We start from the raw sequence: 72,089 nt of genomic DNA on the forward strand, positions 1-72,089 counted from the left end.
AAGATTGCACGAGCAGAGTTGTTGCGACACGGGAATCCATTTGAAATAATTTTCGGATCCGAATATCGCCATACGGTTCTGCAGATTCCAAAGGCAGAAACCTAGCCATGTAGATAATGCTATGCAGATGGGAACCGTGACTTCAGGGACTTGTGCCAAGGGCCTTGTCTGCTCTTGGCCAGCCTGAGAGCCAAATGCCTCCTGACTCAAATCCACAAGGCTGACAAGCGTGCCAAATGGCGCACCCAAATATTTATTATCCCACAGCAAGGGCTGCTGGCATCACACCATCTCCACTGCTTCAGTGACAAAAAGCTCAGTGCTTCATGTACTTTGAAAGGAGATAAACATTTAAGAGATGTGAGGGGAGAAGAAAGGGGTGGGAGGAAAGATGAAAGTAGGGTGGCCAGCTCTAGTTTGGAAAATATTGGAGATTTTTGGGGAGGGGAGGGACCAGAGCAGGGTACCAGAGCAATGTCCCTGTACCCCCTCAGGCTCCATCTCCAAATTTCCAGGAATTTCCCAACTGGAATGTAGCAACCTTACCCCCCATCCCTCTTTGGTGACCAGGGGTGGGGACCCAGCAACCCAACATGGTAGAAACCAGGGCTTTTCTTAAGCAGGAATGCACAGGAACATAATTCTGGCTGTCTTGGCATCAGGGGTGTGTGGCCTAATATGCAAATGAGTTCCTGCTGGGCTTTTTCTGCAAAAAAGCCCTGTGTGAAACAATGGTGACATCAGTGGGTGTGGCCTAATCTGCAAATGAGTTCCTACTGGGCTTTTTCTGCAAAAAAGCCCTGTGTGAAACAATGGTGGCATCAGTGGATGTGGCCTAATAGGCAAATGAGTTCCTGCTGGTTTTTTTCTACAAAAAAAGCCTTAGTAGAAAATACCTAGTAGCATTGTTAAGAGAAATTCTCTTAATTCTTCTTTATTCAATTTCTCCCTCAAATCCAACAATCTGTTTCTTTCATTCCTTCTAGGAACTTGGGACCCTGTTCCTAACTAATTCCATTTTTATTAGGGTTTGTAGAATCTTTCAGGCTCAAGTGACGTGTTCTACTGGAGAAAGTTTTCCTTCCAGACGTTTCGTTCTCAGAATGTCTGGAAGGAAAACTTTCTCCAGTAGAACGCGGCACTTGAGCCCGAAAGATTCTACAAACCCTAATGATGATGCCAGCCGTGAAAACCTGAAATCTTTGATAATTCCATTTTGACCGAATTCGAAGACAGGAGGAGTGGGAATGGAGGTCCTGCATCATTTCAGAATTTCACTCTGCAAAATACTCAAGAGGCAAAGTAAAAGAAATTCCTCTTTTAAACCAGACTGATGGGTATTGATGGCTATATCTAAAGAAGTAAATTTTGGGGGGGGGAAAGAAATTCCCCTCCTCATAAGAATATAATTATCTAGCATACACAGAACGCGTTTGTAGGTCCCAAGTCCATGACTGGTAGCAATTTTGGAATATCTCAAGCAGAGATCTAACAGCATCTACTCTGTGATATGTTTGACTGAAGGTGTTGGGTGTTGAGCCTGGGACCTTCTGCATGCCACAGCCCCACTCCAAGGTAGGGATGGAAGAATATACAGTCCCTCCTTTTTTGTTTCTTTGTCTTCTTTAAATAAGGTTACCAACCTCCAGGTGGAGCCTGGAGATCTCCAGGAATTACAACTGATCTCCATGTCTAGAATGACAACTGATCTCACGTGCTCCTGTGTCCAGATGAAAAAAATGGCGACTTTGGGGAGTGTATGGCCTTAAACCTTTGCTGATGTCCCTTCCACCCCAAATCTCCAGGAATTTCTCAACTAAGAGTTGGCAACTGTAAGGGCTTTTTTTTGAGCAGGAACGCACAGGAACGCAGTTCCAGCTGGCTTGGTGTCAGGAGGTGTGGCCTGGTATGCAAATGAGTTCCTGCTGGGCTTTTCCCACAAAAAAGCCCTGTGTGAAACGATGGTGATATCAGGGGGTGTGGCCTAGTATGCAAATGAGTTTTCCTGCAAAAAAAGCCCTGGCAACTGTAATTATGAACAGATTCAGTCCACCAATTTCATTGCTGGTGTTGCTAATCCATTAGTTTCATGTACTTTTTGTACATATTTCTATGGTACAATCTGGGTTGTTCCTAAAAAAATGTATTAGATTATTTACACTGAATGGCTTCGACAGGATTACATCCCTCTAAAGCCTTTGAAGTCAATGGGATTACTCTGTTTAGGACTCGAGTATTAGTTTGAGGGGTTTTTTTAAAATACATACACTATATCATTTATATGCATAAGGCTGATTTAGTGACACACAAACAAGATTGAAAAATGCAGTAATTTACAGCACAAACAGTGTGAGGAGACATAAATTGGCATGAAAATGAGGTCAGTTCCACAAGGGCAAAGCTAAATAAAAGGGAAGGTAGAAACCCAAAAAGCAAGCGTGTTAGATTGGATCACATTCATACACCAGGGCAGTTCTAAAGTGGGAATAATGAAGATGGATTTCCTAGAGAGACGTGACGGCTCCTTGACAAACATTACTACTCATATCAAACTTCTTTTGAAATTCCTACATCTGTTACACCTGAGCAGAACCTCGAGTTGCTAAGTCCAATTCAAGAAATATCTGGGGAATTTAGGAGTGGAGCCAGGAGACTTTGGGGGTGGAGCCAGGAGAAAGGTTGTGACAAGCATTATTGAACTCCAAAGGGAATTCTGGCCATCACATTTAAAGGGACCACACACCTTTCCAATGTCTTTCCTCCATTGGAAATAATGAAAGATAGGGGCACCTTCTTTCCGGGCTCATAGAATTGGACCCCTTGGTCCAATCCTTGTGAAATTTGGAGGGTCTTTTGAGGAGAGGCATTTGATGTTCTGCTGCAAATTTGGTGCCTCTACCTCAAAAAGCAGGCCCCCCCCACTTCCTAATGACCTTGAAGCGGGGGGGGGAGGGCCTCCAAACCGGGGGATCCCCTGCCCCCAACTGGGGATTGGCAACCGTAGCAGAACTATCCCATCTGCCTAGTACTTCACAGCAAAATCTATGGCTGCAAAAACCATGTGGAAACCTTCCAGGATATGTTGCTAGAGGGAACACTGCACACAACCCTTGCACACAGGTAGCCAGTGTGGTAACTCAAAACATCAGGATATGAACTATTTAGCATGTTTCAGAGGTGTCAAACTCATTTGTTATGAGGGCCTGATCTGACACAAATGAGACCTTGTCAGGCCAGGCCGTGTGTGTCATAAAATGTAATGCCAGGTAGCAGTAGGGTTGCCAATCCCCAGGTGGGGGCAGGGGATCCCCCGGTTTGGAGGCCCTCCCCCCGCTTCAGGGTCATCAGAAAGTCTGCTGAAAAATGTCTGCTGGGAACTCTGTTATTTCCTATGGAGATTTATTCCCATAGAAAATAATGGAGAATTGATCCATGGGTATCTGGGGCTCGGGGGGGCTGTTTTTTGGGGTAGAGGCACCAAATTTTCAGTATAGCATCTAGTACCTCTCCCCAAAATACCCCCCAAGTTTCAAAAAGATTGGACCAGGGTGTCCAATTCTATGAGCCCCCAAAGAAGGTGCCCCTATCCTTCATTATTTCCTATGGAAGGAAGGCATTGAAAAGGTGTGCCGTCCCTTTAAATGCGATGGCCGGAACTCCCTTTGGAGTTCAATTATGCTTGTCACAACCTTGCTCTTGGCTCCACCCCTAATGTCTCCTGGCTCCACCCCCAAAGTCCCCAGATATTTCTTAAATTGGACTTGGCAACCCTAGGTAGCAGAGATACAAACTTTATAAAGCACACAGACAAACGCAATTAAAGATTTAAAAAACTTAAAAAATAAAACATGCTTAAAACATCAGCTCTCTTTGGTAAACAAGGTGCTTTCGTTGTATCTCTCCCTTGCGATCCAGGGAACTGGGCAATGGAAGCTCTGGCTCTTTCCCTTCCTCTCCAGGGGACAAGGGTTGGGAAGGAGCCTCAGGCAGTAGATGGAAGAGAAGTTTGGCACAAGAGCCGGCACGTCCGTTAGGCAATATTCGGCAATTGCCTCGGGCGCCAGCTCTTGCGGGGCGCATTGTTTCTGGGCTCTGAATGGTCAGAGGAACTCTTCTGCCCCCCTCAGCACCGAGAAACGACAGCACTTTTCAGTCCTGGGCGAACTCGAAGAATGCCCAGGACTGAAAGTGAGGGTTGTTCCTTCGGCTTTCAGGGATCAGAGGATTTTCCTCCATTCCGTCAAAGCCGCGTCCTCTGAGGACACAGGGAAGGGAAAGGCAACATGTTCCCTCACCTTTGAGGGATCAGAGGATTTCCCCCTGATCCCTCAGAGCCGAAAAAGTGGCACTGATGCCCAGTGGTCAGCATGATGAGATCACAGTGATGTCATCATGGTGCGTGCGCACAAGGTGTGCGCCCAAGTTTCAATTTGGAGGAGGCACGTGTTGGGGTTCTGCCTTGGGCGGCAGAACTCTACATGCCAGGCCTACTTGGCACAGTAGCTCTGCTGTGCGATTGAGAGAGTCTGGCAAAGCAAGTTCCCCAAGGGAGGAGCCTCAGCCAAGGGAGAAAATAGAAGTTTTGCTCTGTAACTCCTGTGTGACTGAGCAAGCCTCGCAAAACAAGCTGAGATGCAGAAGGAAGCAAGAGAGAGGAGGAAGAAGACATTGGATTTATATCCAGCTCTCCACTCTGAATCTCTGAGTCTCAGAGCGGCTCACAATCTCCTCTATCTTCCTTCCCCACAACAAACACCCTGTGAGGTGGGTGAGGCTGAGAGGACTCACAGCAGCTGCTCTTTCAAGGACAACCTCTGCCAGAGCTATGGCTGACTCCAGGCCATTCCAAAAGGTGCAAATGGAGGAGTGGGGAATCAAACCCAGTTCTTCCAGATAAGAGTTCACACACTTAACCACTACACCAAACTGGAAAAAGGAAACCCATGACAGCCAGTTGCTTGGGGGCCTGCTAGGAGCCTTCCGAGGGCCTGATTTAGCCTCCGGGCTGCATGTTTAACACCCTGGGCGTTTTCGCACTGACCTTAATCGTCAGCGAAGCCCCTCTTCGGCACACAGGATCAGCCCGGATTTCACACCAATTGCCGCGGAGCACCCGGAAGAGCCGGAAAGTCCCGCGGCTTTTGCGGCGCAAATGGAAACTGGATTTTGGCGGTTTCCATTTGCACCGCAAAAGCCGCGGGACTTTCCGGCTCTTCCGGGTGCTCCGCGGCAATTGGTGCGAAATCTGGGCAGATCCTGCGCGCTGAAGAGGGGCGTCGCTACCGATTAAGGTCAGTGCGAAAACGCCCCCTGAGTTACAGAGCTGTTTTCCTGTACTGTTTCCCTATCTTCAGAATAGCTCTTAAGAAGGCAGAGAAAAGAAAGAATATTTTTAGACCCAGTGTGACCGAATGCAACTGCATATGTGCAGAATGAGCCCCGCTAATGATCACTTGCAGAATCAACCTTACATAAGATGAGTCCACAGCTTGCTGTCCCCGCAGATTACCACGATGCTAGCCACAGAACGGGAAAAGACAACTTCCTGCAAAGAAGCAAAACACAACCCTGCGCTCTCCGTTTGCGCAAAGCCCGCCAGACGGGCACAGTCATTGCTGGCGTGCGATACATTCAGCTGAGCAGAGAGGCAGCGGGGTAGAACTCCACCCACACTGATTAAATAAGACAGAGCATGGCTGCGTGCAAAGCACGCGCACGAATCAAACACGCACATCTGCTCGCAGCTAGCAAAGACGATGGTATATTCGTGCAACGGGATCCCCAAAAGAGCAGCCTACAGCATTTTAATGCTGAAAGGCATTACAGGATTATCCTTTCTGCATGTCTGCGTTCTGCTCAACGGACGTTCTTTTAGTCGGGATTACAATGACTTCAAGAAGAGCCAAAAGGAGAAAAAAAAAATATCCCTGCATTGGAATAATTCTACCGGGTCCTCTCTAGGCAAGTGTTTGAGGCAATCAAGCTTTGTTAATGACTTGGTATGCAAAGGTTTTGCTACCGCCGGGTCAGAACTAGCAGGAGAGCATTACCCAAAATGCAATGCTACGGTTCGCTGTGAACCAGCCAGTTCCTGGCAGTTTTGCAAGCCAAAAATTGTCTAGAAAAGTTTCAGCAGTCCTGTCCCAGATGAACAATAATCTTCAAGTGTCAAGTGCTGGCACCCACAGGACCAAGTTTGGCCGGAGACAGCCGAATTAAGTGACGAAACAGTTCTACGGTTAAAGACAGCACGACTGAAGTTATAGTGACCAAATAACTAAGAATGTATTGAAACAAAATCATACAAATAGGTTCAACAGAAGACTAAACGGCAATGACGATTCCCCAGAAGTTTCACAGTTCCATCAAGGGAGACCCAGTGAACAGGAGGTCAACTGGATTTTTCCTGCTTCGAATCCTCGTCTAGCATAGGGGGCTCAAACCACATATCTCAACCAAAGGCAAAAGCTCAGAAAAAAATATCCAAGTGTTTCTGATGCATCAATAAATTGCAAAAAGCTGCAAAACCCACAAGATTCTTTTTCAGTGCGTCCAAAGACTGCACCTAGAATTCCCAATGGAATAATGGGACAAAAAGTCTCCAGTAAGATTTCAAAATGGCACTAAACTCCAAATTGCTAGAGCGTCCAGGAAAACCATAGAGTTTTCCGGGAAAAGCCCAGAGTGGCCAGCAAGCGAAAGAAACTGTCCCAATGTGGGCTGGCGGGTTGGAACCTCCAGGGTGGGAGAACCCCCACCTGGCCTGGGGGCTTGGCAGTCCTAGTTGAAATCCGTGTTGTTTTGTTTAACTACAATATCATTACAACCACAGCTATTTTTGTAGGAAAAACCCAGCAGGAACTCATTTTCCTATTAGTAGAGCTTTTTTGGTAGAAAAAGCCAAGTAGGAACTCATTTGCATATTAAGCCACACCCAATGATGTCACCATTGTTTAACATAGGGCTTTTTTGTAGAAAAAGCTCATCAGGAGTTCATTTACATATTAGGCCACACCCCCTGACACCAAGCCAGCCAGAACTTCGTTCCTGTGTATTCCTACTCAAGATAAAGCCCTGCCTATTAGGCCACACCCCCTGACATCACCATTGTTTCACAGATGACTTTTTTTGTAGAAAAAGCCCAGTAGGAACTTATTTGCGTATTAGGCCCCACCCCTGATACCAAGCCAGCCGGAACTGCATTACTGTGCATTCCTGCTCAAAAAAAAGCCCTGATTACAACAAATGCAGTGCTATTTTTCCCTCAAGCATATGATTTGCCACATTCAACGGTGTTAAACCGTGATGTAGGCAAGTGAAGTCGAGGATCACAACGGTGAAGCATGGAAAGGAAGATGGGTGTAAAAGGAGAAGCAATCCAGAAACAAATTAAATGTTCAGTGAAACCAGGCAACGTTTTGCAACTCCAGTGGCCGAGGAACCTCAGCTGCACTCTCATGCAACACCAGCAGAAACCGCCCCCAGGCTACTTAGCTGTTTTGAATCTAATACTTTTAACACATTAATGAGAAAAGCAAAAGAGTTAAGAGGGTGCCATTGGAGAGACTATTGGGATGAAACGCTCAGTGCGGAAAGAGCGAAAGGTTACAATCAAGCATTTCACCTTAAATTACTGGCGCTTCCATGGATAAACAGCCCTCCATCAATTTCATAAAGCACTATAGAGGGGTGGGGTTTTTTGCTCTCAAATGGCCCATTTCTACCAATTATACCAATTAATTAGGGGGGGAAACAGAAGAAACAGAGGGGCCTGGGATATTCCAGGAAAAAAAAAAACCCAGGAAGAATAGAAAGCCATTTAGATTGATAAGTAGTTATCAAAATATTCCGTATGACGTTCAGGGTAATAGTACAATTACGTTTGGTTTAAAGATTGCTCTTCTCAGTGCTTCTCCTGTATGTTCTGGGAAACTGTGCTATTTTTATTTTAAAATGTGTTAAATAGCTGCCTTTTGGGGATTTCAGTCAGTAGCAGAAGGAAAAAAATATAACAATGAACATTTCCAGGGCTATTTTTGTATCAGGAACTCCTTTGCATATTAGGCCACACACCCCTGATGAAGCCAATCCTCCTGGAGCTTACAGCAGGCCCTGTGAGAAGAGCCCTGTAAGGAATTCTAGCAGGACCTCCTTTGCCTATTAGGCCACACCCCCCTGATGTAGCCAGTCCTCCTGGAGCTTACAGTGGGCCCTGTGAGAAGAGCCCTGTAAGGAATTCTAGCAGGACCTCCTTTGCCTATTAGGCCACACACCCCTGATGTAGCCAGTCCTCCTGGAGCTTACAGCAGGCCCTGCACTAAGAGCCCTGTAAGGAATTCTAGCAGGACCTCCTTTGCCTATTAGGCCACACACCCCTGATGTAGCCAATCCTCCTGGAGCTTACAGCAGGCCCTGCACTAAGAGCCCTGTAAGGAATTCTAGCAGGACCTCCTTTGCCTATTAGGCCACACACCCCTGATGTAGCCAATCCTCCTGGAGCTTAGAGCAGGCCCTGTATGAAGAGCACTGTAAGGAATTCTAGCAGGACCTCCTTTGCATATGAGGCCACACACCCCTGATGTAGCCAATCCTCCGGGAGCTTACAGTAGGCCCTGTACGAAGAGCCCTGTAAGGAATTCTAGCAGGACCTCCTTTGCATATTAGGCCACACACCCCTGATGAAGCCAAATCTCCTGGAGCTTTCAGTAGGCCCTGTACTAAGAGCCCTGTAAGGAATTCTAGCAGGACCTCCTTTGCATATTAGGCCACACACCCCTGATGTAGCCAATCCTCCTGGAGCTTACAGCAGGCCCTGTACGAAGAGTAGGGTTCCCAATCCCCCCGCTTTAGCGGGAGACTTCTGGGTTCCCAGCTTAATCTCCCGGTCTTCAAAAATTGAGAAGCGGGGGGGGGGGGGGGGGGAGAACATACCTATAGAGCTCCTGTTGTAGAGCTCCTGAGCAGTTTGTAAAATCCCTGTCCCTTTAAGGCAGGGCAGGAAGGAGGAAACAGGAAGGGCTTCGGAGAACGGCCCCTCCCTTCTTTGCTTTCGTTTTCTCGGCAGGCACAGTTCTCCGGAAGAAGACCAAGTAAGTATTTGTGTGTGTGAGAGAGAGGGAGGGGGATTCCCTGGTATGGAGGCCCTCCCTCCCTTTAGAAAGTGGGGGGGGGGGAGGGAAATGTCTACTGGGCACTCTATTATTCCCTATGGAGAATGATTCCCATAGGGAATAATAGGGAATTGATCCGTGGGTATTGGGGGCCCTGGGGGGCTATTTTTTGAGGTAGAGGCACCAGATTTTTAGTATAGCATCTAGTGCCTCTCCCCAAAATACCCCCCAAGTTTCAAAATGATTGGACCAGAGGGTCCAATTCTATGAGCCCCAAAAGATGGTGCCCCTATCCTTAATTATTTCCTATGGAAGAAAGGCATTTGAAAAGGTGTGCTGCCCCTTTAAATGTGATGGCCAGAACTCCCTTGGAGTTCAATTATGCTTGTCACACCCTTGTTCCTGGCTCCACCCCCAGTGTCTCCTGGCTCCACCCCCAAAGTCTCCTGGCTCCGCCCCCAAAGTCCCCAGATTTTTCTTTAATTGGACTTGGCAACCCTAACGAAGAGCCCTGTAAGGAATTCTAGCAGGACCTCCTTTGCATATTAGGCCACACACCCCTGATGAAGCCAAATCTCCTGGAGCTTTCAGTAGGCCCTGTACTAAGAGCCCTGAAAGCTCTTGGAGGATTGGCTACATCAGGAGGGTGTGACCCAACATGCAAAGATGTTCCTGCTACAAAAAAAGCCCTGAACATTTGTAAGATAGATTTGGAGGGCACCTGTGCTTGTCTGAAGGAGAAAAGCTGGTTTTGAGTCCAGTAGCACTAGCCATTTTCTCCAGGGAAACTGAGCTTGGTCGTCTGGAGATCAATTGTAAAAGTGGGAGATTTCCAAGTGCTACCTGAAGGTTGATGACATCACTTCAGAAGTGACGTAGACACAGGGCTTCTTTTTGTAGCAGGAACTCCTTTGCATATTAGGCCACACCCCCTTGATGTAGCCAATCCTCCTGGAGCTTAAGGTAGGCCCTATACTAAGAACCCTGTGAGCTCTTGGAGGATTGGCTACATCAGGAGGGTGTCACCCAACATGCAAAGATGTTCCTGCTACAAAAGAAGCCCGGTGTAGACACATCGCTGCGACATTGATTGCACCTCCCGCCCACTCCTAGTAAGTCTCCCCATCCACTTTCTAAAAACTAGGGTTGTCAGCTCTTGGTTTGGAAATACCTGAAAATTTTGGGAGTGAAGCCAGAGGAGAGTGTGGTGTGGGGAGGGGAGGGACTTCAACAGGGTATAATGCCATAGAGACCACCCACCAAAGCAGCCATTTTCTCCAGGTGAACTAATCTCTCTTGCCTGGAGATCAGTCGCAGCAACCATCCAGAGGTTAAACAGCGAAGAGAGCCACAGAAGGAACAGCACAGATATACAAAAATAAGACCGTGGTCTAATTAATAAAGACAATTGCTATTCTTATTTCATAAAGCATAAGATAATGCAAAGTCCATCACAATTCATACACTCCAGTCCAGATAATCTTTTTCAATTCGATCAATTCCAATGCTGTGATACTCATCCAATAAAATGCTTGTGCAAAGCTTCTATTCTTCTTCAATAATTACTGTCAAAACTAGAATCTTGTACTGGACCTCCTAAACCACTTCTGACATAGCTCGCTAGCTGATTAGCTCATTTCAAGTACTGACATAAGAACATAAGAGAAGCCATGTTGTATCAGGCCAATGGCCCATCCTGTCCAACACTCTGTTTCACACAGTGGCCAAAAAAACAGGCACCATCAGGTGGTCCATCAGTGGGGCCAGGGTACTAAAAGTTCTCCCATTGTGACCGCCCCCCCCCCCCAAGCACCAAGAATACAGAGCTTCTCTTGCCCCAGACAGAGAGTTCCAACAATATGCTGTGGCTAATAGCCACTGATTGGTTTAGAATAGGAAAAGGAGTTTGACAAGGATGTATATTGTCACCCTGCTTATTTAATTTATATGCAGAGGACATCATGCAGAATGCTGGCCTGGATGAAGCAGAAACCGAAGTTAAGATTGCCAGGAAAAACATCAACAACCTCAGAAGTGCAGATGATACCACTCTAATGGCAGAAAGTGAGGAGGACCTAAAGAACCTCTTGTTGAGGGTGAAAGAGGAGAGCACAAAAGTAGGCTTGAAACTCAACATGAAAAAAAAAATAAGATGATGGCATCTGGCCCCATCACACCTTGGCAAATGGAAGGGGAAGACATGGAAGTAGTGACAGATTTCACATTTCTGGGATCCAAGATCACTGCAGGAGGTGACTGTAGCTATGAAATTAAAAGACATTTGCTCCTGGGAGGACAGCTATGGTGAACCTGGGTAGTATAATAAAAAGTAGAGACATTACCCTGCCAACATAAGTCCGTATAGTCAAAGCGATGGTATTCCCAGTAGTAATGTATGATTGTGAGAGCTGGACCATAAGGAAGGCTGAGCTCAAAAGAATAGATGCTTTTGAGATATGGTGCTGGAGAAGACTCTTGAGAGTCCCTTGGACTGCAAGAAGATCAAATCAGTCAGTCCTACGGGAAATCAACCCTGACTGTTCCCTGGAAGGTCAGATGTTGAAGCTGAAGCTCAAATACTTTGGCCACCAAATGAGAAGGGAGCACTCACTGGAGAAGATCCTGATGCTGGGAAAGACAGAAGACAAAAGAAGAAGGGGACGGCAAAAGATGAGATGGCTGGACAGGATTACTGATGTAACAAACACGAATCTGAGCAGACTTTGGAGGATGGTGGAAGACAGGAGGGCCTGGCATAGAATTGTCAAGTCCAATTCAAGAAATATCTGGGAACTTTGAATGTGGAGCCAGGAGACTTCGGGGGTGGAGCCAGGAGCAAAGGTGTGAGAAGCATAATTGAGCTCAAAGGGAGTTCTGTCCATCACATTTAAAGGGACAGCACACTTTTTAAAATGCCTTCCTTCCATAGGAAATAATGAAAGATAGGGGCAACTACTTTTGGGGCTCATAGAATTGGATCCCCTGGTCCAATCGTTTTGAAACTTGAAAGGTATTTTGAGGAGAGGCACTAGATGCTATACTGAAAATTTGGTGCCTCTACCTCAAAAAACAGCTCCCCCCCCAGAGCCTCTGATACCTCCAGATCAATTCCCCATTATACCCTATGAGAATGGATCTCCACATACGGAATAATGAAGTGTCCAGCAGACATTTCCTTCCCACCCCCCACCCCCCAGTTTCTGGCGACTCTGAAGCGAGGGATTGGCGTCTCTACTCACAAGTTGCTGCCAACTTCTTCAAAGTAACACAGACACACCATCCCAAGAGGAAGCCTTTCCAATCCGAGACTGAAGCCTCCGGAGGTGGAAAGTCACATGGTGGCTGTGGGGGTGGGGCTTCCCCCGTCGACCAGCTGACTGGGAGTGGGAAGGAGCCTGGGAAAGTGGGAGAACCCCCGCTGGGACCTGGGGATTGGCAAGCCTAGCCTGGTACGACTTTGCCCATGGGGTCACAAAGAGTCAGACTCGACTGTGCGACTGAACAAAAAAAAAATAGCCACTGATGGACCTCTGCTCCGTATATTTATCCAATCCCCTCTTGAAGCTGTCTATGCTGGCAGCCGTCACCACCTCATGTGGCAGTGCAGGACCTTCCTCATAGAGGGGCAAAAACGTTGTCTGAATACATCAAGTTCCCAACCACTCAAATAAATTCAAGCAGCATGCCAAGCACAGGTAATCTTCTGTGCTTTGAAACACATTGATACAAAGCATTATTGGCAACCCTAACGGTGGGCACCAGAAAAGATGAAAATGCCAAGGCACCTCCAGGCCCTACTTTGGGAACCCCTGTAGTAGACCCCAGATGAAGGTCAATAAGGAAGTTGTTTTCCAGTAATGTCTGGCCAGTGCTCACTTCCAGAGCCTCCAAATGACTACCCAGGGAGTAATGCAGTGTCAATTCAGTACCGAAATGTCGGATTTTATTTAGTGAGTCGAGCCAAACAGCAGCAGTGATGGAGAATTTATGGCTGGGATTAAAAAAAAAAATACTGGAAAGAAGCAAATAGCAGAAGTACATTCAAGGAGAACATGGAACGAAAAGGGAAAGTCAGCATACGAACACATGGAATTTATTAACTGGAATGATATCAAGGTTGGTTTCAAAATTCTCACTTTGCATCTGAGCCAGTCCTTATTTTGAGTTCACATTTGTGTGAACAGAACCTACAAATATTTACATGTGCCTCATTTTCAATCGGTTCAGACCACATTCTATTCATAAAATGTAAGTGTTTGCTACGTTACTGGTGCATCAAGAAATCAGCAATTAAGAGCCCCAAGCGTTTCAACCTTTCTTCATAGGGAAAGTGCTCCAGCCCTTTAATCATTCTAGTTGCCCTTCTCTGGACTTTCTCCAATGATATAATATCCTTTTTGAGGTGCGGCGACCAGAACTGCACACAGTACTCCAAATGAGACTGCACCATCAATTTATACAGGGGCATTATGATACTGGATGATTTGTTTTCAATTCCCTTCCTAATAATTCCCAGCATGGCGTTGGCCTTTTTTATTGCAAACGCACACTGTCTTGACATTTTCAGTGAGTTATCTACCACGACCCCAAGATCTCTCTCTTGGTCAGTCTCTGCCAGTTCACACCCCATCAACTTGTATTTGTAGCTGGGATTCTTGGCCCCAATGTGCATTACTTTGCACTTGGCCACATTGAACCGCATCTGCCACGTTGACGCCCACTCACCCAGCCTCAACAGATCCCTTTGGAGTTCCTCACAATCCTCTCTGGTTCTCACCACCCTGAACAATTTAGTGTCATCCGCAAACTTGGCCACTTCACTGCTCACTCCCAACTCTAAATCATTTATGAATAAGTTAAAGAGCAAGGGACCCAGTACCGAGCCCTGCGGCACCCCACTGCTTACTGTCCTCCACTGTGAAGACTGCCCATTTATACTCACTCTCTGCTTCCTATTACTCAGCCAGTTTTTGATCCACAAGAGGACCTGTCCTTCTACTCCATGACTCTCAAGCTTTCTAAGGAGCCTTTGATGAGGAACTTTATCGAAAGCTTTTTGGAAGTCAAGGTATACAATATCTATCGGGTCTCCTTTGTCCACATGTTTGTTCACCCCCTCAAAGAAATGCAACAGGTTAGTGAGGCAAGATCTTCCCTTGCAGAACCCATGCTCTTCCTCAATAACCCGTGTTCATCAATGTGCCTACTCATTCTGTCTTTGATAATGGTTTCTACCAACTTTCCCGGTATTGAAGTCAGACTGACTGGCCTGTAATTTCCCGGATCTTCTCTGGAACCCTTTTTAAAGATGGGGGTGACATTTGTTACTTTCCAGTCCTCAGGAACGGAGGCAGATTTCAATGAAAGATTACAGATTTTTGTCAAAAGATCCACAAGTTCATCTTTGAGTTCTTTCAGAACTCTCGGATGTATGCCATCCGGACCCGGTGACTTATTAGTTTTTAATTTGTCTATCAGTTGCAGGACCTTCTCTTTTGTCACCTCAATCTGACTCAGGTCTTTCAACACCCCTTCCAAAATTAGTGGTTCTGGGGCGGGCAAAAAGTTCTCGTCTTCCACAGTGAAGACGGAGGCAAAAAATTCATTCAGCTTCTCAGCCATTTCCCTATCCTCCTTCAGTAATCCTTTGACACAATGGTCATCCAAGGGCCCCACTTCCTCCCTGGCTGGTTTCCTACTTCTAATATATTTGAAGAAATTTTTATTGTTGGTTTTTATGTTTTTTGCAATATGCTCCTCATAGTCCTTTTTTGCCTGCCTGATCACAGTCTTGCATTTGATTTGCCACAGCCTATGTTCCCTTTTACTAATCTCACTTGGACTGGTTTTCCACCGCTTAAAGGAGTCCTTTTTACCTTTTACAGCTTCCATTACTTTGTTTGTTAACCACGCAGGCCTTTTCTTATGCCTGTTTGTGCCTTTCCTAACTTGTGGTATGTATTTTATCTGAGCTTCTAGAATTATAGTTTTAAATAGTGTCCAAGCTTCCCCAAGGGTTTTGACCGTATGTACCTTTCTTTTCAGTTTCCTCCCCACATCCCTCCTCATCTCAGTGTATCTACCCTTTTTAAAGTTAAACGTGGTTGTGGCGGTCTTTTTGGACAACTCCCTATTTATACAAACGGTGAAATCAATAACATTATGGTCACTGCTCCCAAGAGGCGCAATCACTTTTACATCTCTCACCAAGTCTTGGGCATTACTTAGGACCAAATCCAGGATCGCCCCACCCCTGGTAGGTTCTGAGACCATCTGCTCCATAGCACAGTCATTGAGAGCATCTAGAAACTCAATCTCTTTCTCTCTACCAGAACACATATTGACCCAATCAATCTGCGGGTAGTTAAAATCACCTATTATGACACAGTTTTTACGTTTAGCCGCTATCTTTAAGCCTTCCATCATATTATAATCGTCCTCTCTCTTTTGATTTGGTGGGCGATAACAAACTCCCATAGTTAAGTTTCCTTTTGGGCCCTCTATTTCAACCCAAAGCATTTCTAAAAGTGAATCTAATTCTCTGACCTCAGTCTTACTGGACCGTATATCCTCTCTGACATACAGAGCCACCCCACCTCCAACCCTTCCCTCCCTATCCTTCCGATATAACTTATATCCAGTAATCACCGTGTCCCACTGATTCTCCTCATTCCACCAAGTTTCTGAAATTCCCACAATGTCTATGTTTTCTAACAACACTAAACATTCCAATTCACCAATTTTACTTCGAACCTTCGAAGGAAGGAAGGAAGGAAGGAAGGAAGGAAGGAAGGAAGGAAGGAAGGAAGGAAGGAAAGAAAGAAAGAAAGAAAGAAAGAAAGAAAGAAAGAAAGAAAGAAAGAAAGAAAGAAAGAAAGAAAGAAAGAAAGAAAGAAAGAGGGAGGGGGAGACAGTTGGAAACAAATAGAGAAAAAAGAAAGAAAGAGAAATGAAATAGGAAGAAAGGAAAAGGGAGGGAAGGAGTGAAAGAAAGGAGGAGGGAAAGCAAGAAAGAAAGAGAAAAGAAAGGAAAAAATAAAGAGACTGAAAGAAAGTCATTGGGGATGGAGCCAGAAACAAGGGTGTGACAAGCATAATTGAACTCCAAAGGAGTTCTGGCCATCACATTTAAAGGGACAGCACACCTTTTTAAATGTCTTCCTTCCATAGGAAATAATGAAGGATAGGGGCACCTTCTTTTGGGGCTCGTAGAATTGGACCCTCTGGTCCAATTGTTTTGAAACTTGGGGGGGGGGTACTTTGGGGAGAGGCACTAGATACTATATTGAAAATTTGGTGCTTCTACCTCAAAAAACAGCTCCCCCAGGGCCCCAAAACCTCCAGATCAATTCTCCATTATACCCTATGAGAATCGATCTCCACATAGGGAATAATGAAGTGCTCAGCAGACTTCCCCCCCTCCCCGGTTTCTGGTGACTTTGAAGTGAGGGATTGGCCTCTCTACTCATGAGTTGCAGCCAACTTCTTCCAAGTAACACAGACACCCCATCCCAAGAGGAAGCCTTTAAATCGGAGACTTAAGCCTCCGGAGGTGGAAAGTCACATGCTGGCTGTTGGGGCGGGGCTTCTCCCCACCGGCCAGCTGACTGGGGGTGGGAAGCAGCCTGGGAAAGCAGAAGAACCCCCGCTGGGACCTGGGGATTGGCAAGCCTCCCCAAGCCCCACTGGATAATGCGACATCGAGAGGCCCCCGCGCAAGCACGACAGGCCTCTCTGAGCCCTGCCAGACACTCGGACATCAGGAGGCCCCCACACAAGCACGGCTGGCCTCTTTGAGCCTTGCCAGGCAGTGGGGGAAGTCGATGAGGAAAAGCTGGAATGCTGCCTGCACCAGCCAGAATGCTGCCCGGGCCAGCCAGAGCGGCATTCCGGTGCGTTCCAGCTAAAAAAAACCCCTGGATTCATGGGGCTGCCATAAGACAGAAGCAATCTGATAGCATTTAACGCACACTCACGCAAGGTAACCTCATTCAGGCACAGAATGCTTATTTTCTCTCTAGAGGAAGAAGAAGAAAAAGCACCAAAGAATTCCGGATCTCTTTCTCTCCCCCCGCCCCCCCCCCCGGTTGACTGCAATGAACCGAATATGTTCCTACTTGTGGATTCGTTTTACAGCCTGAAGAACTGAGTCACAATTGCTCACTCAGAGCCATTCAATGAGGCTTGCGATTGACCTTGGACGTCAAACCAGCCAGGCTTAACTTAGTGCACAGGTCAAATATGAAAATGTATCCTTCTGTCACACCTGATGCTGAAGCTCCACACTTGTTTTGCATAGAATCACAGCTTCCAGAGTTTCATTTACAAGTCAAGCTGATATGAATGGCTATTATGCATTCTCCCAGTATCATCTCTCTTGTATAGCTTAACCTTTTCCCCGTCAAACCATTTGCATTCTCATGTTTATTTAGTACAACGGTACATTGCTCCTCTCTGAGGTTTACCAATAGTTCACTCAAGCACAACTAAAACATTTTGTTGTGTAAGTAGGCAGACCAGCCTGGTGTGTGGTCTTTTCATGCTTTTCGAGTAAAACTCTGCAAGCATACGGGCAGCCATTTAGGTAGCCTCAAACTACAAAGCCCAAGTTGCAGTGTGAGTGTAAGCAAAACACTTATTCATGAAAGCTGGGAGTCTTTTCATTATTTAAGGGAACAGTTGGCTGTATTTAAGGAGCAGCACACAGACCTGGCTCAAAATCAAATAGACAGATGGATTTTTTTCCTTCAGAAACCCACTGCTAGGGGCGAGAAAAACAGTATTCCTCTTGGGGGTTGCCCATGCTTAGCCAGTACTGTCTGCAGTGAGTGACAGCCACTCTCCAGGGGCCTTGGACAAAGATTTTGTGATGGAAATTCTCTAACAGAAGATACCAACTACGAACCCTGACTCTGTCTACAAATGCAGCACAGGTTCTGCCAATCAAACTACTATCTACCCCATGGCAAATCTGAGAATGTGTCTTTTTCAGTTGCAACACAAAGTTGTTTACTCAAGCACATGTGGCCACTTTACAAAGATGCATGCCCTAATTTTTTTAAAAAATAAAATAATGAGTTTCTTTTCAACTTGTCCCCCCCCCCCCCAAAAAAAAACCCCTGTCATGATCTGTGCTGTGCTATGAGACAGAAGCCTAGTGGGCCTAGGGAGCCTGTGAGGCCTGTGTCACAGTAGGGAAAAACATCCTTTGCATATTAAGCCACACCCCTCTTATGTAGCCAATCCTCCAAGAGCTTACAAGGCTCTCCTTACAGGGCCTGCTGTAAGCTCCAGGAAGATTGGCTACATCAGGGGTGTGTGGCCTAATAGGCAAAGGAGGTCCTGCTAGAATTCCTTACAGGGCTCTTCTCACAGGGCCTGCTGTCAGCTCCAGGAGGATTGGCTACATCAGGGGGTGTGGCCTAATATGCAAAGGAGGTCCTGCTAGAATTCCTTACAGGGCTCTTCTCACAGGGCCTGCTGTAAGCTCCAGGAGGATTGGCTGCATCAGGGGTGTGTGGCCTAATATGCAAAGGGTTCCCTGCTACAAAAAAAGCTCTGGTTCTACCATTTCCTCCCTCACTCTTTAGATCCATAGTAGACTGTTGCTGATGTTCCATTAGTCCACAACATTTCAGGGGGCTCAGTCGACTGCAGCAGAAGAGGGGGACCGCTGTTGCTTCCTCTTTAAAAAAGGGTACTTTTTTTTTTCTTAATGGGATAGTTGGACACTGGCCATTATCTGGTAACATAAAAAGAGCCCTGCTAGTGGTCTGTCTAGTCCATCATCCTGTCACACACAGTGGCCAACCAGTTCCTCTGGAAGGCCAACAACAGGGTGTAAAGAACATAATAAGAGCCCTCCAAAGAACATAATCAGAGCCCTGCTGGATCAGACCAGTGGTCCATCTAATCCAGCATCCTGTCTCACACAGTGGCCAACCAGTCGCTTTGGAAGGCAACAAACAGCATAGAGGCCGAGGCCTTCCCATGATGCTGCCTCCTGGCTCTGGGATTCAGAAGCTTTTTGCCTCTGAATGTGGAGATTCCCCTCAGTCACCATGGCTACTAGCCGCAGCAGCAGAAGACTGCAGATTCATACCCTGCCCTTCTCTCTGAATCAGAAACTCAGAGCAGCTTGCAAACTCCTATATCTTCTCCCCACCACCACAGACAACCTGTGAGGTGGGTGGGGCTGAGAGGGCTCTCACAGCAGCTGCCCTTCCAAGGACAATCCCTGCGAGAGCTATGACTGACCCAAGGTCATTCCAGCAGGTGCAAGTGGAGAAGTGGGGAATCAAACCCGGTTCTCACAGACAAGAGTCCACACACTTAACCACTACACCAAACTGGCTCTCTAATAGACTTATCCTCCAAGAACACGTAAAGTGGATCTGCTATCTCTTCCAGGGTGTAAGAAGATAGGGCTTGCCGGACCTTAGGCTACCTGTGAGTGCAACAGATCCCTCTCTCTGTGGGGGAGGCTAGCATAAGAGGATCGAGATTTGGAAGACTGCCCCCCCCAAGATGCTGGAACTTAGTAGTGGTGCGTGCTGGAAAGTGCCTTCAAGTCACAGCTAACTTAGAGTGACCCTGTGGGGTTTTCAAGGCAACAGACCATTATAGGTAGTTTCCCATTGCCTGCCTCTGCACCGTAACCCTGGTATTCCCTGGAGGTCTCCCATCCAAATAATAGCCAGAGCCAACCCTGCTTAACTTCTGGAATCTGACAAGATCATGCTAACCTGGGCTATCTAGGTCAGGGCTAGTACTGGTGTACGGTGGTGAAAAGTGCTGTCAAGTTGCAGTTGACGTATGGCAACTCCACAGGGTTTTCAAGGCAAAAGACGTACAGAGATTGTTTTCTGTGGCCCCAGAAGGTAGGATCAGAACTAATTGGGTTGAAATTAAATCAGAAGAGTTTCTGGCTCAACATTAGGAAGAACTTCCTGACAAGAGCGGTTCCTCACTGGAATAGACCTCCTCAGGAGAAGATGGGCTCTCCTTCCTTGGAGGTTTTCAAACAGAAGCTAGATGGTCATCTGACAGCAATGAGGATCTTGTGAATTTAGAGGGAGGTATTTGTGAGTTTCCTGCATTGTGCAGGGGGTTGGACTAGATGGTGCTGGAGGTCCCTTCCAACTCGATGATTCTATGAGAGATGGTTTGCCATTGCATGCCTCTGCATAGTGACCCTGGACTTCCTTGGTGCCTCCTATCCAAGTATTAACCATGACTGACCCTGCTTAGCTTCTGAGATCTGATGAAATCAGGCCAGACTGAGCCATCCAGGTTACCACTACACCAGTGTGAACTGTCCCTCACTCTCTCACACACACAAAGAAAAACTGATGCAAAATATACCCAAATTTACCAATAATGACCTTCTTTGACCCAATCATGTTGCAGCTCCAAATTGGACTGAAACAGCTGCATCAAATAGCTTTCCTCCTTTCATTTTTGTACACAGCAACATGGATAAGAAATGAATATGTAGGGCTTTATCTTATAGAAGTTATTATGCAATTGAATGGAACTGGAACATAATATTCCCGTCAATAAGTAAAACTTCTCTGGGCATGGCAGAATCCCATCCATTGTATAAAAAGAGGTATTGATGGGAATATTATGTGTACACTATGAACCAATAAATGCAAAATATTAGCAGTAGCTGTCCAAGTGATTGCATGTATCAATTCAACACTATGGATGGGCACGAATAAGCTCAAGAATTTGTCTGTGACAATTTTTGGCTGGTTCACAGCCATGAACCTCCAGGAAATTTTAAGGCAATTCAAGGAGGTTTGTGGGGAGCAAATGGCAGGAACTCTCTGCCCAAGAAAACCCCTTTTTAAAACTGAACTATGTGGAGCAAACTGCTCCACGTGTCTCAGCTGTTTAAAGGGTCTTTCTTGGGTTCATATCCGAGCCATTTAAACCAGCTCTGCTGTTCAGCAGTTTGGGTTAAATGAAGCTATTTAAACCCCTGCTTTCTGCTCCCTGCGAAAAAGTGGCAGGGAGCAGAAAGCAGGGCTCACGAGCCCGTATGAACTGGTTCCGTTCACAAACCAACCTCCTGTTTCATATAGGTTTGTGGTTTGTTCATGGTTTATCCATGAACCACAAACCGAACCACAAAAATGTGGTTCGTGCCCATCCCTACTTGACACCTATAAGGTGGACCCATCTGGCAGACCAACAGCCAAGGGGGGATCTTGGCTTCACTGGCTCTGACTTATGCAAAATGCCAGAAATTCCAGGGCCGCTTTGAGCAAAGGCATGATGGAAGCGGTCCAAAAACCGAGCAGTCAAGAGCGCTTCCCAGGCTGTGAATAAAGCAACTGATGTGTTGCATATTGAATTCTGTCAATGATTAGGTATAATTGTATCATTACCTAGAGTGAAATTAATAGAAGCAACTATTCAGGAAAATAAGCTTTGAAACAGATTATAATTGGGGGAGAAATTGCTCGCAGGCTTCAAAATTACTGGTTACGGTGCTAGCCAAATCCTGTTTGTCATTCAGCGACTCGCCTCCCTCTTCCCTCCCCTTTCAAACCCCTCCACATTATAATGCTACGAGAGCCAAATTCCTGTGAATTCTTTGCTTGTTGCCCACAAGAGGGTTGAAAAGTCTGAATGTTTGATTTAGCTCCTGCATGTGTTTTAGAGAGAAAAAACACCCTAAACACAAAGAGTTCCCTTGAAAGGAATAAACTTCATATTAGTTAAGGGGAAAATCTGATTTTGCAAATAATGGTAGGGTGCATTGGAGTTAAAATGAAGGAGACAAGACAAAAGCTCTTGATCGAATACGTGCATTGCGATCAGGCACAAGGATGCAAAGATGGAGCTGGGGTTTTTTTCCTGGCCCTGGAAAACACATATGAAACCAAAGAGAAGAAGAGGAAGAAGAAGACTGTAGATTTATATACCTCGCCCTTCTCTCTGAATCAGAGCCTCGGAGCGGCTTACAATCTCCTTTATCTTCTTCCCCCACAACAGACACCCTGTGAGATGGATGGGGCTGAGAGAGCTCTCCCGGAAGCTGCCCTTTCAAGGACAACTCCTCCAAGAGCTATGGCTGACACAAGGCCTTTCCAGCAGCTGCAAGTGGAGGAGTGGGGAATCAAACATGGTTCTCCCAGATAAGAGCCCACACACTTAACCACTACACCAGTGCCTGGTTGGAGTGGGGCATCCCCCTGCTCCAAGCTCCCGTTGCTCACCACTGCTCAAAGTGATGCAAAGGAAAGTTTTTAAAAACTTATTGGTGTCACAAGTGTGATGACATCACTTCCAGGTAAAACACAGAAGTGATGACAGAACTTTAGGAATTGCCAGAAACTCTATGGTTTTTCATGGAAGTGATGCCCCACCCCAAGCTCCCATTGCTCACTGCTGCTCCAAGTGGTAGCAGGGGAAAATTAAAAAAAAAACATATTGGTGTTACAAGTGTGATGATGTCACTTCCAGTGAAGTGATGACAGAAACTCTAGGAATTGCCAGAAACTCCATGGGTTTCCATGGAAGTGATATCATCATGCTTGTGATGCTGTCCCCCCCACCATGTCTCTGCCTTGCAACCACACACGATGAAACTGTTGGATCAGACCGAGGGCTTTTTTTGAGCAGGAACACACAGGAACGCAGTTCGGCTGGCTTGGCATCAGGGGGAGTGGCCTGATATGCAAATGAGGTCCTGTGCGAACAAAGGATATCAGGGTGTGTGGCCTAAAATGCAAATGAGGTCCTGCTGGGCTTTTTCTACAAAAAAAAAGCCCTGATCAGAGCCATTGCAAAATCGTGAAACCATGTTTTGTGCTGATTAACGATCTGATGGCATGAACAGGAGGAAGGATATGAACCCGGAATTTATTCACAAGGCTGCAAATTATGATTTGGAATCATAGCAGAGCCAAGCCAGGACGATGGGGTCGATCCTTCCCATGCACTATCTATCACAACAAAATGCCAACCGTTAATTGCACGCGCCTTTTCCTAGCGCAAGTCTTCGAATGAAGCCCTGCCATTTTCAAGGTAAAAATAAACAAGATTTATGGCCAGCTGGATGACAAAGCTAACTACAGTAGGATAAAACACACACCAGGAAAAAAAAAATCTTGCTAGGAAAACTGATGCTCAATTATGAGACTTGGATCTCTGCGCTCCCGCAGTCCGAGCCAGCAAGACCGTATATTTTTAAAACAAATTAAAATCAATTGCAGCATTTCCCAGTGACAGCTTCATGAACAGAAAGTACAGTGGAGGTGTCCACTTGGCTAGCCGGCGGTATAGTAGAAACGTGGCTCTGTTTTGGGAGAAACAGGGTTGTTTCCCTCGTTTCTGATCTCCAAATGGTTATTTCGGGTGGGGAAATGTTTTAACGACACTTACGTGATTCTCTCGTACAAACTGAGTTAGAGGCACGCTGGTGCAGGCCTTCCAGTTAAAGCGCACAGAACTCGCGCATAATAAAAACCCCAATGGCTAACGGGAAGAAAATTGCCTTTAACACACATTTTAACTTTGCTGTAATTGAAAAAGAAGATCCCTAACGACACGCTTTGCAAAACGGAGTGGTGCCAGTTAGACAATAATGCTGTCCTTAGCCTACTTTCCGGCAGCGGTTAAGCCTGCCTGGCGTTTTTGTCTAATTACACTATTGCAGGGGTGGCCAATGGTAGCTCTCCAGATGTTTTTTTTGCCTACAACTCCCATCAGCCACAGCCAGCATGGCCAATGGCTGGGGCTGATGGGAATTGTAGGCAAAAAAAACGTCTGGAGAGCTACCATTGGCCACCCCTGCACTATTGAACAAGCTGGCTCAGAGACTGGAGACCTTTCCCAACAGCAAAATAGGATGGTTTTACTCTGGCTGCCAGCCTGCAGGTGGAGCCTGGTCATGTCCTGCTTATACAAGCTGATCTCCGGACAGCAGAGATTGCTTTCCTTGGGGGAAGTGTAGGATTGCCAGGTCCCATTCAAGAAATATCTGGGAACTTTGGAGGTGGAACCAGGAAACTTTGGGGGTGGAGCCAGGAGGCATTGGGGGAGGAGAAAGGTTGTGAGAAACATCACTGAACTCCAAAGGGTGTTCTGGCCATCACATTTAAAGGGACCATTCTGCACACCTTTTAAATGCCTTCCCTCCATTGGAAATGATGAAGGATAGGGGCACCTTCTTTGGGGGCTCATAGAATTGGACCCCCTGGTCCAATCCATTTGAAACTTGGGAGGTGTTATGAGGAGGGGCACTGGATGTTATGCTGCAAATTTGGTGCCTCTACATCAAAAAACAGCCCCCCGAGCCCCAGATAATCATAGATCAATTCTCCATTATACCCTGCTGGTCAGCTGGCTGGCAGCAGTCAGCAGTCCAGAAAACCAGGGAATCCCCAGCCCCCATCTGAGGAATTGCATCCATAGTGGGGAGGGACTTCAATGGGGAATAATTCCATAGACGCCACCTTCCGAATCAGCCATTTTCTCCAGAGGAACTGACCTCTGTCACCTGGAGATCAGCTGAATACAGGAGATATCCAACTACCACCTGGAGGGTCATCCAACATTGCATCTTTAATTCTGGATAAAAGTTTTTTAAAAATATCTTTACAGTCCTTATCTTTGCATTCTTCTAGAACAAGAAATGTAAGAATTATGCATTGTGTTTATACTTAGAAAAATGTTCCATCAGAGGTGCATAAAAATTGCTAAGATAATGACTATAAAGATGTTTAATGTCTTTTTTTTTTAAATCCAGAATTAAAGATGCAATTTTTGTTGAAGCACCTGGAGGGTGGTAGGCCTACTGAAGTCCCCCTCCTTCCAATGGAAGAGCCTGTGAAGTTGGAAGAAAGCTCTTTACATTGGAGGAGCAAGGGCTTTTTTTGGTAGCAGGAACTCCTTAGCAAGTTAAGAAGAAGATGAAGAAGAAGATATTGGATTTATATCCCGCCCTCCACTCCGAAGAGTCTCAGAGCGGCTCACAATCTCCTTTACCTTCCTCCCCCACAACAGACACCCTGTGAGGTAGATGAAGATATTGGATTTGTATCCCGCCCTCCACTCCGAAGAGTCTCAGAGCGGCTCACAACCTCCTTTACCTTCCTCCCCCACAACAGACACCCTGTGAGGTGGGTGGGGCTAAGAGAGCTCTTATAGCAGCTGCCCTTTCAAGGACAACCTCTGCCAGGGCTATGGCTAACCCAAGGCCATTCCAGCAGGTGCAAGTGGAGGAGTGGGGAATCAAACCCGGTTCTCCCAGATAAGAGTCCACACACTTAACCACTACACCAAACTGGCCAAACACCCCTGATGTAGCCAATCCTCCAAGAGCTTACAGGGTTCTTAGTACAGGGCCTACTGTAAGCTCTAGGAGGATTGGCTACATCAGAGAGGTGTGGCCTAATATGCAAAGGAGTCCTTGCTACAAAAAAAAAAAAGCCCTGGAGGAGGGCATTAAATTTAAGACAAAAAGAAAGGTGGGGTATAAATATTTTAATAAATAGAAATAATCTGCTCAGTGTAATGGTAGGATACAGATATTATTCATCCCAGTATTCCCATTCATTTTTGTTACCACAGAAGGAAGATGGTGGCCGTTTCCCCACAACAGTAGTGAAACCATGAAAGAAACGGGAACTTTCCAAATGAACCAGAGTTATCACAGAAACTTGGCAACATCACTCACTTAATCAATCTAAAACTATGGAATAGCCACCATTTACAAGCAATTTTGTTCAATGTAACTTTAGCATTAGCAGCTGGGAGGGAAGTGGTGATGGGTTTACTTCAAACTAATAATGTCCGGCCCTCTGTCTCTTGAGGACCACAGCAATTCTCCACCAGCTATGTCCTCTTGGGTACTTATTGATTTTCCAATTAAAAATTTATCAGGGTTAGGAGTAGTAATAAAGCAGCCAGATAATGTCAAAGGTGGGGTGAGCAGGGGATAAAGGCGAAAAAGAAAATGTCTGCTTTCCCTTACTGAAGATGACGGATTCTAAATAAGTCAATACATTTGTGACACTGAAATCCAAAAAGCCTCCAGCGAAGTTCTACTGCAGAGAGAATAAGGTGAAAAGGGAAAAAAAGACTGTATCTCTGGATGGCGAATATACCCTTTCATAACCATACGGTTTCCTACAAATCTAAGGGCCAGATTGTACACCACAAGAGAACCCCAGATATCTAATTTTAGGATGAAAAGTACTTCATTTTTTTTGTTTAATTTGACATGTTTTGAGGGCTGTCTTTGGCATGATCGTAGAGAGAAAATACAACCAAACTTCTCCAGCGGCTTTCAAAGTTCAGGTGGAAGCATTTTTGTTTAACATACTGTTAGAACATAAGAACATAAGAGAAGCCATGTTGGATCAGGCCAACGGCCCATCCAGTCCAAAACTCTGTGTCACACAGTGGCAAAAAATTTTTATATATACACAAACACTGTGGCTAATAGCCACTGATGGACCTGTGCTCCATATTTTTATCTAAACCCCTCTTAAAGGTGGCTATACTTGTTAATCACCCTTTGGGTGAAGAAGTACTTCCTTTTCTCTTTTTATCCTTTAAATTTCATTTTACTTAATTTTACTTAAGAGGTCATTTGGTTCCCTGATGAGGTGTTCCTTTAAGAGGACATACTAAGTTTCCCAGTGTGATTTGTGATAATATTTCTGTCAATATTGGCTAACTAGGCCTGTTTGGTTAATGGCCCAGAATGGTTGGCTAATGTTTCCTCAAAGAAATGTAGTTCTTCAGCCCTTGATAATTCTTTGATGTATCTATGGGAGGCAGTGATCTCTTCTAGTTAAAGGGAGTGGGAAGGTGCTTGTCTGTGTGTACAAAACAGGCTTACCAGTTTGAGGCTGGGAAACTCCTGGGGTTGCCAATTTCAAGTTGGGGAGGGTGGGGTTTGTGGAAGGGAGGGACCTCAGTGGGTGATAATGCCACTGAAGCAGTCAGTTTTTTTCCAGGGGGACTGATCACTGTAGTGTGAAAATCAGTTGTAATCAGTGTTCCCTCTAAGCTGAGTTGGTGTGAGCTAGCTCTAGGCTTCCCAATCCCCAGGTCCCAGAGGAGGATCCCCCGGTTTTACAGGCTTCCCCCCTCCCCCAGCCAGCTGGCCGGTGGGGGAAGCCCCTCCCCCACAGCCATTATGCACCTCCATGAACAATTCCCATAGGGAATGATGGGGAATTAATCTGCGGGTATCGGGGGCTCTAGGGGGGGGCTGTTTTTTGAGGTAGAGGCGCCAAATTTTCAGTATAGCATCTAGTGTCTCTCCCCAAAATACCCCCCAAGTTTCAAAAGGATTGGACCAGGGGATCCAATTCTACGAGCCCCAAAAGAAGGTGCCCCTATCTTTATTTTCTATGGAAGGAAGGCATTTTAAAAGGTGTGCTGTCCCTTTAAATGTGATGGCCAGAGCTCCCTTGGAGTTCAATTCTGCTTATCACACCCTTGCGCCTGGCTCCGCCCCAATGTCTCCTGGCTCCACCCCCAAAGTCCCCAGATATTTCTTGAATTGGACTTGGCAACCCTAGCTAGCTCACAGTTTTTTAGCCTATGGCTCACACATTTTTGTCTTAGCTCAGGAAAAATGGCCCCAAAGCAAACTAATTTATGCAGTAGCTCACAATTTTATTGCCAGTAGCTCACAACTCTAATGCCAATAGCTCGCAAAGTAGAATTTTTGCTCACAAGGCTCCACAGCTTAGAGGGAACACTGGTTGTAATAGAGGCTGGTAATCCTACATCCTCCTCTGGACTCAGATTCTTCTTTCTAAAAACAATGTGCAATAAAGTATGGATTGTAAAACTTCAAAGCATGCTATACTGCTGCACGGCTTTTATATTGTAGTTCTATACCAGGGTGGCCAAATTGTGACTCAGGACGGAGTCACACGTGGTTCTTTCACACATATTGTGTGGCTCTCACAGCCCCCACCTTGTGGTTTTCTACTGTTCTTGGAGCCCCACTTTACCCGTGTTCCTTTTTCTTCAAAAAAAAATAAATCCAGTTTAAGGTGATTCTATTAGTTTTAAACTTTTTATTACTTCTTCTGCCATTTTATTTACTGTCTGAATCCCTATAATATCACACAAAGACCTATCAGCGCCTCATTTGAATTATGCCTGATTTGTTTTAATCAGTATTTATAGCTACTCCTTTTTTATGTGTGTGTGGTAGGGTGGTGGGGTTGGAATTTTCTTGGAATTGCAACTGAGCTCCAGGCTACAGAGATCAGTCCCCCCCCCCCCCAAAAAAAGTCAGATTTGAAATCTGAAATTGTTATATCTAGATTATAGAACAGGGGCAGCCAAACGTGCTTAACGTAATAGCTACATAGAATAAAAGTCAGATGATTGAGAGCCGGAAGGAAGGAAAATAGATGGGGGAGAGAGAGGTAGAAAGAAAGCAACTTTAAATGCATTTTCCAAGCCACCAGCTGGTTTCGATAAGTGATTTAAAGAGACCAATGCCTTCTCCAAGCCAGTCAACAAGGTGGTGGGGGTTTCGAGAGCCACACAATATGTGTGAAAGAGCCACAATCGGCTCCCGAGTTGCCGTTTGGCCACCCCATCTTAGTCCAACCCTCTTACCCACTACACCACACTGACTCTCATTTTTTAGGCATACACAAGCATTGAAAATGTCTGTCTCTCATCCGCAGGATGAAGTGGTACGTACAACCCATTCTGTCTCCCTCTAGACTCCCACTGCTTTCCAGTGCCTGTTGATCTCCTCTTCGGAAGACAAAGCAGGGATGGAACGGTCAGAAAAAGAGAGATAAATGACCAAGGGGAGTAGATTTTGAGTAGGGAAAGGTTAATTAAATCTTTGGGTGGCGTACAGTTTAGGAACCACTTCCCTACCATGTAAATATATTAAGTGCCCTTTTCCTCAGGTTCCATTTATCCACATACTCGGGCTCTGGTGAAGTGAAGCTTCGAATAAATCATGACTTTTCTTTTACAGGAGGCAGAAACAGCGCAAATGTATAGGCTGTTGACCTGCAAATAAATCTTGTAGTGGCAGACATGTCCATTGTGGCTGGCTGCATTAACAACCAGCAGTCCGACTCTCTGGCTTTCTCACTCTCTCTCTCTCCCTCTCCCTTTTACCCTCCACAGGAATGTATGGAACAGAATTACACCATTAAGACAGCTCTCTGCATAAATCTCCTGGGCAAAGGCAGTTGTTTAGAAACCGCAGAGAACAAGGAGCAGAAGTAATTATTACTTGCCGGTGGTGCCATCTTTGAGAAAGGTCATGGTCACGCCACAGAAGAAATTGCTGTCTTACACTCCTGCCTATGCTACCTATGAGCAATGAGATAAAGTTGAAATCGCCTGAGGATCACGGATAATATGAACAATGGGCTTGTAGTGATAGAAAAACCATCATAAACTTCCTGACAAAGGGTTTTGCCTGTCGAGGAAAGAGTAGGGGGCGTAGGTAAGGTTGTCAGGTCTGTGTTGGAAATTACCTGGAGACTCGGGGGGTGGAGCTGGGAGAGGGCGGGGTTTGAGGAAGGGAGGGGCCTTAGCATGATATAATGCCATAGAGTCCACCCTTCAAAGCAGCCATTTTCTCCAGGGGAGCTGATCTCTGCCAGCTGGAGATCAGTTGTAAAAGCGGGAGATCTCCAGGTCCCAACTGAAGGCTGGCAACCCTAGTGTAGGATTTCCAACTCCTGTTGGGAAATACCTAGGGATGTCAACCTCCAGGTGGGACCTGAGGATCCCCTGGATTAACAGCTCATCTCCAGACTATAGAGATCAGCAGGGCGTTTTTTGGTAGCAGGAACTCCTTTGCATATTAGGCCACACACCCCAATGTAGCCAATCCTTCAAGAGCTTACAGTAGGCCCTGCACTAAAAGCCTTGGTGTATTGGCTACATCAGGGGGGCATGGCCTAATATGCAAAGGAGTTCCTGCTACAAAAAACGCCCTGCTGATCTCTATAGTCTGGAGATGAGCTGTTAATCCAGGGGATCCTCAGGTCCCACCTGGAGGCTGACATCCCTAGGTATTTCCCAACAGGAGTTGGAAATCCTACACTAGGGTTGCCAGCCTTCAGATCAGTTCCCCTAGAGGAAATAGATGCTTTGGAGAGTGGGCTCTATGGCATTATACCCCACTGAGGCCCTGTCCTTTCCAGACTCCACTCAAAAGACTCCAGGAGTTCTCCTACTTGGAGCTGTCCGCCCTGCCCTCCCACTCCCTGCTGGCAGATGACGGGACCAGGCAACCCTACAAAAACCCAACTCTATCTACCGATGGATGGCCAGTCTGACTGTGTCCCAGAAAATCTGGACCTGGTGTTGCAAGCTGTGGCAAGATGGCTTGGGCTGAGTCGACTAAGGCTGAATCCAGTGAAGACAGAGGTCCTTTGCCTGAGTCACGGAAATCCTGGCAGGGAAATCCTCTTACCAGCTTTTGACAGAGTGTCACTTACAATGGCACCCAGGGTTAGAAGCCTGGGAGTGCTACTGGAGCCTTCCCTAACAATGGAGGCCAAGATAGCAGTTACTGCCAAATCTGCCTTTTATCACCTTAGGCGGGTAAGGCAGTTGGTTCCCTTCCTCAAGTGCAGTGACTTGATAATGGTCACCTCAAGACTGGACTACTGCAATGCCCTCTACATGGGGCTGCCCTTGTCCTGAATCCGAAAACTGCAGCTGCCAAACGCTCTTGGGGCTCTCCATGCGGGAGCACATACAGCCTGGGCTGCGGACCTTGCACTGACTGCCAGTGGTATACCGGATTCACTACAAGGTTCTGGTTATTATCTTTAAAGCCCTATATGGCTGAGGACCTGCTTGCCTTAGGGACCGTCTCTCCCCACATGTTCCCCAGAGGGTACTTAGATCAGGAACACAAAATTTGTTATCGATCCCTGGGCCGAGGGAGGCTGGAAACAACGCCAGAAAGAGCCTTCTCAATTGCCACTCCTCATTGGTGGAACCAACTGCCTAAGGAGTCAGAGCCTGGTGGGACCTTGCCAAGTTCCACAAAGCTTGTAAGAGGACACTGTTTCAGTTAGTATTTAACTGAAATGCTGACCACCACTACCAAGAGGCTAGATCCCATGTATGCCATCTTAAATCTGTATTGAAACTAGCACCAAATTATTTTAAACTTTAACTTTTTTAATGTAAATGTCTTTATTGTAAGCTATGTGTTGTAATTAAAAGACGTTTGTTCCTTGGGGGGACAGTTATGGCAAACCTGGGCGGTATAATAAAAAGTAGAGACATCACCCTGCCAATAAAAGTCTGTGTAGTCAAAGCGATGGTATTCCCAGTAATAATGTGTGGCTGTGAGAGCTGGACCATAAGGAAGGTCGAGCACAAAAGAATAGATGCTTTTGAGATGTGATGCTGGAGAAGACTCTTGAGAGTCCCTTGAACTGCAAGAAGATCAAACCAGTCAGTCCTAAGGGAAATCAACCCTGACTGTTCCCTGGAAGGTCAGATGCTGAAGCTGAAGCTCAAAAACTTTGGCCCCCAAATGAGAAGGGAGCACTCCCTGGAGAAGACCCTGATGCTGGGAAAGACAGAAGGCAAAAGAAGAAGGAGACGGCAAAAGATGCGATGGCTGGACAGCGTTACTGAAGTAACAAACACGGATTTGAGCAGACTTCAGAGGATGGTGGAAAACAGGAGGGCCTGGCGTGACTTGGTCCATGGGGTCGCAAAGACTCGGACTTGACTGTGCGACCGAACAACATGTGTTGTAAGCCACCCTGAGCCTGCTTTGGTGGGGGAGGGTGGGATATAAATCCAATAAAACCAACAAATAAATAATAAAAGGTCTGGGGTGGGGAGCTTGGGGAGGGTGGGATTTGGGACCTCTGCAGGGTAGAAGCCTGAGAATCACTCTCTATAACAATCATTTTCTCCTGGTGAATAAATCTCCACCATCTGGAGATTTGTTCTTCCAGAAGATCTCCAAGTCCCACCTGGAGGTTCAGAACCTCAGGTGGGGGTTCTTCTGGATTGCCACATATTTTGGAGTTCCTGTTCTTTTTATCCGAATTGGAATATTGAACTAACAGTTCTCTGCAGTATTTACTTTACAAATACTTTACAGTATTTATTTACAAGATAATGCATGGGATGGAGAAAGTAGAGAAAGAAGTACTTTTCTCCCTTTCTCACAATACGAGAACTCGTGGGCATTCGATGAAATTGCTGAGCAGACAGGTTAAAATGGATAAAAGGAAGTACTTCTTCACCCAAAGGGTGATTAACATGTGGAATTCACTGCCACAGGAGGTGGTGGCGGCCACAAGCATGGCCACCTTCAAGAGGGGGTTAGATAAAAATATGGAGCAGAGGTCCATCAGTAGCCACAGTGTGTATGTGTGTGTATATATATATATATATATATATATATATTTGGCCGCTGTGTGACACAGAATGTTGGACTGGATGGGCCATTGGCCTGATCTAACATGGCTTCTCTTATGTTCTTATTGTTTTGTTTTGTTTTTTGTTTTTTTTTTTCAAATTTCTGAATTTCACCCTGGAGAAAAATTGGTGATTGACCCCAAATTGGCAATCAGCATTTCCCTGGGTGTGTAAGAAAGGGCCATATTATGTATAGGTCTATGTACTGGATATTAGAAAAACAATTTTTACAGTAAGAGTTGTTCAACAGTGGAATCAGCTACCGAGGGAGGTGGTGAGCTCCGCCTCACTGGCAGTCTTTAAGCAGCAGCTGGACAAACACTTGCCAGGGATGCTCTAGGCTGATCCTGCATTGGGCAGGGGGTTGAACTAGATGGCCTGTCTGGCCTCTTCCAACTCTGTGATTCTATGATTCTATACAGATACTTTGTATGCGAGTGCTAGACATTTTATAGTAATTACGTTGGTGTTTTGCCAAAGTATAGGAGAACACGTTCACAGCAATAAACTATTGCACAAAAAGAATCCTGATGCAGTTCTGTAAAATGATCGGATCACAGATGCAATTCTTCAGCAGGATACTTTGGAATGCAGAGGCGGGGAAAGATGTAAATAAGGTGATCAGGGTAGCAAACTATGTATAAATCGGCTCTGGATCTGAGCAATTCTTCAAATTAAGGTGGATCAGCGTAACACAGCACAAAGTGAAATCGAGGAACAACGTGGGGGAAATTCACACAGACCGAATTCCCACTAGCCTTATGCCGCTCCTGTTCTTCATGGGGCTTCTGTTGGATTTCACACTATCTGCCCCTGGGCTGCAACTAGCTTTGCCTTTTGTTGTGCAGCAAACAGAAACTGGCTTTTAGAGGATCTTGTTTGCTGCGTGAAAGAGGCAGACCGAGTTGCAGCCCCGGGGCAGATAGTGTGAAATCCAACAGAAGCCCCATGAAGAACAGGGGCGGCATAAGGCTAGTGGGAATTCGGTCTGTGTGAAGAGGAGAGTGAGAGCGACATAAGGCTAGTGGGAAATTGGTCCCAGTCTTTGAGAAAAAGTAAATACACTGACCCAGAGCATGAACTGCATCCAAACTATGCAGAATGTTTTGTAATCTTTTTTTTTGGCAGTTCCGGAAACCATCTCCCCTACTTGATGACTTTATGGCAGTTTTGTTGCCAAAAAAATATCATTAACATACTTGAACATAATCTATCCCCAGAATCGCCTGACCTTGCTACTCAACTGTGATGTCATAATGCAGCTGAAAATGATTGGCAAAGCTGTGTTGTGACATCATTCCATTTGCTATCTTATTGTAGCCGGGTGGGATCATCTATGTGATGAATTGAGGAAGAAGCAAAATGAAAAATCAAGATGATGCATGTACCAAAGGTGTAGTTGGGAAGGAACCAATAGATCTGATACAGCTAACTTTTCCCATGCAGTTGTCTTCTGTTCCTCATTACAGGCCCTGTCTCACATGAACTTTGGCAATGCAGTATGGTTGCCAACCTCCAGGAGGTGGCTGGAAAGATCCTGGGATTAGAACTGATCTCCAGGTGACAGAGATCAGTTCATCTGGAGTAAATGGGCACACTGGAAGGCGGACTTTATGGCATTCTACCCCACTGAAGTCTCTTCACTTACCGCATCCCACATCCCACCCATGCTAGGTTCTGCCTTCCAAATCTCCATGTATTTCCCAAGCCAGAGTTGAAAACCCTACAACACAGGTCCCATGGTCTCTTTTTTTTATTAGCAGAAAAGTAGGTTGGATCCCACCTAATGGTAACAGAAAACTGGATCAAACTGGCAAATATTCACACCACTGATTTGTTTCTGTGAAAAATGTCTACTTTATCAAACTGGCGGGCAACTCAAATGGCTGGATATTGCACACTGCTCTTAGACAGACAGAGACAGACGACAGACAGACAGACAGACGGATCGATCGATGATGGATGGACAGACAGACAGATGATAGACAGACGGACAGAGACAGACAGACGTATAGATGGATGGATGGATGGATGGATGGATGGATGGATGGACGGACGGAAGGACAGGTGGATCGATCGATGATGGATGGACAGACAGACGGACAGATGGATGGATGGATGGACAGACCGATCGATGATGGATGGACGGATGGACAGACAGACAGACAGATAGATAGACAGACTGACTGACGGATGGACGGACGGATCAATCAATGATGGATGGACAGACTGATAGATGATAGATAGATAGATAGATAGATAGATAGATAGATAGATAGATAGATAGACAGACAGACAGACAGACAGACAGATAGATGATAGACAGAGAGACGGGTGGATCGATCGATGATGGATGGATGGACGGACGGAAGGACAGACAGACAGATAGATGATATCAAAGATTTCAGGTTTTCACAGCTGGTAACATCATTAGGGTTTGTAGAATCTTTCAGGATCAAGTGCCGTGTTCTACTGGAGAAAGTTTTCACTCAATGCACAGCAGCCAAGAAGGTCTGAGCGCCTGCTCCGGCTGCAACGCCACTGAGGATGTTCTCCGTAGCTGAGAACGAAACATCTGGAAGGAAAACTTTCTCCAGTAGAACACGGCACTTGATCCCGAAAGATTCTACAAACTCTAAAGATAGATGATAGATAGACAGACGGACGGGTGGATCGATCGATCGATGATGGATGGATGGACGGACGGACGGACAGATAGATAGACAGATGGACGGGTGGATCAATCAATGATGGATGGATGGATGAACGGACAGAGATGATAGATAGACAGACAGACAGACAGACGGGTGGATGGATGGATGGATGGATGGATGGATGGATGGATGGATGGATGGATGGATGGAAGCCACGCCAACCTTTCTCCACTTCTTATGTGATTTTGGGTGACTTGCTGGCCTTTTGACTGGGGGGGCGGTGCGGCCCAGGAGAGCCCCAGGCAAGTAAGACCTGCTTGAGCTGGCAGGATCTCTAGCTAGCCTGGGGCTCTCCATCCTTGCTTTTTGGCAGGGTGATGGTGGCATATGCTAATGAGTTATGCTAGTGATCTCTGCCACCTACTTTTCTATAAAACGACCCCTGGACAAAACACTATATTACAAATTTATTCCATCCCTTGTCTTCAGAGGAGCAAATGAAATATTGAACTCTAAAATGGTGCATGTTTAAAAATACACACAGAGCATCTGAAAGGTCACATGGAAGTAATTACCCCTGACAGACTTTGGAAGTGATCTGGAAGAAAATGGAACCATTTTCCAATGACATGAGAACAACCATAAATTGCGATACACTCAAGCAGAAATTCCTCATGTGTAAAATCAAAAACAGAAGGATGCAATTTCCTGCAATGCAGCCAATCCTTCTTTTTCCCAAATGGAACATAAATGATCATGGGCTCATAAGCGGCTACATTTGGCCCCCGAAGGCTCACCCTTGAGACGTTTTGCACTTCGAATCTGGATTATTGGTTCTATCTAGATAGAATTAAAAAAAAAAAAAGTAATACTTTGGCCAGGATCCATATTTCTCACTCCAGGCCATATCAGAAAGTGCTCTTGAAAACTCACTGGGTTCTGAAAGCAGTTTGTAATTACAAAATGGGGTGGGGGTGGGATTTGTCAACTCCAGAGAGGCCTCAGAAATGTGGAATTTGCACTGCAGTTCTTTGTGTCCTCGCTTTTGACTTGTTGCACAACAAAGTGACTAAGGTATACTGCAGATATTATTTCAGTGTCCTCTACAAGCCTGTTTGTATCTAGCTTTTAATGAAAGCCACAATCGGATCTGAGTAGCAGCTAGGGTTGCCAGTGTCCAGATGGGGCCCGGAGATCTCCCGGAATGATAGCTTGTCTCTAGGTGATAGAGATCAGATCTCCTGGAGAAAATGGCTGCTTTGCAGGGTGGATTCTATGTCATTATAGCTTGCTGAGGTTCCTTCACTCCCTGTCGTGCCGAAGCTCCACTCCCACATTCTGAGGAATTCTCAAATCCGGAGTTAGCAGCCCTACCCACTAAGATGTGAATAGTTGGACTTTTTTACTTTCTTCACCCCCAGCCTCAGGGCTTTTTTTGTAGCAGGAGCTCCTTTGCATAATAGGCCACACACCCCTGATGTAGCCAATCCTCCAAGAGCTTACAGAGCTCTTAATACAGGGCCTACTTTAAGCTCCAGGAGGATTAGCTACATCAGGGGTGTGTGGCCTAATATGCAAAGGAGTTCCTGCTACAAAAAAAGCCCTGCGTATTCTCCAAATGGGGACCCAAAGAGACTCCGAATGAGTTTCTGTCCACCATCTTATCCTCACAACAACCTAGGGTTGCCAATCCCCAGGTGGGGGCAGGGGATCCCCTGGTTTGGAGGCCCTCCCCCCACTTCAGGGTCGTCAGAAAGCGAGGGGAGGGGAGGGAAATGTCTGCTGGGAACTCTATTATTGCCTATGGAGGTTTATTCCCATAAAAATAATGGAGAATTGATCCACAGGTATCAGGGGGTGGCTGTTTTCTGAGGTAGAGGCACCAAATTTTCAGTACAGCATCTAGTGCCTCTCCCCAAAATATCCCCCAAGTTTCAAAATGATTGGACCAGGGTGTCCAATTCTATGAGCCCCAAAAGAAGGTGCCCCATCCTTCATTATTTCCTATGGAAGGAAGGCATTGAAAAGGTGTGCCATCCCTTTAAATGTGATAGCCAGAACTCCCTTTGGAGTTCAATTATGTTTGTCACAGCCTTGATCTTGGTTCCACCCCTAATGTCTCCTGGCTCCACCCCCAAAGTCTCCTGGCTGCACCGCAAAAAGTCCCCAGATATTTCTTAAATTGGACTTGGCAACCCTACAGCAACCCTGTGGGGTAGGATAGGCTGAGAATGTGTGACTGTCCCAAAGTCACCCACCAAGTTTCCATGGCAGAAGTGAGGAGTCAACTTTGGGTCTCCCAGATATTACTCTGACAATTTGACCCACTACACCATGCTGGCTCTCACTAAGAGCCCCCTATTTTTTTGTTGCCATATTATTAATGCCCGCCTGTTTTCTGAGGCTACCTAATATCTCCCACTACTTGAATCTTCAAGCAACAATTGTAACAATTGTGAAACGAGGATCCTTCCCACATGTACTTGAGATGTAGCCGGGAGCAGGGCTTTTTTGTAGCAGGAACTCCTTTGCATATTAGGCCACGCCCCCCTGATGTAGCCAATCCTTTTGGAGCTTACAGTCGGCCCTGTACAAAGAGCCCTGTAAGCTCTTGGAGGATTGGCTACATCAGGGGTGTGTGGCCTAATATACAAAGGGTTTCCTGCTACAAAAAAAGCCCTTGCCAAAAAAAGGCCTTGTATTAGGAACGTATTTTTTACCTCTGCTCATTTCCACAATCTGCATCTAATCCTGACCTGCCATAACTTTTGTGGAAGCCAAGTCAGTGGATACTAGCATCACCTCCCAAGGAACTCCACATTGCTTTTTGTTGCGCTGCTAACTGAAACCATCACACCCTGTGCCAGGGCCCCCTAACATGGTAGCTGTGGTTGCCATGGTGCTCATTGGCACCTTCCCTGCTCAGAAAGTAGGTGGGGCCAGGTGGGCCTTTTGCCCAGCAGGGATTCTGATTGGCCATGGGAGTTTTGATTGGCTATGCAAGATCTTTACTGTGTGACTGAAGGTATGCTTCACCGGCCATGTCGTGGCTGGCTTCACCAGCCAGTTTTTGGCAGCCATTTGTGGTTGTGTCCACCATCCTGTGTCAGAATTCCAGAGTGACAACTTGGGCGGAGTAGCATGTACGGGGAAGAAACCCAAATCATACTGTTGATTTGCATGTGAAATACACATTCCTAACAGAATTAACTGCAGAGTCAGAAATTTACCAGACTCTACCACTAGAATGGAAGTACTTTCACACATGCTAAAAATTCAGTTTCAATCTACTTCAATGACCATTTGCTGGTGGATTTTGCCATTTCATGCAGTAAAATCCAGCTGCAATTGCATTGAAAGTGGGCTGAAAGTTTGTTCTTTAGTTTATGTGAAAGTGCCTATCTGGTGGATTGCCTATATCGTAGACATTGGCACACACCCCATTATTTTTAGCAGGGCTCATGTTGAAGTTACCTAACATAAGCCCTACTAAAAGTAATGGGTTGTGTGCCAATGTCTATGATATAATCCACCAGATAGTAACTTCAAGCAGATTTAAAAATAAAAAAATGCTGTAAAACTATAAAACAAGATTGTATATTTCTTCCTCGTTGTATATTTCTTACTCTTCCTGGCTGATTCACAATGAACTCTTTATTTAAAGAGAGAAAAACCTGAATATACAAGAGCATGTTAGCACAAAGAATCAAGTGGTATCATTGTCATGGTAAATAAGACTCCAAAGGGGAAGAGGCATCATCTGGGTTTCCCAATGCTCTTAAAAAAAAAAAAACTGGAAAAAGATCAAACATGTCAGTTTGGGTATCATGTAGAACAAAGGTAACCCAATACAGATGAGAAAATGAAGAAAAACTAGCAGAGGCGGCTTCGCTGTTATCACAACAGCCCCATTTTTTAAATTGGTCACAGTTTTAATCACGCTTTGGGTTTGAGTGGCAAGGGAGTCCCTTCCCCGCCCCCCGCGATGATTAGTGGTCACTTGTATGTGACCGGAATGGCAAAAAAGCAAAATGGGATGCGGGGAGGGGAGGGGAAGAGACTGTTAGATTGATTCCTCCTTTCCCAAGACATGGCAACTAGCCATGTGGCTGAGCTTCTCTGACTTCAAAACAACAGAGACACCTGAGTCCCCGTCATCTTGGTCCTCCCCAGCAGGGGTCAGTACATTAATAACGAATACGAAGAGGAAGGAAGAAAAAAGGAAGGAGAGAAGGGAAGAAAAGAATTACGCAGAGATGGAAAGATCAGGGATGTGCGAACGTGCCCTTTCCATAATTCTTTGTATTTTGCTCATTTTTAAAACTGCCGTTCCCATTTTTTCTTAAAAAAAAAACAACTGCTGTGCCCACTTTATATATACATCTTTACACTTTGCGCTACTTTTAGGCAAGAGATGCAGGTGTCCATTTTAACAGTAATCATTCCCATGGATTTTATTTAGATTGTGTTTTTTTGTGGGGTGGGGGAGGAGAGGACAATAGCGATTTCATCTCAAAAGGTAAGAACCCATGTCTAAAACTGGAATTATCCAGCTGAAATAATGCAGCTTCAACATTTGGTCACATCCCTGCTTTTTGATAGCATCCGTTATCTGGTGGTGAAAAGTGCAGCCAAGTCCCAGCTGACTTATGGAGACCCTATGGGGTTTTTAAGGCAAGAGGTGTTCAGAGGTGGTCTGCTGTTGCCCGCCCCCATGTCACACCCTTTGTATTCCCTGGAGGTCTCCCATCCAAACACCAGCCAGCAGGGCTGACCCTGCTTATCTTCCAAGATCTGACGGCAACGTTCCCTCTAAGCTGCAGAGTCTTGTGAGCAAAAATTCTACTTTGTGAGCTACTGGCATTGAATTTGTAAGCTACTGGCAATAAAATTGTGAGCTGCTGCATCAATTATTGCCCTCTGGGGTCATCCTTTCTGAGCTAAGGCAAAATGTGGGGAGGGACGGTGGCTCAGTGGTAGAGCATCTGCTTGGGAAGCAGAAGGTCCCAGGTTCAATCCCTGGCATCTCCAAAAAAGGGTCCAGGCAAATAGGTGTGAAAAAACCTCAGCTTGAGACCCTGGAGAGCCGCTGCCAGTCTGAGTAGACAATACTGACTTTGATGGACCAAAGGTCTGATTCAGTATAAGGCAGCTTCATATGTTCATGTGTGAGCTGGCAACTAAACATCTGTGAGCTAGCTCACACTAACTCAGTTTAGAGGGAAGCAGAAGGTCCCAGGTTCAATCCCTGGCATCTCCAAAAAAGGGTCCAGGCAAATAGGTGTGAAAAAACCTCAGCTTGAGACCCTGGAGAGCCGCTGCCAGTCTGAGTAGACAATACTGACTTTGATGGACCAAAGGTCTGATTCAGTATAAGGCAGCTTCATATGTTCATGTGTGAGCTGGCAACTAAACATCTGTGAGCTAGCTCACACTAACTCAGTTTAGAGGGAAGCAGAAGGTCCCAGGTTCAATCCCTGGCATCTCCAAAAAAGGGTCCAGGCAAATAGGTGTGAAAAAACCTCAGCTTGAGACCCTGGAGAGCCGCTGCCAGTCTGAGTAGACAATACTGACTTTGATGGACCAAAGGTCTGATTCAGTATAAGGCAGCTTCATATGTTCATATGTTCATGTGTGAGCTTGCCATTCAGCAGCCACAAGCAAGACGTGTGGCCTAATATGCAAATGAGCTTCCGATGGGCATTGGATGAGACTGGGCTACCCTAGGCCATCCAGAGCAGGGCTGGTGACATCTCTAACACTTGATATTGTGGCTTTCGTGGTTGTCAGATCTTAACCTAGGGCTGCTAAGCCCCCGGTCCGGGCGGGGGTACTCGCGTGCGCTAAACAAGTCCCCCACCAGAGACTGGGGGGGGGACTTGGCAACCCTATCTTAACCCCTCAGTCTACTGACCTGATATGAAGCCTCAGTAACCAGCAGTTTGTATCCTAAGAATAGTTACACTCTTCTAAACCAGACTTTGAAGGGCATAACACTGCTTTGGGTTGCATTTTGGGTTGCCAAATTCCAGGTGGGGCCTGGAGATCTGCTGGTATTACAATCTCCAGATGACATAGATCAGTTCCCCATAGAGAAAACAGCTTTTCTGAAGGTGGTGGAGGAGAATGGATTTACACCCCACCCTTCACTCAGATCCTTGGATTGGCTTACAATCTCCTTTCCTTCCTCTCCCCACAATAGACACCCTGTGAGGTAGGTGGGGCTGAGGGAGCTCTTTTGAGAACTGCTCTTGAGAGAAGAGTTCTGCAAGGTCACCCTGCAGCTGCATGTGGAGGAGTGGGGAATCAAACCCAGTTCTCCCACAGTAGAGCCCACACACTTAACCGTCTCTCAGTTTGCTGTGGCATTATACCCCTCAGAAGAAGAAGAAGAAGAAGAAGATATTGGATTTATATCCCGCCTTCCACTCCGAAGAGTCTCAGAGCGGCTCACAATATCCTTTACCTTCCTCCCCCACAACAGACACCCTGTGAGGTGGGTGGGGCTGAGAGGGCTCTCACAGCAGCTGCCCTTTCAAGCACAACTCTGCAAGAGCTATGGCTGACCCAAGGCCATTCCAGCAGCTGCAAGTGGAGGAGTGGGGAATCAAACCCAGTTCTCACAGAGCCGCTCTGAGACTCTTCAGAGTGGAGGGCGGGATATAAATCCAATATCTTCTTCTTCTTCTTCTTCAAGTCCAATTCAAGAAATATCTGGGGACTTTGGGGGTGGAGCCAGGAGACATTGGGGGTGGAGTCAGGAACAAGGATGTGACAAGCATAATTGAACTCCAAGAGAGTTCTGGCCATCACATTTAAAGGGACAGCACACCTTTTTAAATGTCTTCCTTCCAAAGGAAATAATGAAAGATAGGGGCACCTTCTTTTGGGGCTCATAGAATTGGACCCCCTGATCCAATCATTTTGAAATCTGGGGGGTACTTTGGGAAGAGTCACTAGATACTATATTGAAAATTTGGTGCCTCTACCTCAAAAAGCAGCTCCCCCAGAGCCCCTGAAACCGAAATTCCCCATTATACCCTATGAGAAGCAATCTCCACATAGGGAATAATGAAGTGCTCAGCAGACGTTTCCCTCCCCCCCCTTTTCTGGCAACTCTGAAGTGAGGGATTGGCCTCTCTACTCACGAGTTGCTGCCAACTTCTTCAAAGTAACACAGAGACACCATCCCAAGAGGAAGCCTTTCAATCGGAGACTGAAGCCTCCGGAGGTGGAAAGGCACATGGTCCTCTGGGGGAGGGGTTTCCCCTTGCCAGCCAGCTGACTGGGGGCGGGAAGGAGCCTGGGAAAGTGGAAGAACCCCCTCTGGGACCTGGGGATTTGCCAGCCTACTTCTGGTGCACACCGGAAGTGATGTCATTATGTTTCCAGGATCACTCTGGTATTTGGGCAAAAACTCTATGATAGTGAGCTCTAGATACTTGATGACTCAGAGCCAGGTGGCCTTGCCCATAAGGTTTCCAAGGAAGTTCTCAATATGTCATCAAGTTGACATAATAAAGGCATAATAAAGTTGACATAATATAGACTCAGAGCCAGGAGGCCTCGCCCATAACAAGGATTCCAAGGAAGTTCTCAATATGTCATCCAGTTGACATAATAAAGGCCCTGCAGTTATTCAAAATCCAGAACATTTAGGGTTTTAAAGTTTCAAACCTGCACTTTAAAGTACTTCTGGAAAACAGCTAGGTGCCAATAAAGTTGCCATAAAATTATATTGCAGCCTGCCTTCACTGCATTCCAAACCGCTTACAGTCTCTTCGTACATATTAAAGACACCCCCACGTAGACAGGCCAACTCCGGACTGGGAAGTTCCTGGAGATTTGGGAGTGGAGCCTGGAGAGGACAGAGATTGGGGAGAGGAGGGAGTTCAGCAGGGAGGCAATGCCACATTTTCGTAAGGTTGCAAACCTCTAGGCGGGGGGCTGGAGATCTCCTGGAATTGCAATGGACTACAGAGATCAATGCCCCTGGAGAAAGTGGCTGCTTGGGAGGGAGGACTCTAAGACATTGTACCCTGCTGAGATCCCTCCCCTTGCCAAAATCTACCCTCCAGGCTCCACCCCAAAATTGGGATGCATTTCCCAACCTGGAGAAGGCAACTCTACGAGGGATGGGGGGGCTTACGTTTGGAAAATGGAGATCAACTGTAAATGTGAGGGTGCATTCACACTACACTAAATAATGTGTTTTGCAACTGGATATTTACTGTGTAAAATTGCAAGAATCCAGTTGCCAAATGCGTTATTTAGTGTAGTGTGAATGCACGCTGAGATAACGTAAGGCTATCTAGAGCAGAGGTGTCAGACTCATTCGTTATGAGGGCCGGACATAAATGAGACCTTGCTGGGCCGGGCCATGTGTGTCATAAAATGTATTGCCAGGTAGCAGAGATATAAATTTTATAAAGGACACAGACATACACAATTAAAGTTATTTTTAAACTTAAAACACGCTTAAAAGATTAGCACTCTTGTAATATTTTGTGTATCTCTGATAACTGACCCCTCTTGCTCTGAATTATTGCATGAAAAGCCGGAGACAATGTCTGCGCTGTAGCAATCTTGAGCATGCTGTTTAGGTGCTGTTCGGGTGTGTGTCTAAACTGCAAGCCTACTTTTAATTTACTGACATTCATTATGGTCATGGTCAATCTCATGGTCAATGCTTTGAGCCTAAGACCCAGGGGAAAATACGAGATGGCTGGTCATTACGAGCTTTTGTACATAAACTGATTTGTAGGCTGGTTAGCCAATGTAAAAAATAGAGGCTTTGCTCTGTTGGTTGACTGAGCCTGCCTAACAAAGCAAGCTGTGATGCAAAAGGAAGCAGACAACAGTGAGTTTCTCGCAGGCCTGATAGGATCCCTCCAGGGGCCTGATCTGGCCCACAAGCCGTATGTTTGACACCCTTGATCTAGAGGCTGGCAATGCTACATGTAGAGCAGGTTACATTAGTCTGATTTAGATGTTGCTTACATTATACACCCCTGTCCTGCATGCTAGTCATAAATGTAAAGAGGACCAAACAACGGAGGTAAGCCCTGGAGGCATTATTAAGTAGCACTGCTGGGGCCAGTAACCGTGAAAAGATGAAGAGCCTGACTTAAGTGCGTTTCCACCTCCCAAACCTCACAGCCTGTAGCAAGGTCCATAACGAGCCCAAGGTGTTTCCCAGGCACTGCCTCCCACTGGTAGACCTGGTTTTCTGCACCATTCCCAGCAGCAAGGGAAGAAAAACTGTAAAAAAAAAAGAGAAAGAAACAAAGGCTGAGAACAGATGGGCGTTTAAAGCCACCTTGGGGATGGGAGGCAGGTGGACCAAAAAAGTGTGTCCACATGTGTGTCCCACCCCCAGCTTGCCAGGAGCCGGCTCAAAAAGGCACCACTTTGAAAGTGGTGCCATTTCACTGGGGCACCTCCAAGGCACCTCTCTGACCATCTGGAAGGCCAGGAAGTGCCCAGAGAGCGCCTGGGGAGCTGTGGATGGGATGCGTGAGCATTCAATGTGCTCCCTGGATGCCCACAGCTGACCCCTTTCCCAAGTGCTTCCTGGAAGCTTTACAGAGCTCTATTTCTGGCCGGCTCTTTTCAGGGTGACTTGAAGCCACCCTGAACCGGTTGTCTGTTGTCAGCCAAAGTTACATGGGATAGCTCTAGGAATTGTAAGAAACTATGTGGTTTCATCATAGAGTTTCTGATATAACTCCGAGAACTACTCTATGTTATTTCAGGGTTTCCCCCAAAAGTGACTTAGTGGTGTGGCTGTCATCACACCCCCAAGTCTCTGCCCCCAAACCTCCCCCCAGTTGTCAGGCATGGCAGACCTATTGCTGAACCGTCTATCTGGTCAAGTACCACACTCATTTGCTGGCATACCAAATATCTTCACAAATATAGACGGCACAATTTCCTGGTTGTTGTTGTTCAGTCACACAGTCGAGTCCGACCCTTCGCAACCCCATGGACCACATCACGCCAGGCCCTTCTATCTTCCACCATCCTCCTAAATTTGCTCAAATTCATGTTTGTTGCATCAATAACACTGTCTAACCATCCCATCCTTTGCGGTCTCCTTCTTCTTTTACCTTCAATCTTTCCCAGCATCAGGGTCTTCTCCAGTGAATGCTCCCTTCTTATTTGGTGGTCAAGTATTTGAGCTTCAGCTTCAGTATCTGACCTTCCAGGGAACAGTTAGGGTTGATTTCCTTTAGGATGGACTGATTGGACTCTTAAGAGTCCATTTTCCTGGACTCAGGCCTAAAAGATGGTGCTGAGTTTATATCAGAGGTGCCAAATCCACTTCATAAATGACTAGGGTTGCCAAGTCCCCTGCGGCCTCTATGGTACCTACCAATATGGCACCTACCAAGGTGCCTATTGTACCATAGAGGTACTACTAGGTACCTATTGTACCATAGAGTTTTCCCTCCCAAAATGTTAGAGCATCCAGGAAGACCATAGAGTTTTCCCAGAAACACCTAGAGTGGCCGGCACATGCCAGCAATGTCAGGGGGTTGGGAACCTCCCAGGTGGGAGAACCTCCGCCCAGCCCGGGGACTTGGCAGCCCTACAAATTACCACTGATGCAGTGTGAAGAAAATATCACAAACCTCCATCCAAGCTGGACAACCAGCCATGGATAAAAGACAAAGGTCTGAGAAAACTGTGAAGATGGTTTTGGGACAAATAATGTCATCATAGCATCATAGAGCTGGAAAGGACCTCCAGGATCATATAGTCCAATCCCCTGCACAATGCAGAAAACTCACAAATACTTTCCCCTAAATTTACAGGCCATCTCATGGATTGCTGCCTTGATGTGGCGAGTGGGCTTGTGCGGTTAAGTGAGTCTGTGGGCTATGCCATGAAGGGCCACCCAAGATGGACAGGCCACAGCTGAGAAACCAGACAACATGTGATCCTCTGGAGAAGGAAATGGCAAATGGAGAGCCAGTTTGGTGTAGTGGTTAAGTGTGCGGACTCTTATCTAGGAGAACCGGTTTGATTCCCCACTCCTCCACTTGCACCTGCTGGCATTACCTTGGGTCAGCCATAGCTCTGGCAGAGGTTGTCCTTGAAAGGGCAGCTGCTGTGAGAGCCCTCTCAGACCTACCCAAGGTCATTTGTGGGGGAGGAAGGTAAAGGAGATTGTGAGCCGCTCTGAGACTCTTTGGAGTGGAGGGCGGGATATAAATCCAATATCTTCATCTACCTCACAAGGTGTCTGTTGTGGGGGAGGAAGGTAAAGGAGATTGTGAGCCCCTCTGAGACTCTTCGGAGTGGAGGGCGGGATATAAATCCAATATTTTCTTCATCTTCTTCTTCATTCCAGTATCCTTGCCAAGAAAACCCCATGGACAGTAACAAAAGGCTAAAAGATATGGCACTGGAAGATGAGCCCCTCAGGTCAGAAGGTGCCCAATATGCTACTGGGGAAGAGCAGAGGGCAAGTACAAGTAACCACAGAAGGAGTGAAGCGGCTGGGCCAAAGCCGAAAGGACGCTCAGCTGTGAGTTTGTCTAATGGTGAAAGGAAAGTCCGATGCTGCAAAGAACAATACTGCATTGGAACGTGGAATGTAAGATGGTGGAAGACTGGAGGGCCTGGTGTGACTTTGTCCATGGGGTCGCAAAGAGTCGGAGTTGACTGTGCAACTGAACAACAACAAATTCACAGGACCTTCATTGCTCATCTATGTACTATTGCTTGTTTAATGACAAGGAAAGTGTTAGAGAGGCAAACAAGGGGAGTAACACTGCAGAGCCTCTTGTCTTATTTCTTGGTAAACCTTTTGCCTGCAAGACTTAGACTGTTGCACGCTTACAAAATACCAGCAGGGTGCTGCAATTTGGCAGAACCACTGGGGGGAAAAACAAAAAAAAAACCCAAACCAGAAATCTGTGAATGACTATGTCAGGCAAAATAAATGTATGTTTCCAACCACGGCATGTGGCTTTTAGTCAGTGCTCCTGTGGTGATAGAAGTTCCCTCTGCTCCCAGAAGGGATACTGTTTTCGACTTGACAACGCTGTGCTAACAAATACCTCTATTGATTGCTAGATCTGCCGCCCCCTCCCCGTTCTTGTCATACAAGGGACAACAAAATTGATATTACAGAATCCTCAGGTTGGTGGGCAGCATCTATCAAAGACAAACCTCTCGAGGATCAGACAATAACCGACTGTGTGGTATAACATTGCTTTATAATAGGAACTTGACTTTCCGAATGCATCCGTGACTTCACCCCTTTGCTTTGGAAGATGAGAGCTGTAAGATTAGATGAAAAGCAACGCACCTTGGGGGTGCAGGCTAACTGTCCCCTCCCCCTTCCACTTATGCTTGACTTGCATATTTCTAAAGAAAGCAAAGGTTACAAAATTTGCATAAGTCTGCAGTGCTCTCTGGGAAATAGGACTGCCAAGCCCCTGGTCCGGGCAGGGGTTCTGCCCGGGAGGTTCCCAACCCGCCAGCCCACACTGGACCAGTGGGGGGAACCTCCCCCGATGCTGCCGGCACAATGACATCACCCGTGAGTGACATCATCACGCTGGCAATGTCGCACACCCGGGAGCTCTAGGCGTTTCTGGGAGAACTCTATGGTTTTCCCAGACGCTTGAGCAATTTGGGAGGGAAAACTCTATGGTACAATAGGTACCATAAGAGTTTTCCCCTCCCAAAATGCTAGAGCATCTGGGAAAACCATAGAGTTTTCCCGGAAATGCCTAGAGCGGTCAGCATGCAACGTTACCGGTGCGATGACATCATTCATGGGTGACGTTATTGCACAGCGCAAGAAGCGCCCACGAAACAAGATTTGGCAACCCTACTGGGAAACTAAGGGCCAATGTGCATGTCTGGCATAAGCCAGGCCACATGTGGCTGCCCCAACTCTCTGTCGCACATTCATGCAAGGAATGACCTTAAAAAAACACTTTTGGAAGGGAGCCTGACACCCCCTCCTTCCCCCTTGTGGCATTTGGAGTTGTACAGAGTGACAATTAAAAAAAAAAAAAGTTAGATCCCATAAAATGTGTGACAGAGTCTTGGATCAGGCACCCAAGTCCCTGCTCTAGGAAGCACTGATTTATAACCAAGTCTGGTCACCCCTGATCCATTATGTTCTCCATGCCGAACGTTCAAACACACGAACTGAAGCTAATGCTCTAGAATTTTTTTTTAAATCCTTTTTGAGTGCTAGAAATACTACATGACAACATCCAAATGTATTTCTTTGGTCCTCCACTTTTTCTCTAAGCGTTCAAAGAGATGCAGAGAAACAATGAAGGAAGGAGGCTATTTTCTTCTCCACGGTACCAAAATTGTCTTTTTTTCAAGAATTCCTTTAATCCCTCTGTTCTTCCTCCCAAGTTTTAGCAGCAAGAATTAAAACCACCATCCCCTGACCTTAACCGAAACAAGGAAGCGTAAATGATTTCTTTTTTACACTCGCTGCGGTTGATTGGATTTTGTGCCGCGCTTTAGCAAACATGAAAGCGAAGAGAATATGGGAAGTCCGGGGGTGGGGGCGAAATGTGTGGCTTCATACAATTAAGTTTAAACATAAACTTTTATTCTACTTCTCATTTTTTTGAAATTTGATTTGTTTTCAAAAGCCGGCCTTTTTTTTTCTTTTCTTTTTTAACGCGGCGAGGCTTTCGTGGAAGTGTCCTGCCCTTGCTCGTTCAGCAGCCTTCAGAGGACGCCTGACAGATGAGCTGTCAAACGCTCATCACTTTCTTCCTTTCTAGTCATACATCTATGTAGGATTGCCAAGTCCAATTCAAGAAATATCTGGGGACTTTGGGGGTGGAGCCAGGAGACTTTGGGGGTGGAGCCAGGAGACATTGGGGGTGAAGCCAGGAACAAGGATGTGACAAGCATAATTGAACTCCAAGGGAGTTCTGGCCATCACATTTAAAGGGACAGCACACCTTTTTAAATGTCTTCCTTCCATAGGAAATAATGAAGGATAGGGGCACCTTCTTTTGGGGCTCATAGAATTGGACTTGGGGGGAACTTGGGGGTACTTTGGGGAGAGGCACTAGATACTATACTGAAAATTTGGTGCCTCTACCTCAAAAAACAGCTCCCCCAGAGCCCCTGAAACCTCCAGATCAATTCCCCATTATACCCTATGAGAATCGATCTCCACATAGGGAATAATGAAGTGCTCAGCAGACGTTCCTCCTCTCTCCTCCCCGCCCCGTTTTCTGGTGACTCTGAAGTGAGGGATTGGCCTCTCTACTCATGAGTTGCTGCCAACTTCTTCCAAGTTGCACAGACACCCCATCCCAAGAGGAAGCCTTTCTAATCGGAGACTGGAGCCTCCGGAGGGGAAAAAATCACATGGTGGTTTTGAGGGCAGGGCTTCCCCCTGCTGGCCAGCTGACTGGGGGCGGGAAGGAGACTGGGAAAGTGGAAGAACCCCCGCTGGGACCTCGGGATTGGCAAGCCTATATCTATGGCTTGCCATGCTCCCTTTGGCCACTGGTGAGAGATGGGAAGGGCAGGGTGGCCACATCTGGGTTGGGAAACGCCCGGGGATTTGGAGATGGAGCCTAGAGAGGACGAGGACCTCAGTCGGCTACAATGCCATACAGCAGGGGTGTCAAACATTTGTTTTGAGGGCCGGATCTGACATAAATGAGACCTTGTTGGGCCAGGTCATCTTGGGTTGGACCGAGTCATGTCAGGCAGACCTGTAGCTACAGGCGACCCTGTGGGGGCCCTGCCCCCTGATTTCCAGTCAGGTGCCCCAACTCAGGTGCTCCTAACCTTTCCTTCCTCCCCCCTCCGCCACCACCACAGGGGTGAAAACTGAGAGGCCGAGGGCTGCCCCCTCTCTCCCCCATGATTTAACTTTCATGGGCAAGGCACCCGAGAGCAGCCACTGCTCCTCTCAGCTCTTTAAATGGCATGGGATGGGAAATGGCTGCTACTGGGGAGGAACGGTGGCTCAGTGGTAGAGAATCTGCTTACATAAGAACATAAGAGAAGCCATGTTGGATCAGGCCAATGGCCCATTTAGTCCAACACTCTGTGTCACACAGTGGCCAAAAATGTTTTATTTATACATACACACACACACACACTGTGGCTAATAGCCACTGATGGACCTCTGCTCCATATTTTTATCTAAACCCCTCTTGAAGGTGGCCATGGTTGTGGACACCACCACCTCCTGTGGCAGTGAATTCCACATGTTAATCACCCTTTGGGTGAAGAAGTACTTCCTTTTATCTGTTTTAACCTGTCTGCTCAAGCAATTTCATCGAATGCCCACAAGTTCTTGTATTGTGAGAAAGGGACAAAAGTACTTCTTTCTCTACTTTCTCCATCCCATGCATTATCTTGTAAACCTCCATCATGTCACCCCGCAGTCGACGTTTCTCCAAGCTAAAGAGTCCCAAGCGTTTCAATCTTTCTTCATAGGGAAAGTGTTCCAACCCTTTAATCATTCTAGTTGCCCTTTTCTGGACTTTCTCCAATGCTATAATATCCTTTTTGAGGTGCGGCGACAAGAACTGCACACAGTACTCCAAATGAGACCGCACCATTGATTTATACAGGGGCATTATGATACTGGCTGATTTGTTTTCAATTCCCTTCCTAATAATTCCCAGCATGGCGTTGGCCTTTTTTATTGCAAACGCACACTGTCTTGACATTTTCAGTGAGTTATCTACCACGACCCCAAGATCTTTCTCTTGGTCAGTCTCCGCCAGTTCACACCCCATCAACTTGTATTTGTAACTGGGATTCTTGGCCCCAATGTGCATTACTTTGCACTTGGCCACACTGAACTGCATCTGCCACGTTGACGCCCACTCACCCAGCCTCAACAAGTCCCTTTGGAGTTCCTCACAATCCTCTCTGGTTCTCACCACCCTGAACAATTTAGTGTCATCCGCAAACTTGGCCACTTCACTGCTCACTCCCAACTCTAAATCATTTATGAACAAGTTAAAGAGCATGGGACCCAGTACCGAGCCCTGCGGCACGCCGCTGCTTACCGTCCTCCATTGTGAAGACTGCCCATTTATACTCACTCTCTGCTTCCTATTACTCAGCCAGTTTTTGATCCACAAGAGGACCTGTCCTTTTACTCCATGACTCTCAAGCTTTCTAAGGAGCCTTTGATGAGGAACTTTATCAAAAGCTTTCTGGAAGTCAAGGTAAACAACATCTATCGGGTCTCCTTTGTCCACATGTTTGTTCACCCCCTCAAAGAAATGCAACAGGTTAGTGAGGCGAGATCTTCCCCTACAGAACCCATGCTGAGTCTTCCTCAATAACCCATGTTCATCAATGTGCCTACTCATTCTGTCCTTGATAATGCTTTCTACCAACTTTCCCGGTATTGAAGTCAGACTGACTGGCCTGTAATTTCCCGGATCTCCTCTGGAACCCTTTTTAAAGATGGGGGTGACATTTGCTACTATTCAGTCCTCAGGAACGGAGGCAGATTTCAATGAAAGATTACAGATTTTTGTCAAAAGATCCACAAGTTCAGCTTTGAGTTCTGGGGTGGGCAAAAAGTTCTCATCTTCCACAGTGAAGACCCAGTTCTCGTAGATAAGAGTCCACGCACTTAACCACCACACCAAACCGGCAGAAAGAAAGAAAGAAAGAAAGAAAGAAAGAAAGAAAGAAAGAAAGAAAGAAAGAAAGAAAGAAAGAAAGAAAGAAAGAAAGAAAGAAAGAAAGAAAGAAAGAAAGAAAGAAAGAAAGCTTGGAAGGCAATCTGTTTGGCCTACAGCCTGATCCTTTTGGAACAGCAGTCAGAGCCTGGGGTCTCCCACGTACCCAAGGGCTGCGAGGCAGAATGCGTCTGTTCCTTTCCTCCCCCGAGAGATGTTGCATAAATCAGAGGATATTGTTACACCCAGGCTGCCAGGAATAAATTTGCTCTTCTTTGCAGCAAATGTCAAAAGGGAAGGAGGGGCTTTCGAGAGGGGCCTCCGAGGAACCACTCCCTTCTCAAAGGCACAGATGCTCCTGCCACCTCCTGCGAGGGCACTGCCTTGATAAAGCGCTGCCAGACGCGCTTCTGGGGAGAGAGAGATTTCAAATGAAAGGTCTCCAGGAGCAGAAGTTCCGCTCTTTTGGGGTTTCTTTTTTTAGATGCAATATTCAGAATGTGTGGCTGGTGAAATAAACGACTGTCACTGGGACGGCACTGAACGTTTGGCTTCATGGAATGAAGGTGAACATACACAGGGGTGGAATTCTAGCAGGAGCTCTTTTGCCTGTTAGGCCACACCCCTCTGATGTAGCCAATCCTCCAAGAGCTTACAAAAAGGAGCCTTCTAAGCTCTTGGAGGATTGGCTACATTGGGGTGTGTGGCCTAATATGCAAAGGAACTCCTGCTAGGATTCCACCCCTGAACATACATATATGAATGCAAGTGAAGTCACCTCATACTGAATCAGACCACAGGTCCATCAAGGTCAGTCTTGTCTACTCAGACTGGCAGGGGCTCTCCAGGGTCTCAGGCCGAGACATCATTCACTTCACCCATTACGTGATCCTCTTTTAGCTGGAGATGCTGGGGATTGAACCTGGGACCTCCTGCATATCTAGCAAAAGCTCTTCCACGAAGCCACAGCCTAGGGTTGCCAATCCCCTGGTGGATAGTCTAAACAATGGACTGCAGTGTGGAGAATCTAAATCAAAAATACCAGTGTGGAGAATCCAAATAAAGTGTGTGTGTGTGGGGGATGTCTGCTGGGCACTCCATTGTTCCCTATGGAGACTGATCCCCGTAGGCTATAATAGAGAATTGACCTGCGGACATCCGGGGCTCGGCGGGGGGGGGGGCTGTTATTTGAGGCAGAGGCACCCCATTTGCAGCATTGCATTCAGTGCCTCTCCAAGTTTTAAAAAGATTGGAACAGGGGGTCCAATTCTATGAGCCCCAAGAGAAGATGCCCCTATCCTCTATTACAGGGGTGGCCAACAGTAGCTATCCAGATGTTTTTTGCCTACAACTCCCATCAGCCCCAGCCAGCAAGGCCAAAGGTGCCTTGGGGAGACTGGAATCCCCCCCCCCGAGAGCTACCGTTGGTCACCCGGGTTCTATTATTTCCAATGGAGGGAAAAGCCATTTAAAAGGTGTGTAGTCCCTTTAAATGTTAAGGCCAGAACTCCCTTTGGAGTTCAATTATGCTTGTTACAACCTTGCTCCTGGCTCCACCTCCAAAGTCTCCTGGCTCCATCCCTAAAGTCTTCTGGTTCAACCCCCAAAGTCCCCAGACAATTCTTGAATTGGACTTGGCAACCCTACCACAGCTCCTCCCCTTAAAGGTGCTTTGGGGAGACTGGAATCCCCCCCGATCAACTCTTTCAATGGCCTCCATTCTCCAATAGGCTGCCCCTTCAACGCCATTTTTAAATGAACTCAGGTCTGACACTTCCCAGGTATCATGTGATAAGTGTGATGATGGCATGAAGCTCCATTATCTCTGGCTACCCAATATAATGGGTTTGATCCCATGGATGACTTCCACATGCACACTGTTTCCTTGCACAGCTACTAAAACAATTCCACATTGCTTGTACTGTAAAAGTGATTGCATTCATGTAATCTTTGTTGCACGCACAACACATAACACCAGGGGTCATTTTGTAGAAAACAGGTGGCGGAGCTCATTAGCATAACTCATTAGCATATGCCACTGTCCCCCAGGCCAAAAGCAACCCGATGCAAGAAAGGAGAGCCCCAAGCGAGTGGGGCCTGCTTGGGCTGGGTAGAGATCCAGCCAGCCCAAGCAGGCCTCACTCACCTGCAGCTCTCCTGGACCACCCTGCCCACTGTCAAAAGGCAAGCAGGCCACCCTCCACCCAAAACCACATAAGAAGTGGAGAAAGGGTGGGGTGGGGTGCCCCAGGGTTAATGAGGGCTGCTGGGGGCGTGCAAAGCCCCTGGTTGCTGGCTGGCTGCCCGCTCTGCTAATCCAGGGATTGCTATGCAGCTGCACCTACTATTCAATGGACAAAGTAGGTAGGGAGGAGGAGGGGGGACCCTCAGAAAGGTTCAGGAGCTGTGCTCCTGTGAGCTCCTGCTGAATCTGAGGCCTGCATAACACAAAGTATTTCTTCTGATGATGAAGAAGAGTTGGTTTTTATACCCTGCTTTCCTTTACCTGTAAGAGCCACGTGGAGTAGAGTGTTAAAGCTGCAGTACTGCAGTCCTAAGCTCTGCTCATGACCTGAGTTCGATCCCCGGTAGAAGATGGTTTTTCAGGTAGCCGGCTCGAGGTTGACTCAGCCTTCCATCCTTCCGAGGTCAGTAAAATGAGTACCCAGCTTGCTGGGGGGAAAGTGTAGATGACTGAGGAAGGCAATGGCAAACCACCCCATAAAAAGTCTGCCGTGAAAATGTTGTGAAAGCAATCCCAAAGTCAGAAACGACTGGTGCTTGCACACATAGGCTTCCCAATCCCCAGGTCCCAGTAGGGGATCCCCTGGTTTTACAGGCTTTCCCCAGCCCCCAGCCAGCTGGCTGGAGGGGGGAAGCCCCACCCCCACAGCCACCATGTACCTCTAGAGCTCCGGCAGGTTTAGAAACCTGCAGACAGGTCCATTTTTAAAATGTGTGCCTTTAAAGTTGAACAGGAAGCAGAAAACAGGAAGTGCTTCATGGGGAAGGGTCAGCATCTGTTTTGTCAGAGCACAGACCCTCCGTTTGTTTTGCTTTTGTTTTCAGAGCAAGTAAAGTTGTGGAGGAACCAGACCCAGTAAGTGTGTGAGAGAGAGAGGGGGGGGCAGGGGATTCCCTAGTTTGGAGTTCAGTTGTACTTGTTCCAACCTTGCTCATGATTCCACCCCAATGTCTCCTGGCCACACCCCCAAAGTCTTCTGGCTCCACCCACAAAGTCCCCAGATATTTCTTGAATTAGACTTGGCAACCCTATGAACACAGGATTACCTTTCCCTTTCCTTCTTCTACCTGAAGGGGTCTCAAAGCTGCTTACAATCACCTTCCCTTTTTCTCCCCACAACAGGTGCCTTGAGAGGCAGGTGGGGCTGAGAGAGTTCTGAGAGAACTGGGCCTGGCTCAAGGTCGCCCAGCAGGCCTCGTGTGAAAGAGGAGTGGGAAATCAAATTAGAATCTGCCTGTCTTAACCACCACACTGTACTGGCTCTCAGTTTCAAAACCAAATTAAATGTAACCAGGTCAGGGATTTTTTTGAGCAGGAACACACAGGAATGCAGTTCCAGCTGGCTCGACATCAGGAAATGTGGCTAGGGTTGCCAAGTGTCCCCCCCCCCGCCCCCAGCCTCTGGCTCTAGCATTTTGGGAGGGGAAAACTCTATGGTACCTATTGTACCATAGAGTTTTCCCTCCCAAATTGCTAGAGCATCCAGAAAAACCATAGAGTTTTCTCGGAAACGCCTAGAACAGCCGGCACGCGATGTCACCAGCGTGATGACGTCACAGGAGGTTCCCCTCCCCGGCCCAGTGTGGGCCAGCGGGTTGGGAACCTTCTGGGTGGGAGAACCCCCGCCCAGACCAGGGGTTTGGCAGCCCTAAGTGTGGCCAAATATGCAAATGAATTCCTACTGAGATTTTTCTACCCCCAAAAGCCCTGTGTGATATATGGGGGTGTGACCTAATATGCAAATGAGTTCCTGTTGGGATTTTTTTTTCTACCAAAAAAGCCCTGAACCAGGTAAGGAGACAACATTAGGGGAAGTTCTTGGCCTCCGCCCCCTGTGATTGGCCCCCCAGAGTAATTGGCTGGCTGCTATTTGAGGTAGGGTGCCAGACTAGATTGATCACAGCCCGGATCCAGCAGGGTTCTTCTTATGTTCCTCTCTACACAGGGTCACACCAACTCCAAGTCGAGAAATTTGTGGGAGATTTGGGGACAGAGACTGGGGAGGGTGGAGATTGGGGAAGGGAGGAACGTCAACAGGGTGTAATGCCCCATGGAGTCCACCCTCCAAAGCTGCCATTTTATCCAAGTGAATTGATCTCTCTAGTGTGGGATTCAGTTGTAATTCTGGGAGATTTTCAGGTCTCCCTTGAAGACTGGTAAACCCTCATGGTGCATTACATTGCTCCTTATACACTCTAGAAATTATATTAAGCACTACACTTTCCTGCAGCCGTTGTGCAGATGGAACTTTGCTAAGTACATTTTTCTTTCCACTTCTGCACCACTGGATTCAGGGGTGGAATTCTAGCAGGAGCTCCTTTGCATATGGAGGACTGGCTACATCAGAGGTGCGTGGCTTAATATGCAAAGGAGCTCCTGCTGAAATTCCACCCCTGAGTGGATCCAACCCATTGTCTCAGCCTGAGGAAGAAAGCAATTCTTTGTGGAACAGCATCTTCCTCACCATGAATAGCCAAGGATTTTGGCCTGATTTTGGAATGTCACCTTTCCTCTAGGGAAAAGGCGGGGGGGGGGGACTAAAGAAAAACTCCCTCCAACCCCCCCCCTCCTGCCAACCCCCCCCCCTCCGAAAACTAAAAGCTGTGCTGAAGAAAATTCATTTGTTTGAAGCATAGTGCTGGAGGTAAAAAAGGTAAAGGTAGTCCCCTGTGCAAGCACCAGTCATTTTCGACTCTGGGGTGACGTTGCTTTCACGTTTTCACGGCAGACTTTTAACGGGGTGGTTTGCCATTGCCTTCCCCAGTCATCTACACTTTCCCCCCAGCAAGCTGGGTACTCCTTTGACCGACCTCGGAAGGATGGAAGGCTGAGTCAACCTGGAGCCAGCTACCTGAACCCAGCTTTCACTGGGATCGAACTCAAGTTTGTGAGCAGAGGGATCCGACTGCAGTACTGCTGCTTTATCACTCTGCGCCATGGGGCTCTGCTGGAGGAGAGTTCTACAAATACCATGGACTGCCCCAAAGACAAATAAGTGGGTTCTAGATCAAGCCTGAACTCCCTCAGATGATAAAATGACCAAAACGAACCTGTCGTATCTTGGTCACCTTATGAGAAGACAAAGAGTCCCTGGAAAAGACAATGGGTGCTTTCACATGGTGACTGTTTGCAAGTGGATTTTACCATTTTTACGCATTAAAAATCCAGTTGCAAAGCGCCTTACTTAGTGTGTATGAATGCACCCGGGGGTGGAATTCTAGCAGGAGCTCCTTTGCATATTAGGCCACACCAACCTTGTGTAGCCAATCCTCTAAGAGCTTACAAAAAAGAGCTTTGGGCGGTCTTGGAGGATTGGCTACATCAGGGGTGTGTAGCCTAATATGCAAAGGAGCTCCTGCTAGAATTCCACCCCTGGGTGCACCCACTGTTGGGAAGAAAAAGAAGAAGACCCAAGACAAGATGGATGGACTCAATCAAGGAAGCCATGACCCTCACTTTGCAAGACCTCAGTGAGGCTTGTCAATGACAGGACATTTTGGAGGTTGTCATTCACAGATAGTCAGAAGCAGTTTGACAGCACATAACACACACAACTTTGGCCACATCACAGATCCCACTACCCCTGCCTAATCTTCTCTCACATGCCCACTATTCATACAAGATTGTATAAGCCCTCAGAGATCTACCCAGTAATTAATGTACAGTGAGTGCAATCCAGGGCTTTTTTTTTTTTGTAGCAGGAAACCCTGATGTAGCCAGTCCTCCAAGAGCTTACAGTAGGCCCTGTAGGAAAAGCCCTGTAAGCTCTTGGAGGATTGGCTACATCAGGGGTGTATGCAAAGGAAGAAGAAGAAGAAGATATTGGATTTATATCCTGCCCTCCACTCCGAAGAGTCTCAGAGCGGCTCACAATCTTCTTTACCTTCCTCCCCCACAACAGTGGGGCTGGAGAGGGCTCTCACAGCAGCTGCCCTTTCAAGGACAACCTCTGCCAGAGCTATGGCTGACCCAAGGCCATTCTAGCAGGTGCAAGTGGAGGAGTGGGGAATCAAACCCGGTTCTCCCAGATAAGAGTCTGCACACTTAACCGCTACACCAAACTGGACTTCAGATTTATGCCCCATCCTTCTCTCTGAATCGGAGTCTCAGAGCGGCTTACAATCTCGTATATCTTCTCCCCCCACAACAGACACCTTATAAGGTGAGTGGGGCTGAGAAGGCTCTCACAGCAGCTGCCCTTTCAAGAACAACTCCTGCAATAGCTAGAGCTAACCCAAGGCCATTCCAGCAGCTGCAAGTGGAGGAATGGGGAATCAAACCCAGTTCTCCCAGATAAGAGTCTGCACACTTGACCACTACACCAAACTGGCTCTCTGGAGTTCCAGCTACAAAAAAAAAAGAAAGAAAAGCCCTGGTGCAATCGGAGCTCCCTGAAATAACTCCATCTACATTCAGAATCTTTCTGAAGAACACTGATGGAAGCTACTTCTCCTCTCCCGCCACAACCACTTGGTCCGTCCCCATCATATTTTGAAAAACAGAAATGACATAGCATGAAGGAACGAGATAAAATGACTTTAAAGCTGGAAAGTTCTTGTCTTACAGCAGTATGCATCCATCAGCGTGACAACCCAAATCTACCCAAAAATTGGCCTGCGTTTTATATTAGAAAGTACTCCAGTTTTGAATAGAAATCCTTGAGGTGGGTCAAAGCCTTACTTCCATAATACCAATAGAAACTGAGCATCTATTTGGGGGTAAATCTGTTTTTAACTTTCAGGCAGAGTGGAAGAGCAAGAGTGCTTTCACAGATACACTGAATAATGTACACTTCCATTGCACTTTGCAACTGGATTTTAATGCGTGGAATGGCAAAACCCACTCGCAAATAATTGCTAGCCCACTGAAGGTATAAAACGTAGTATGTGTAAAAGTGCCCACAGTTTTAAATAAGCACGCCAAATACAACTCTGAGTAATCTTATAGGCCTATTATGCACGCACAGCTTACTGCAGATTTCCTGAGCAGTAAGCCTTTAAGCTTGACTTTGGATTCTGTTCCCGCCTTTGGTCTTTTATTTATCTCCATCCCTTTCAGCTGATTAAAGCTCTTTTGATCAAATATCTTGAGCGGTCGCGGGGGCCATTTTGTAGAAAAATAGGTGGTGGAGCTCATCCAGGGATTGTTATGCAGCTGCACCTACTATTCAATGGACAAGGAGGTGGAACTCTCAGAGGAAGGAGGAGGTGGAACTCCCAGAGGAAGGAGGAGGTGGAACTCTCAGAAAGGTTCAGGAGCTGCACTCCTGTGAGCTCCCACTGAATCCAAGGCCTGAGCAGTCATATACCCTCCTCTGATAAACATAGGGTTGCCAAGTCGTACCTTGGCTTTGACGGGAGATTTTTCTCACATGTGCGAAGTGTGAGTGGCATGATAATCTCACCTGGAAATAGGCTTCCCAATCCCCAGGTCCCAGAGGGGGATCCCCCAGTTTTACAGGCTTCCCCCCTCCCCCAGCCAGCTGGCTGGCGGGGGAAGCCCCGCTCCCACAGCCATCATGCACCTCCATGAACGATTCCCATAGGGAATGCTGGGGAATTGATCCGCGGGTATCTGGGACTCTGGGGGGGCTGTTTTTTGAGATAGAGGCACCAAATTTTCAGTATAGCATCTAGTGCCTCTCCCCAAAATACCTCCCAAGTTTCAAAAAGATTGGACCAGGGGGTCCAATTCTATGAGCCCCAAAAGAAGGTGCTTCTATCCTTCATTATTTCCTATGGAAGGAAGGCATTTAAAAATTTGTGCAGTCCCTTTAAATGTGATGGCCAGAACTCCCTTGAAGTTCAATTTTGCTTGTCACACCCTTGCTCTTGGCTCTGCCCCAAATGTCTCCTGGCTCCACCCCCAAAGTCCCCAGATATTTTTTAAATTGGACTTGGCAACCCTACCTGGAAATGACACCATCACGCTGGGCACATCACACCGGGGACACTCTAGGACTTGGGCAAAAACTCTACGGTACCATACAGAGGCCTCAGCATGGTACAACGCTATAGAGTCCACCCTTCAAGGCAACCATTTTCTCCAGGGGTAATACAATAGCACAGGTACCGGTGTATTAAGCACAATATATCCTTCAAAACCTCACCGGTTGAATTATCACTCTCACACAAAAAAGTGTGTAAACAAACATTTAGTGCACAGTTTTATAATAAGTTCACACAGCAAAATAATAGAACGAACGTCCACACGACGCTCCCCCAGACTGTTTTCTAAAGTTGCATGTCAGAGGCACTGCCTCCAGCCGCTTCTTGCAGTTCAGAATCTGGGTGGAGACAAGGGCATCGTTCCGCACAACTTTTCACAGTGGGCGTTTTCGCACTGACCTTCAAGTAGCGCGACCACCCTCTTCACACCGGAGGATCTGCCCGGATTTCGCACAAGAAGCGCCGGCGCACCCAAAAGAGCCGGCGACTTCCGTCGCGAAACCCGCTCAAACGGAAACCGCCAAGAAGCAGGAAAACGTTTGAGCGGGTTTCGCGACGGAAGTAGCCGGCTCTTTTGGGTGCGCCGGCGCTTCTTGTGCGAAATCCGGGCAGATCCTCCGGTGTGAAGAGGGTGGTCGCGCCACTTGAAGGTCAGTGCGAAAACGCCCAAAGAGTTCAAAAGACCGTATTTCCTGGATTTCCTACGGTTTCGTTGGTTTCACCCTTCGTCAGTCTTCTCTCAATGCTGTTTTAACTGGATCCACTGTACAAGGAATTCAATCACGGATCAATGCGCACATGCTCAAGTCTCTGCTAACAGTCTGGGGGAGCATTGTGTGGGTGTTCGTTCTATTATTTTGCTGTATGGACATTATAAACTGTGCACTAAATATGTTTGTTTACACACTTTTTGTGTGAGAGTGATAATTCAACCGGTGAGGTTTTGAAGGATACATTGTATTTTCTCAGGCAGCTGGAGATCAGTTGTAAAAGTGAGAGATCTCCAGGCCCCACCTGGAGGCTGGTAACCCTATGAGGGGGGCATTGAGCAATACTTCCCCATGTGTAATCCTAAGGAGATCTACACCTTTCTAAGTCCACTGACTTCAGTGGACTTACAAGGATATAAAATTGCTAAGGATGGCACTGTAAAAATTGTTTAGCTTTGGCTAAGTCATAGCCTCAGGTCCCAAAAAATCTACTTAGGTAAACAGAACTTGCCATGCAGTTCTTGGTATCCCAGCTGTAATCACTGGCTCTGCACGGCTTAACTGCAAAACATAAAAGCCTTCCCTTCTCAAATCAACTTACATGACGAAATTAAGTTAGTCTCTAAAACAAACACAGAACGAATTCCCAGAGAGTTCAAAGCTGCAGCTATATTATTAACTGCAGCTGGCAAAATAATTCATTAGGATCCTTGTTCGTGATAAATCTGTAATTGAATGACGGTCGCAACCCAGTTTCCCCAGCAAGCAAAAGGAAAGGGGGATAGAGTTACGTGAGAATTAAAGAAATGGGGCCACAAATTAGTAGGAAGAATCATTTTTCATAGCCGAGTTCAGTGTGTCACTTTAAAGCAGGGGTGTCAAACATGCAGTTTAGGGGCCAAATCAGGCCCCCGGAGGGCTCCTATCAGGCTCCTGAGCAACTGGCTGTCCTCTGCTTCCTTCTCCCTCTCTCTTGCTTCCTTCTGCATGTCAGCTTGCTTTGCAAGGCTTGCTCAATGACAGAGGAGCTACAGAGCAAAATCTCTATTTTCCCCATTGGCTGAGGCTCCTCCCTTGGGGAGAAAGTGGGGAGGAATAGCCTGCTTTGCCAGGCTTTCTCAATTGCTCAGTGGAGCTACTGACCCAAGGCTCCCTTCCTTCTATCGGCTGAGTCTCCCCCTCAGTCCCCTGATAAGGGAAGGAAAGAGCCAGAGCTTCCTTTGCCCAGTTCCCTGGATCCCACGGGAGAAATACAAAGAAAGCATCTTTAAGACCAATGACTGCTAACATTTTAATACGTACACACATGGCCCGGCCCAACATGGCTCGGTCCAACGTGACATGGCCCAGTCCAACAAGGTCACATTTATGTCAGATCCAGCCCTCATAACAAATGAGTTCGACACCCCTGCTTTAAAGGATTCACTTTCATGTACACTATGGCTTCAGGAGCCCTGACCTGGATGACCCACGCTAGCCTAATCTAATCAGATCTTGGAAGCTAAGTAGGGTCAGCCCTGGTCAGTATTTAGATGGGAGACCACCAAGGAAGTACAGGGTCACTATGCAGAAGTAAGGCAATGGCAAACCACCTCTGAACATCTCTTAGTTGGGGGCAAGCGATAGCCTGGTTTGAGGCCCTCTCCCTACTTCAGGGATATTAGAAAGCTGAGGGGGGGGGGAGGTTGAATTTCTGCTAGACAACTCCATAAGAACATAAGAGAAGTCATGTTGGACCAGGCCAATGGCCCATCCAGTCCAACACTCTGTCACACAGTGGCCAAAAGAACCCAGGTACCATCAGGAGGTCCATCAGTGGAGCCAGGACACTGGAAGTCCTCACACTGTTGGCCCTCCCAAGCACCAGGAATACAGAGCATCACTGCCCCAGACAGAGTTCCAACAATACGCTGTGGCTAATAGCCACTGATGGACCTCTGCTCCATATGTTGATCCAATCCCCTCTTGAAGCTGGCTATGCTTGTAGTCACCACCACCTCCTGTGGCAGTGAATTATACTCCAGTATACCCTATGGACACCCATCTCCATAAGATATAATAATCAATCCATGGGTATTTGCAGCTCTGGGGGGACTGTTTTTTCTTAGGTAGAGGCACCAAATGTTTAGCGTAACATCTGGAGCCCCTCCAAGTTTCAAAAAGATAGGATCAGGGGGTCCAATTCTATGAGGCAAAAGTATGTGCCCCTATCCATGATTATTTCTAATGGAACAAAGTCTTTTTTTTAAAGGAACAAGGTCCCTTTGGATGTGATGGCCAGAATTCTCTTCAGAGATCGATTGTGCTTGTCACACCCTGGCTCCTGGCACCACCCCCAAAATCTCCTGGCTCCACCTCCAAAGTCCTCATATATTTCCTGTGTCAGACCTGGCGACCCTAACATCTCTTGTCTTGAAAACCCTGTAAGGTCTCCATAAGCTGGGTGTGACTTAACAGCATTTTACACCACCACCACCACCACCACAATTGCTCTCAGAGAGACAGGTGGGCTGTCAGCCTCTCTGAGGTGTAGGACTTGTGCCAGGGATGGAAATAAAAGTGGCTCTTTTGGCGGACAGAGAGCCAGTTTGGTGTAGTGATTAAGTGTATGGACTCTTATCTGGGAGAACCGGATTTGATTCCCCACTCCTCCACTTGAATGGCCTTGGGTCAGCCATAGTTCTCAGAAGAGTTATCCTTGAAAGGGCAGCTTCTGTAATAGTTCTCTCAGCCCCACCCACCTCACAGAGTGTCTGTTATGGGGGAGGAAGATAAAGGAGATTGTGAGCCACTCTAAGACTCTGAGATTCGGAGTGGAGGGTGGGATATTACTCCAGTATCATCACCAATATCATCAAATGCGGTATTGCCCAAGCTGAGGAGTACCAGGGATTTAAAGTATTTCTCATATCACTCATTTCCACTATGAGCAGCATCCACCCAAAATCTCAAATACCTCAGAGTCAGAAGAGATAACGAGGGCAGCAAAATCAGATCAGATGGAAGCACACTTAAACAGCAGTCAGAATTAGGGTTGCCGATTCTTGGTTGAAAAAAATCAGGAGATTTGGGAGTGGAGCTTGGGGAGGAGCAGGGCTCTTTATTCTAGCAGGAGCTCCTCTGCATGTAGCCAATCCTCCAAGATCTTACAAAAAAGAGCACTCATAATTTGTGTGCAACAGTTGAAAGGGCCCTGATTCTCCTGCTCAACAACCTCATCTCAGTCCAATATAGCTTGAGGAAGAAGACTGCAGATTTATACCCTGCCCTTCTCTCTGAATCAGAGACTCAGAACAGCTTACAATCTCCTATATCTTTTCCTCCCACAACAGATTTCATTTCATTTCATTTCATTTCATTTGATTTATATCCCGCCCTACCCCACCAAAGCGGGCTCAGAGCGGCTTACAACACAGAGATTCTAACAATAAAATTCAAATTTTAAATACAATAACAATTTATATAATTAAGATATTAAAACATTAAAATGCATTAAAAATCAGTACATCAATCCAGCACTACGCTATCTATCAACTTCCTTCAGTATTTTGGTAGTTTTGGTGGTTTTCGTGCCGGTCAGTTATAGGCCAACTGGAAGAGGACTGTCTTACAGGCCCTGCGGAATTGTCCAATATCCCGCAGGGCCCTGACCTCCTCCGGTAACTGGTTCCACCAGCAAGGGGCTGTTATTGAGAAGGCCCTGTCCCTGGTTGACTTCACCAGGCCTCCCTTGGCCCGGAGATTACGAGCAGATTTTGGGAGCCAGAACGCAGTACTCTCTGGGGAACATATGGGAAGAGACGGTCCCTAAGGTAGGCAGGTCCTAGACCATATAGGGCTTTAAAGGTAATAACCAGCACCTTGTACCGGACCTGCAAGAGCCATGGCTTACCCAAGGCCATGCCATAGGGTTGCCAATCCCCAGGTGGGGGCAGGGGATCCCCCAGTTTGGAGGCCCTCCCCCCGCTTCAGGGTCCTCAGAAAGCAGGGAGAGGGGAGGGAAATGTCTGCTGGGAACTCTGTTATTCCCTATGGAGATTTATCATAGAGAATTGATCCGTGGGTATCTGGGGCTCTGGGGGGGCTATTTTTGGGGGTAGAGGCACCGCATTTTCAGTATAGCATCTAGTGCCTCTTCCCAAAATACCCTCCAAGTTTCAAAACGATTGGACCAGGGGGTCCAATTCTATGAGCCCCAAAAGAAGGTGCCCCTATCCTTCATGATTTCCTATGGAAGGAAGAAATTGAAAAGGTGTGCTGTCCCCTTAAATGTGATGGCCAGAGCTCCCTTTGGAGTTCAATTATGCTTGTCACAGCCTTGATCTTGGCTCCACCCCTAATGTTTCCTGGCTCCACCCCCAAAGTCTCCTGGCTCCACCCCCAAAGTCCCTAGCTATTTCTTGAATTGGACTTGGCAACCCTACCATGCCAGCAGCTGTAAGTGGAGGAGTGGGGAATCAAACCTCGTTCTCCCAGATAAGAGTTTGCACACTTAACCACTACACCAAACTGGCTCTTCATTCCTTTGTAAGATTCACAAAGGTCTCCAACTTACAGGTCTTTTACTCATGAGACTCGGGGTTTAAAAAAAAAAAATCAAGAGCTATAAACAGGGGGCAGCTTCGAGCCACCCTGTGTATCTATGTGCCACGTACAGCTCTGGTTGTAATTATGGAAACAGTATAATTATGGAAATAGTACCTAGCAATTACAGCTCATTATTCTCCACAATTCTGTTGGCTCCTCTGAGTACATATGCACAGACACCCTCCCCCTTCACACACACACACATATATTTTCTCCATCACTATTGTAAATCAATATCAAATTGCCAGTTTCTGGATATACTCCAGTATTCTTCGAGCGCATCTGCTCCCGAGTTATCAACAAAATGTACGGCATCCACCAGAGCTCCGCTCTTCCAGGCAACCATTTAAAGAGTTTCTCTCTAATTAATGATCTGTAATTAAACTTAATATGGTTATATTTGTGTCCTCTGAGGTAGCTTGCTGATAATTACTGCGCTGAAAACAAACATGAGGTAAGCTTTTCCTCCCCCCTTTGTTGGACTATGAGGAAAATCCCAGATTTCTGTCAGTCTGGAATAGGGTTGCCAAGTCCAATTCAAGAAATATCTGGGGACTTTGGGGGTGGAGCCAGGAGACTTTGGGGGTGGAGCCAGGAGACATTGGGGGCGGAGCCAGGAACAAGGGTGTGACAAGCATAATTGAACTCCAAGAGAGTTCTGGCCATCACATTTAAAGAGACAGCACACCTTTTTAAATGTCTTCCTTCCATAGGAAATAATGGATAGAATGGCTGCTGCGATCGGGGCTGGGTGGGAAGGGAAGGGAAGGGCAAGGAGAAGCTGCTGCGATCCGGGGTGGGAAGGGAAGATGGATTTGGGAAGCCTAGTCTGGAAAACAAAGTAAATGGCATACAAACAGTTAGGATTGGGTCCGTGGGGAGGGGAAAAGGGATTGTAACCCTTCAATCCACCCTCAGTTTTGCCCAATGCTTATTTAAAGGCAGAGCTGGATTAATAAGTAGGCCAAGTAGGCACTGGCCTATGCGCCCCCACGGCTTTAGGGGCCCTGGGCTGGTTCCCCACCCCGGTTTCCCCCCTGCTTGCAGCCCTCCCAGCCTGCATGCGCAGCCATCAATTGAGCTGCTCTTTGCCCAACTTGTCTGGTGCAGCTGCTGCTGGCGTGGTCTCCAAGTTTGCCTCTCTCTGCCTCTTCCCTGCAGCTTTGTCAAAGGGGCTTTTAAGAAGGCGTCTGCAGGCTGCAGCAGGGGACATGGGCGGTGGGGCAGATGCGAGCCCCCCTCCCCCCCAAGATTTTGACTGCCTAGGGCAGGGGTAGGGAACATTGGCTCTCCAGATGTTTTTTGCTTACAACTCCCATCAGCCCCAGCCACTGGCCGTGCTGGCTGGAGCTGATGGGAGTTGTAGGCAAAAAATATCTGGAGAGCCAATGTTCCCTACCCCTGCCCTAGGCAGTGACTGGATAAAAATATGGAGCAGAGGTCCATCAGTGGCTATTAGCCACAGTATATTATTGGAACTGTCTGGGGCAGTGATGCTCTGTATTCTTAATGCTTAGGGGAAGGCAAAGTGGAAGGGCTTCTCTAGACCCACTTGTGAACCTTCTGATGGCACTTGAGGGGGGGCGGGCGGGTTGGCCACTGTGTGGCACAGAGTGTTGGCCTGGATGGGCCATTGGCCTGATCCAACATGGCTTCTCTTGTGTTCTACAGCTACAGACAGATTAACACAGCTATCCATCTTGAGCAGTCATAGAGTAATTTGATTGCAGCAGCTCTCATAGAAAAGTCTTTCCTGAAGTGATCGATCTTACAATGCCTAGATATCCCCTTAGATTAGTCTAGTGTGTTCATTTAACAACCTTCCTTACCTTAGATTAGTCTAGTGTGTTAATTTAACAACCTTCCTTACAGTCACATGTTCAAGCAGGCAATTCAACTAGTTGATAGTGCTGGCATAAAGATGTGGGAGTTGCTCCTGGCATTAAAAACTATTTCAACTACTCCTCATTCTTTTGGTCTCTGTTTTGGAACCCAGGAAACATTACATTTCCTAGACCTACTACTTAACATCCTTTAACTAGAGCCAAAGATGTGCTCTACCTCCAATGCAGAGCTAAGCTTGCCAGCCCCCAAGTCCCAGCGGGTCCCCCCACCCCCAAACAGTGATGTTGCTGTGCAGTGTCCCTGAGGTGATGATGTCACTTCTGGGTGATGTCATTGCATCCTGGCCATCCCCAAACATTGCCCACCCTCACAATTTTGATGGCAGGGGGACCTGTCAACTCTATCCAGAGCTGAGCCCACAACATAAAGATGTCTCCACACACCAGCTTCATTTGTCCTTGCTACCAGCTGCATGACCAAGGGCCACATCAGCTTTTAACAGGAAAATAATACCATCATTCCTCTATATTACAACAGCAGCATCTAGCTCTTCTCCGTTTTCAACTCCCCTACTCCACTGCTGTGGTCCCCATTCTCAGGGATATTAGAATATAAGAGAAGCCATGTTGGATCAGGGCAGTGGCCCATCCAGTCCCACACTCTGTCACACAGTGGCCAAAAAACCAGGTGCCATCAGGAGATCCACCATTGAGGCCAGGACACCAATGTGGGCTCTTGAACATATGAACATATGAAGCTGCCTTATACTGAATCAGACCTTTGGTCCATCAAAGTCAGTATTGTCTTCTCAGACTGGCAGCGGCTCTCCAGGGTCTCAAGCTGAGGTTTTTCACACCTATTTGCCTGGACCCTTTTTTGGAGATGCCAGGGATTGAACCTGGGACCTTCTGCTTCCCAAGCAGATGCTCTACGACTGAGCCACCGTCCCTCCCCAATTCCAAACTTTGGAATTCAGTTATGCTTGCTTCTGGCTCTTGGGTTGGGAACCTCCAGGGCAGGTTGGAAACCTCCAGCAAACCCCATCCGGTCTGGGGGCTTAGCAGCCCTAATTCAGTCTAACACTCTGTGTCACACAGTGGCAAAAAAAACCCCCACCATCAGGAAGTCCATCAGTGGGGCCAGGACACTAGAAACCCTCACTTTTTTGCCCCTCCCAAGCACCAAGAATACAGAGCATCACTTGCTCTGAGAATGATTTCTAGAAACTCATCATACACTGTTAACAATTTATAATAGCAAATCAAAACTTTGTTTTTGATTAACAGGTTCTCGCACAGAAATCGCACACATCACATACAGAGAAAGGCAGACAGAGACCCAAAACCCCCTTGAAACAACCAAACTACCTAAAGGCGAGCGCACTTCAGAATCTCTTTGTCTATTAGGTAGAGAGAAACATTAATAAAATATCACCACAGGTAGTCCCACAGGTATTCTGCTACAGATGAACACACGAAGCTGCTAGATTGCTGGTCCATCAATCACTTTGACTAACAATGATTCTCCAGAGTCTCGGGCAGAGAAAGGTCTTTCCCAGCACCTGTTATCTGATAGCCTTTATCTGGATGTAGCTACAGATTTGATTTGGCACTTTGCACATGCAATACAAGTTCTCCGCTACAGAGCCATGGGCCCTCCTCTTAAAACGGCAAGATGCTAAGTCAGACTATTTTATCCTTCATTTTATTCTGTTTATAACCCGCTCTCCCGGAGCCGGCTCAGAGTGGGCAAGAGCAATTTGAAATACATACAAGAGTCTAAAAACATTAAAAATACAATAAATGCGCTAGCAGCTATGACAAGTACAATAAACATCACAAGGACCATAAAATACACACAGCTAAAAGATGTCATTTCTTTGAGGGCAATCTAACCCATCTACTGTTTTGTTTTTCTCTGCCCCACTAGGGTCAGCCTTGCCACTAGTCGAACTAGGCAATCCCTTTGAATGTGATGGCCAGAACTCCCTTTGGAATTCAGTTATGCTTGCTTCTGGTTCCACCCCCGAAATCTCCGGACTCCTCCCCCAAAGTCCCCAGATATTTCTTGAATTGGACTTGACAACCCTACATCAAGCACAGAAGTGTGGTAAAATGGCATTTCTAGAAATGCAAAAACACAGTCATTTCTAAAAAGAAACAAGTATGGTTATTCTCCAGCAGCTGTTTCCTCCCCCTTCAAAAGCCCAGCATGACCCACTGTGGAGCAAGTTTTCCCATACAGCCTGGCCAGGGTTCAAAGGTCAGAGTGGTGGGCTCCCTTCCTCCATCTGCATTGCCGAGCCAAGTTTCTAGGAGATGGATAGAAACAGCAGGCAGACCGTTATCGCTCTATGCTGTCTCCTCGCGGCCGATAAGCAGGGGCGCTCTACCTTCCATACTCCATGGGTCAGGAACTTAATTAGAATTTAGTGGAGAGAAAGCATCTGTTTAGTTGCTTGGGAGTGTTTTCCATTCCTCTTTCTTTTAATGTTATTGTTTTGCAACGCTTCCTTGTGTCATTAGTTGCCAATTCTTTCCCCCCTTTGTTCTTCCAAAGGAGGATTTGCATAATGGCGAAGTACACTTAATAACTTTGTCCTCACCCCCAGTTCCCAAGAAAACTTTTGATACTTAAACTAACGGCGTACATCCGGATGTCAATGCATGTAGCAGTATCAGAACGATCTCAGATTGGAGTCCTTTCTTTCTGCCACATGGATTGATGGGCCAGTTTTGACCCGCAAACTATCACACTGGCTTTAATACAACTATGTCTCATATAATGGCAGCCCTGAAGCCAGAAAAATTTGGGTGGAGGAGCCCTGGAGATAAAAAATTTGGTCGGGGAGCCATGGGGCTTGGCTGCTTCTTCCCTCCAGCGGCCAGCCCTCCTGACCTCAGTTCTCTCTCACCCCAAAAAAGGGGGAAAGGGAGGGGGAAATGTACATGGAAGGAGATGATCCAAAGCGCCTGCCCTAGGAACAAGGGGTAAAAATGGAAGGGGGGAGGGATGGGGAGAGTTCCCTTCTCATGTGCTTGACACCTTAATGCATAAAAAAATGAGGTGAGGCAGTGGGGCAGGGAGTTATTTCACAGTGTGTCTTCTCTCCTGTGGACTGTGCAGCATTTCTGATCCAGCCCCAGGCCCTCTCTCACGCGCACACTCTCTTGCTCTCTCCCCACTGTCACTCTCGCTCTGCCCTCGCTGTTGTTCTCTCACTCTCCCCTTCGCTGTCACAGGCGCTCTATCTCTCCCCCTCTCACTGCCACACTCTTTCTGTCTCTCTTGCCACTGCTCTCTCATTCTCGTGCTCTCTCTTGCTGTCACTCTGCTCTCTCTTGCTCTTGCTGCTCTGTCTTTCACTCTCTCTCTCTCTTGTGCTCTCTCTCCCTCCCTTTTCCTGGGGTCCAACGGAGGGACCCTACTAAAGGAAGGGGGGGGGTTAAATAGAGTGGCTTGGTCCCTCTCCCCCATAGCTATGGGCCTGTATCATGGCCTTCTCTATGCCGTTCTGCTGCTCTGCTCCATTGCCTGACCTCCAGGGGACACCTTGGGAAGCCACCAATCAACGGTAGTTACAGGTTAAGAACTTCCTGGGGGCTTGGGGTGGAGCCTGGGAAGGGTGGAGTTTGGGGACATGAAGGACCTCAGAAGGGTATACTGTCATGTAGTCCAACCTCCAAAGCAGCCATTTTCTTCAGGGGAACTGATTTCTGTAATCTGGAGTTCAGTTTTAATCCCACCTTGAAGCTGGCAGCCCTAGCAGTGTTCCATTTAAAAGGTGCAGCTGCCTGAAGGTGATGATGATGATGATATTGGATTTATACCCCACTCATCACTCTGAATCTCAGAGTCTCAGAGCGGCTTACAATCTCCTTTGCCTTCCTCCCCCACAACAGACACCCTGGGGCTGAGGGAGTTCTTCCAAAAGTTGCCCTTTCAAGGACAACTCTACTCTTAACAGCCTTAACAATTTTCAGCTGCTGCTAAGCCAGTTCATGGGGAAGGAGAAGAGAAAATAGAGACTCCTCTATGATCACAAACGTCACTAGTTACAGAAACGAGTAAGACTCCAGTATCACTTTAAAGATGAACAAAATTGGTGGTAGAGTATGAGCTTTCATGAGTCACTGCTCACTTCTTCAGATACGCCTGAAGATGTGAGCAGTGACTCACAAAAGCTCATAACCCTGCCAGAAATTTTGTTCATCTTTAAGGTAGTACTAGGGTTGCCAAGGTCCTAGAGAGGGCGAGGGATCCCCCAGTTTGGCGGACCCAAACCTGTGCTCTAGAAAATCGCAGAACACTCTATGGTTTTGTATGGGGACACTTTAGCAATTTAGGGGGGGAAACTCTATGGTGCCATAGAGTTTTCCCCAAATTGCTAGAGCGTTCCTGTGTGAAACCATAGAGTTTGCTGTGATTCCCTAGCGTGTCCCTGTGTGATTTGCTGCCATGATACGTCACTTTCAGGTGATGTCGAAAAAAGTCCTCTGCTGCCAGACAGTGGGGACTTGGCAACCCTAGATGGTATTGGACTCTTGTTCTTTTCTGCTGCTACAGACAGACTAACATGGCTGCCCATCTTGATCTATCGCTAGCTATGATACTGAGCAAAACAGCATGAGATGGGGTTCCAAGGAACTGGCCGCTTTGACCCACAGTTCAACAACAATACCAACAATCTTGATTTAACAACCCAACCTGCCATCTTTCTGTACCTTCATATTTAATCAAACAAACTGCCTCTGGCTAGTGGTTCTTCAGAGGACTAGGCCCCTATTTCCTCATCATGCGAGAGCGCCAGTCGAATGCCAATTTATGGTGCTGAACAAACTGTTTTCCCTCAGTCCCTTAAAGCAGGAGCGGCGGTAATTGTCAGAGAAGCAATGAAGG

The sequence above is a fragment of the Heteronotia binoei genome, chromosome 4 (assembly GCF_032191835.1).
Source record: "Heteronotia binoei isolate CCM8104 ecotype False Entrance Well chromosome 4, APGP_CSIRO_Hbin_v1, whole genome shotgun sequence".
Classification (NCBI taxonomy): domain Eukaryota; kingdom Metazoa; phylum Chordata; class Lepidosauria; order Squamata; family Gekkonidae; genus Heteronotia; species Heteronotia binoei.